The sequence below is a fragment of the Molothrus ater genome, chromosome 13, assembly GCF_012460135.2.
Source record: "Molothrus ater isolate BHLD 08-10-18 breed brown headed cowbird chromosome 13, BPBGC_Mater_1.1, whole genome shotgun sequence".
Classification (NCBI taxonomy): domain Eukaryota; kingdom Metazoa; phylum Chordata; class Aves; order Passeriformes; family Icteridae; genus Molothrus; species Molothrus ater.
The window spans coordinates 10,410,216-10,471,163 of record NC_050490.2 but is presented as its reverse complement, the minus strand read 5'-3'; the positions used below and the strand labels follow the sequence as shown (position 1 = coordinate 10,471,163).

The window sequence follows — 60,948 nt, the reverse complement described above, 5'->3', positions numbered from 1 at the left end:
TTTTTGACTCATTTACTCATTAATCCCCTCACATGTGTTTGGCAGCTATGACCGTTTTCACTTTTTTACCTCCCTAGTTTTTGGTGTTGGCCCAAGTTGTGATACCTCAAAGGCTAACAGCTGCTTTGATCCAGCGTGGCAAATCCTACTTTTCTGCATAAAGAGTTACTTAAATTCACCAAAATAACCCTTCAGACTGAGACGGAGAGCAGAAGTCTGTAAACAAGAATAAATTTATTTTAGATTCTTTAAAGATTTAATGATATACAAAATGTATACAGTATTATATCCTTATAACATTTTACCTTTCCCCATCAAACATAAAACACCATTTAAACAACTATTGTGTTCGTGCCTTAGGTCTGTATCTATAAGATACACTACTGAATAAAAAATTTATAGAGCTATATACTGCCCTTTTAATTAAAAATTACAAATTAGTACCTATGTAACAAAACAAAAAAAATCGCAGCATGAAACTTCAGTTGGACAACAGGTTCTTTTCTTGCTGAATGCTCAACAATATTTGGGACAGTTAAATTACATTTTATTGGCATGAAGGTGCATTGCAATCTCCCGTACTTTACACAATGCTAATCCAACCCTAGTCTCTCTTAAGTAAGTACCACAAATAACATAACATTAAAGATGTTTTCTACACAATTTTAAATACATTTACAAGTTATGTGTACATTCGGTTTTGATACACTGGTTTTAGGAGATCTTTGGAAGGCAGAACTTCTGAAGCAGTCACTACGTAGGTACAAGGGAAAGCACTTCCAACTTGTGTTCTTACAAGGCAACTTATTTGGACCAGCACAAACTAATTCTTCTATTAAATATGATTATACCAGTCTATCATGGCTTTGTTACTATTTGACAGTGACTTGATAAAATTGAAATGTGTAAAACAAGAAATTTCATTATGCACAATTCAGGCTCTATTTCACAAAACAAAAGCAACTAAGCTCAGTTTTACAGTCATGAAGCTGAAAGAATCCTGATTCAAGAGACTCTCTCTTTTGGAACAGATCAAGTTCCTACCTTCAACTTCAGTCTATTGGCATCCTATATACACCTCATTTGGCTCTGTCCTCTTCCAAAGGCCAGATTAAAAGACACCTGGTGAGAAAATATTAGTGGAACACTTCTGAAAACACTCTAAGAATACTCTGGCATTACAGAGGTAGGTGCTTTCTCCTGGTTTTGCTCATTGACAGTAAGACAAATGCCAAAAAGACAAATGCTTTACCTTAAAACATCAACTACCAAAATCCTTTTGGTGGAAGGCATATTTCCCACCACAGGACTACAGGAAGAAAATCCTCCACTAAACCAAAATAAAATAAAAAATAAAACTTTCTGCTTTAAAAGCCCCTTTAAAAACACATCTTAAATACTTGTCATTATTCCACCTTTAGAAGGATCAGCTGCCACGCTGCTCTGTAGACGGTTATCACAAGGTAAAATCCTTAGATTATGGACCAGCCAAAATTCCACTTATAAGACAGTAATCCTTGTTTTGACAAGTCTTTCTTTTCGTTATAGTGAGGGAAAGGTAAGTGACAACTTGGTGAGGTTCCACAAAGCTTGAGCGAAGCCACTGAGTTGATCACATCATCAGAGCATCAGACGGATGGAATTGGCCGGATCAGAATCTTTGGTGCAGCTTCCAGGCTGAATTGTCAATTCAGGGGCATCGTCCTGAGGAAATATCATCTTGTCAGGTGTGTAGTCATTCCTCTTCAGATCTGTACAAACAGAACAAAGTCGTAATGATTACTATTTCTTGAGCTAGTAGAATCAATGGGGCATAAATGTCCAGCAAAGAATTGGATATGCAAATGCACTTATGAAGATGAATTCCAGGATATGCACTATCAAAAAAGGGATGTTTTTATCATAGGTGCAATCAGAAGCCTAAAGTCAAATGACATAACTGCTGTTTATTAGTTGTTCCACTTTCACAGCATGCCTTGACAATTTCATTATGTATCATACAACATCTCATGACATCAGTGTCTCAGAAGGAGGGTCCTGCAGCTCTTACCAGGAAGTTTCAGTTTCCTGCAGCAGGAATTACAGTGGTGCTTTGCTCTGAAGTTTTTTATTGCATCCTCTCCCAGATTGGCTGGCCCGAACACCATATCGTATGACCTTAGAGACAAAGTACACATAAACATCCCTTGCATGTGTTCTCTTTCCAGGGAAAATTTTATATAATGCTTTAAGTCTTTCTTAACCCTTACCTTTTTTCCCCAGCTTTTATCACAGAGGGATCTGTCAAATTTTCACCAACACCTTCAGACAGCACATGAAGAAAAAGTTAAATCTGATACACTTCTGATTACATAAATATATTAATATTAAAAAGCCTTGGAACCCTTAGCTGTGACTTCTCAGCTTTTCCAAGAATAAAACCAGAAAAAACCCACAACAAACACAACCCAAACTACACATGATTTTCTACCCTTAGAAAATTGCTCCTAAGCAAACACTTTGTACTTCTCAGATATCTTCCATCTATGTTTTGCATTTCCTAGCTTGAGTTTTCACCCATGAGAAAAATCTCATATACAGTTCTCACTGCCAGAATATCTGGCACAGAGTTCAGGATAAAACCCACTTACCACACTGGCACTACACAAGTGTGCCAAAAAATAGCATTTTTTATGGCACATTTCATTAGGAAAATGTATCTATTTATAGTTTCTGCATTGCTGTAAGATTTAATACTATATTAGAACTAAAAAGCTGGTGAAGGGTGTGGAGCACAGGACCTGTGAGGAGCAGCTGACAGAACTGGGGGTGTTTATCCTGGGGAAGAGGCTCAGGGGAGACCTCATCACTGTCTAGAACTACCTGAAAGGACACTGCAGCCAGGTTGGGGTCAGTCCCCATCAGGAAGACAAGAAAATGGCCTGAAGTGCAATAGGGGAGGTTTAGGTTGGAAATGAGGTAAAATAATATTCACTGAAAAGGTTGCCCAGCACTGGAACAGCTGCCCAGGGAAGTGGTGCAGTCACCATCCCTGCAGGGATTTAAAAGCTGTTTAGGGGTGGCCCCTGGGCACATGGAGTGTGCTGGATTTGGCAGTGCTGAGTAAAGTTGGACACAATGCTCTTAGAGGTCCTTTCCAATATTTATCATAATATGATTAAATAAGAAAATCATAGATCCTAACTAACTAGAAGAAGCAGCACTAAATAATCCTCGTTGTTTATTACAAATATACAACAAAATGCTAGCAAAAGAAAAACCCTAAAAATAGATAATATTAAAACATAGATAATAAAATAGACCTTGGTCCCAATGCAAGTTTCAAAGTCAGGGCATTACCTTGCAGATCTAATACCAACAGTTCTCCTCTTGTATACTCATATGTCCAGTGGCTGAAGGCCAGCATAACCTCCTCCAGCATGTTAGTTGGGATTATTTCATCCCCATTATTGTTATTGTATTTTCTAAACTCTCCAGTCATGCACTCTTCAACTGCAAACCACTGGCCAGCAGAGTGGCAATATAACAGGAAAACTTCCAAGAACCTAGTAAAAAGTACACTTAATTAATATAGCTCCAAAATAGGAATCTATCATTACTGTTAGATTTTTATTTTATTTACTAACAATTTAATTACTCTTAAACTATTACACAAAGCCATTTAGATTAGCCCACTAGATTAGAATCAGTGCAGAAAATATGAGGGGAAAATACTGCCAAGGACAATTCTGCTTGCCTTGTTCACAGCAATATTCCAAGACATATCAGCATACGAGTATCTTAACATATGTGATGCATCTGTTAACATCCTGTAGGCATTGCCCTGAGCCAAAAGCATGCAATATAATGGCAGTTTAAATACACTCACCTTGGAGAGTATGGGATGGATTTGGGCTTCATCTGGTTGAATGCAAAGGTGAGCTTCTGTGCTGCTCTCTGCTGCTGAATTTCCTGTGAGTCAAACCCACGCCTCATTAGCTGCTTAACAGAACAGGGACCAGCAGAGAGCCAAGCAGGCAGCGGGAACAGTGTCTATTCCCCCAAGGCAGGGTAACAGATTACTTGCTTTTTAAATTATACCTGTATTTTAAGAATTTGAGCTCTTTGATTAAATAAGCCATCCTGGAGCAGAGTTTTTAACCCTTTTGCTCATGCAGAACCCTAGGCTAACTTTTTTCTTATTCTAATAAGTATATACTAGATTACAGGTAGCAAAATAATTCCTGTTTAACATATAATGCCTGTCTGTGTTTAATAATTGTCAAAGAACTTACCCTCAAGCACAAGTGCAACACAGTGTCCTCCTTATAAATGCTTGACCAAGTATTCACAACTTCAGGAAGAAAAGACTTGATGATGTAAAGATGTCCTGATTTCAGGATATCATATTCTGACCACGTGCACACAACTTTGAGAGCTCGACGTAAACCTCCTCCCATCTCCTCTTTACTTAAAAATTCAATTTTAGCACAGAGCCCCAGCTGTGACCAGGAGGACATGCTGTTGTTCAGGATGCTGGGAGAACTCTCTTCAAGGCGATACACAGTGACTGGTTCACCTGCAGCACAGCACAAAAGCCATCGCTGAGCTGAATTTTCCAAGTTTGAAATGAAAAGCACTGAAAACACACCACTTCTTACAATAAGCTGCAGTGTTAAGTCATTACAAACATCTTGAATTAACAAAAAATTTAAACTGCCCAGTGGGGTGACCCCTCTGCAGCTTTTTTCACAGAGCTGCAAAATTTGTCCTCCTATTTAGACCTATTAATGACACTGTTCAAACAGCACTAAGAACATTGAATAAATGTTTAAAGTTCAAATGAGTGAAGACAACTTAAAGGAATCCTTCCAGAATATTTGTTATAAAACTGTTAGTACAATACTCCCATCAATGTAACACCATTTCTGAGGACAACTATAATTAAATCTACATTTCATAATCAAGTGAGTTGCCCTAGAAAAGGTGTCATACTCACATATATTTCTGAGTGTTCTAAGACAGACTTCTTTTAGTTCATTAAGACTTCAGTTTCATACTTGCTGTGAGAAACTGTGAACTTTGCCTTGATCCTTCTATATCAGATCCTTCTTGATCCTTCTATATTAGATTTTATAATATATATCCTTGATCCTTCTATATTAGAAGGATCAAACCAAATTAGAATCCATGTAAGGTTTGCTTTTCTTCCCCAAAAGACCACAGTGAACCAGCAAGAAGAAATACAGTTCTTACCTCTTGGAGGCACAGGAGTGAATGGAATGCTCTGTGATAATCTCATCAGGTTATTTCTTTCTACAGCTAGAGGAAAATTACAGCATTTGTTGAAGTTTAAGGATCTTATAAATGTCAATAAAATTACAGGCATTAGTTTGTAAGAGGGACTGACCTGAGTAATAGTAATTGATATCCATGATAGGCTTGAAAGGAGAAGCAATGCCTGAAAAGAGATTAAGGACAAAAAAGAAAAAAAAGAGAGATAACTCTGGCTACTAATTTATGTACTAAAATACCACACTACAGTTTGAAAAGGATCTGCTGTGAAGATAACTAAATATTGCACTTAAGTCTATGGTACCTCAGGGGGAAAAAAAGTGTAGTGCTTAATGTTTGGCTCTTTATTTAAAAATTTTAAAATAGTTAAAAATCACAGTATTGTGTGTCAAATAAATTCCAAATTCTGATCAATTAAATACATTCCCATACAAGACCCAAGCAGTTGCTTATACATAAAAATCTCTCACCTTTAGAGCAGAAAGAAAACTTACCATTCAATGCATCTTCTTCTGATGGCCTGTCAAATGCCAAAAACAACAGTCACCTTCAAACTTACTCTGTACTCCCTGATTTTCACACCTCATCCTAGGTCACCTTGTTAACCTCACAGTACCACTTTTATCCTGTTATCCTATTTTTCAAGGGCAGTACAGGTTTCTTAATTACAAAATAGTAATGGAAAGCTGTTAAGTAATCTCATGTTTTTACAGCTACACTTTAAATACCTCCAAGTCATGCACAACATTATGGTAAGTTTGCATCACAAGAGCTCGTTCCCACAGAGGTGCTTTAATTAAAACTTGTTCACAACAGTTTACCCTTCTGTTATCAGATAAATAAGCTAATGCCTTTAACAGTTAACTCAGGGGGTAATTGTTAACAATGCATAATTTCAGAGGTGGTTACAGTGGGCAAGGCTGGGTAAAGACCTTTACCAGGAAACGAGCTGCTCACTATGTGTCAACACATTTTCATGTTTGCCCTCCAATGTGTGACACCATTAATCTAAACAGAACCTGTAAAAGCATGGTGAGAGCTCAGCCTGACCCCGCCATGAGCACCTGCAGCCCAGGGAGACAACCCAGGCCTGGGCTGCATCCCGAGGAGAGTGGCCAGCAGGCTGAGGGGGTGATTCTGCAAAGACCCCAGGTGGAGCACTGTGGCCATCCCTGGGGCCCCAGGGGTAAGAAGGACCTGTTGGAGAGAGCCCAGAGGGGGCCACAAAGATCCTGGGAGGGCTGGAGCCCCTCTGCTCCAAACACAGGCTGGGAGAGCCTTTCAACCCAAACCATTCGATGACTATCCTATGATTCCAGTAAATACATTTGGTTATTTATTAAAAGAAAAAAAAAAACAAACCCAAACTATGTAGGGTTTTTTTTCCTCATTAAATGCAACTAAATACCACTACAGCCAAAGACAACCAAAAAAAAAAAAACCAAAAAACCCCAAAAAAAAAACCCACACCAAAAAAAAAGCAGATCAACATACAGAGTGATAAAATTGCTCCATTAGTAGAAAGCTTACTTACATTTGACTGCTATTTGAAGGTCTGCCTTGTAGCCAATCCTTTAAAACAAAGGAGAGGAAAAATAAAGAGGGCTTGTCTTGTAAGGAAAGCACAGTTTATTCAGCTGGAGGTGGGGTGGTAATGAGTGGAATGTGTTTTAAACTCTTGAAGTACAGCCTGTTTATTGGAAATAAACCACGCTGTACTGAACTGCAGTTGAATGGAGAGATCCAAATACAACCAAGAAATAGTAACTACAATTAAAAGAACAAATAAGGCTCTATATTCACTACTGTTTATGGATTATATAAGTAATTCTTTTCCTTAAAAGAAAAGAATTTTAATTTTATTTCTACAAACAGAAAACAGCACAGATTTTCATCGTGAGAACATACACAACTTCTTCCCTTAGTGAAAACAGGTCTCCTGTTGCCTCCTAGAACAAGTCCACAAATCAGTATTACTCTATCTGTACTCTATCCTTTATTTGTTCAGCTTCTAGTTCTGCTCTAGAATGTCACAAAAGGTTGGTACAAACCGTCAGTAAGGCTGCTTTGGAGTCAACCTGCTGCGTGTCTTCACTGGATGCTCTCCTGCTCTTGCTGTACACTGCAAATGAAGGAGATTTGTAACTGGACATAGAATGGCAGCTGTCACTGTCACCCATTTCCTGATAGTGAACAAACAGACAGCTTAACAAAGCTCTCATGAAACAAGCCAGACCCACAGCTCTAGCTGAAGTTTGCAGTCCTAACTAGATCACTTTGTGTTTTACAGCTCTGGCAAATCCAAGGTAAAAGAACCGAGCTGGCATGGCTAGAAGAACCACAAGAAGCAGAAGATTCAAGTACTACCAAACATGAGAATATGTCAAGATTATTTAACCATTTGTGTTCCCTTTGCATCTTCTTAGGGTACCCATTAGCAAGGCAAGTTAGAGACAACATTAGGGGACCTGAGCAGAGCCCAGACTTACGCTGCTCTGAGTGGGCTGTCAGAGGGTCAGTGAACCCACCACAAGAACTGGATTGTTGTAGATCACTGTCAGTTTGAAGACCCTACAAAAAAAAAATTACATTTACCATCAGTCATCATTTTGGAACACAATCTGCCCAGTTTCTCTTTTTAGGACTGGCCAGGATTCTTCAAAATTTCTGGATGTACTTCAAATACCTCACTGCACAGAAATGCACAAGTTGAGTGCATTAATTCAGTTTAAATGCTCTTCTCACAGTAGCCACCAGCTGTAACATTTTCAGACACACATTAAGACCCCTGACCCACACCAAAAGAGTTCTTTGCAAGGGAATGTTACAATAGCATAGAACTACAGAAATGTCAATTACACTGGATCCCTACAAGTACCATGTTCAGCTCATCTCTTTTGTGCCTTTGTTGGCTATCAATTCTTATATAAGAATATGGCTCTGGCAGAAACTAAATTTCAATTTGCACCCAGTTAAAAGAGCAACAAAATGTAGTAAACTCCTGCCATGTAAAAACCTGTGGGTTATGAATGCAACTTCCTTATGGACATATTCCTTCATAGCAATTACACATTGCTAGAATATGTACTGAGGTGGTCAACTTTTGACAACAAAATATTTCTTTTGCAAAAAAAGGAGAAAGGTGGTTTCATGACAAACTAGGACTGTGTGTAGAGTGGCACAGGGCTTACTCATCTATTAACTCCGCTGGTTACCTGAATAAACTGTAAAAATTCATTGTGCCCTGCTTATGATTCCTGAAATCATAACAGTTAGGAAGTTGTTACCACCCTTTTTCACCCTTCCCTCTTACAGAATACACCCCACACACATAAACACACACAGGTCTCTGTGTGTGTGTGTCCAAAATGTCTTTCTGATGTGTGGTTGTGTGCATAAAAACTATTTCTTTACATCCCTAAACAGTAGAACATTTTAGACCTCTGTCAAGGAGACATCCAGTTTACAGATAATGAGATAAGAACAGAGACCCATGTCTTTACTGGAAAGAATAATTTTAGTGCCTGTTCAAAATAAGATTCCTAATAAACGGAAACTTTCTTTACTTACTTGAAGTCTGGTTGTCTCTATACCCTCCAATATAGCTTTTTTGAAGTCTTCCTGCTGCTCCTATCAAAGAAACATAGCAAATAATTAACAATATCAACAAAAAAACTGTGCCAAAAATACACACAAAAAGCTTTTTGGTCACACATTATACTCATCAAAAGGTTTAGAAGCAGCAACTTAGCAGAAGACAAATATTTCAAATGGTCATAATGCAATTCTCAGGTGTATTCTCTCCTGAATGCATAACTGCAAATTTGTATGTACTAATTCAAGTACAGCTACATGGCAAAAACTGTATTCATATACATATATATATACATATACATACACACATATATATACACACACACACACATATATATATACATACATACACACACACACTAGAATACTTGGAAGGCAGGTTTATGATTAATTACTTTTACATTTGAGTAATTTTTATTATTATCTAAGGAAATTTCTTTAAGGAAATGGAAATTATTCATTTTAGTTTATGACAGGTTTGTTAAAAAGCTTTTTCTTCTTGGAAGCATAATGAACAATCTTTGTCACTTTTGAAAATTATATTCACTGTCACCTTGCTCTATAAATTATAACATAAATTACTCTTAGTCTTCCTAAAGGCTGATCTTGAAATTTCCACGTGTAAAATATTTAGCTAGACACTAATTATGGATACCTAATTTTATCTCAATTCACAGTTGTAGTCATCTTAGCTTTCATAACCTCAGAGTTTATTATTTCACTAGTATCCTATTATGAAGCAACAGTACTTGATGGCAGTTAAGGTTACATGAGGTTTCCCTGGATTTTTTTTTTTAATCATGAAACAGATGCAAAGTGCAGTCTGCACTGATTGTGTAAGTTTTTTGATTCTATTTGGCCTTAGACTTTTTCCAAACATACTGTGACGTGACAGTTTAAAAGGAAATTATCCCCATTAACATATTTGACAAAGCTTTTCATGCTCACCTCAATATCAGCACTTCTTTCCCTCATTTTGCTGGCTGCCTCTTTGAACCGCTGTAGGTCCATGCTGTCTCTGTGACCTTTGACACAGTGAATTCAAAAAGAGTATTCAAAATCAAAGGCAACCTCCAACGTTCTGACCATGCCAATAGTCTGCATCACCATAGCAAAGGGTTACAAACCACCTAAGGTCTGTGTGCCTGTTTGCACTAGGAAAGACATTACAAACATGCTCAAGTGAAGATCAGTGTAACAATATCAAACTATTGCCTTTCCTGCACTGAGGTGTGGAGCACCACCATTCAGAAAGTAAAGCTAATATTTGAAATCTTTACTCAAGCGTATGCTCCTCACAGGAAAGGAACAAGGCCTGGATTACAGCACTTTTATGTATGCTTGACAAATGAAGGGAAAGTAGACAGTTTCCTGGAGGTAGCTTTTACAATATACCCTTCATCCTCCCAGCTGCAAGAAACACTTTTCAGAATTTTCCAAATCATGTGGCTTTATAATGAATGAAAATCTAACCGGCTTCACAATTGAAACCTGCATGGTATCACAAGCGGTGTAAATTGTGGACAGCAAGAATGAAGGGTATGTTCTAAATGCTAGAGATGTCAGAAGACCATATACAAAAAAAATCTGGCTCCAGTAAATAAGTATAGTTAGTATTCAAAGTTATTAGTGGTGAAGTACATTTAAAGATTAGATAAGAGTTGTACAATCACTGTCCATAATTTCTGTTTAGCCTTGCTTTCTTTTTTCAACCATGAGGCATTTATACACAAATAGCTAATGTAGGTAACTTCTTAGAAATCCAAGTTTCACAGCAGTAGAATAAACTCTTGTCTAGAGATTTAAATTTATACAACCTCAGCAAATCTCTGGAAAACACTGAGACATCCCTAAACAACTTTAGCAAGACAACACCTCTGCAGACAACCTGACAATTCCAGATTACAATCTTCTGCTAAACACTAAGCATACTTAAAGCATTATCTACTTTACAGGAATCAGTTAGTAAACCCACACCTGTGTTTTGCAATGAATCTGCCACTGTTTTACCATTCAAATAGATAAGTAACTAACCAAAACCATCCACTTTTTTACTGTTAAACAGAACTTGAGGGGAGGCAAAATTTGTATTGAATTAAAGGACTTTGGAAGCTTCCAAAATGACAGCCCCAACCCAGGTTAGCCTAGGCAACAGTGGAAGATCCCCGCTGTAACAGTGTTTAGAAATAAAGTATAGGAGAAACCCTCAGCTTGACACAGATACCACAGATATTTATCCAGGACTCCATCAGCCTGAGTAGTGTTCTGTAATTACGTCAAGGAATAGACAATATTTTTGATTTATGCAATCAGAAGGTAGGAGCTTTATAATGAGCCACAAAAGGTTTGTCTACAGTGCCCGTACCAAGTTGTACAGCTGCTAATTGCCCAAAACTGCTCTACTCAACAACTGGATAATGTTTTTCAGAAAAATATTGTCTATGTGACAGAATTATGGAGAAATTATAATTTCAGTTAAAAAAAACGTTCAAGCAACATAGGGAAATTAGAGATGTTAAATGCAAAAAAAGCAGAGCAAAATGGTAGAATAAAGTCACCTGCAACCGGAATACACCCAAAATACCATACAATTCTTGATAAGTCAAACCTTGTGGCTTAGATTTGGTCCACAGTTTATGAAGCAGTCCCATAAGGATGTTAGAACATAAATCTCGGGTTTGCAGTTCCATTGCATGGACATGCTGACTTTTGGAAAGTTCATCTTTAATATTCAATTTTCCATGTGAGCCGCCACGGTTGACTGTTGACATCAAGTCGCCCGTTGACAAAGAGAACTTCGTTTGGGGCTTGTTCTTCTCTAACTTGGCAGGGGACTGGTGAGCACTTTTGTCAACTCTGCAGCTGTAGTTATCATTAGTGTCACTCTCATCATGAATAAAACCACAATTAACGTATCCTCCATTTTCAACACAAGGTTGGGTGAAAGCAAGGCAAGCAGAGCCAGAAGCAAGAGGATAAGAGCAGCTAATAATGACTTCAGGACATTCAGAATCTACTTTGTTATACTTACCCACAAATGCACCAAATTCTACATTATTATCTCCTTCTGTAGCCTTAGAGAAAACAGTCTCTTCATGCTTTGCTGAAGAATCCAGCTGACTTTTGCAACTGGGTCGAGATGGAGTGCTAACAAAAAACTTTGTAGTTGGGGATGTTACGTGTGGCATGCTGTTGGATGAGTTGCCTAATTTTTTACTTTTACTAGTGGATTTTGAGATCTCTGCAGCCTGTATTCGTTGGCGAAGTTCCGGAGGGGAAACAGCATTTGAAAATAAGGCACTGCCTGAGGAACCTGCCTCTTGGAAGTTTTTTTCTTCTCTTCGGGGAGCCAGAGCCAACTCCTGACCAATTGTCTTATGCTGGACTTCTTTGTCATCACGGATGGAAATGTTACAGAGTAAAGCATTGTTACTCTCAAGGCCTCCTTGTGGAAAAGAACCAAAGACGTTTCCAATGCTGTGCTTCTTCCACACCGATGATCTGAGAGAGCCATCCTCAATGAGATTTTGTGCCAAATGTTTTGAAATGCTCAATTCCCGGGTGATTTCATTATGAACCTTGCTGGCTTCTGAAGCTTTCTGGGCAGTCAGTGTTTTCAGAGTATCCACAGTTAGAGCAGACAGATCCTGGAGGTGGCCAATCTGTGAATCTAAAGACTGCAATGACCTTTTAATGTAGTTGACACGATCACCAACTTCCTTTATCTGAATGCACATTTGTTCCACCCTAAGAAAAATCAAATTATGAAGTAGATATGAAAGGTATTTTTCTCAATATGCAAAAACCCCCCATGATTATAACCCCTTCTGTCCATTTAATCAGGGGGAAAAACAACTTTGAAATGTCACAATAAAATGACAGCATTGGACTGTCTCGTAATACAACATTTGTACATACTTCTGAATCACAGAATTGAAACAGCTATCAACAGAGGCCCACAGCACTTTAGGAAATCTATCAGTCTCTTAAAACATCATGGGAAACCAAATAATACGATTGCCTCAGTTTACTGAGTGCTTCTATAGGTCAAGAAGAATCAATCACATTATCAGTTTCTGCATAGCAATGGAAAGCTACCATATAAAATTTGCATAAACACTTTAGGTTCTTGAGCTGCATTTCTCCCCCTTTAAAGTACATTTAAAAAAACCTGTAAAAGTCCTAATTCTCTATTCAGAAATTTTAATTGTAAATATTCTACCGTTCGAATGTGACTCGAATCCTCTCCTCACTTCCAGAATGAAATTTATCATCCTTTTCATTAAAATACATCTCAACACACAGCTCCTCAAAATCATGAAGTTTCTTCTGATCTTCTTCTGTCAGGAAGAGTTCTAAAGAGAGATCAACATTTAAGATGACATATGTAGTGAAGTTGTACAGGTGCTGAAAACTAATAGTCATAACTCTACAAAAGATGTTAACAATAAAACTCTAAAATTAAAACAAAAAACAACAACAACAACAAAAAAAAAAAAAAAAAAAAAATCCTACCAGAGGGCCACCTAAGACCCTTCCTCCCTTCCTCTCTCATTGAAAAAATAAGTTCAAGGTAAAAGATTGACAATAAAATAAAATGAAAATAGTAATTCTGAGAGGATATGTGCACAATATTATCATTCCTTACATTCCTACCCTTTAATCCCTTTGAGGCAGAAGCTAGATTCCTTAGCTGGATTTCATTTTTAAAGTTTCAAAGAAGTTTTACAGAAAAAAAAATATTTCTCAATTAGCAATAACAAGAAATCTAATCTATTTGTTTGTGTGATAGGTTAGTTTTACTGGAGATTTCTAAACTCCTGAGAAAAGCACAGTGATTTTCAAAAGAATTATCAATATTGAAAACACATAAAATTAAGACCCACTTTGACTTTCTTCACAATACACATTCTAGTCAAGAACATGGTGCTTTTCTGACAGTTTGCTTTAACCATGTCAAAAACATCCTGCAATTTTTTGGATAACTGTTCATACTTGGCCCATCTGAAGCCTTGTCTGTCTTTCTTCTTTTACATATACAGCAGAAGAGGGAAGCCATGTGGCTGAGAATGATCAGTGGTGGAGGCAGAACAGGTTTTTCATGGTAGGCCATAATGAAATGATAGCGCTGATACTTCCACACGATGTTTGAAATTGCCTTGACTTGTAAATACACGTTGCTGAAAGGGAAGAAACACAACAATATTAACACATCAGTGTTTTTTGGGGTGGTGGGGAGTTGTTGGTGTTTGTTTAGTGGTTGTTGGACTGTTTGCTTTTTTAACACTTTGATAACAATCTTGAATTCTAATTCCAGTTAAGTAAGAGACAAAAGTATAAACTTCTTTTTGCTGCAAAATTATTTTTGTGGAAGTGGAAACGCATTCAAGAGAACACCATGATTCAGAGCAAGGAGAGGGCTAAAGAAATTCTCCCATCAGGTAACATCTCAGTATCTTTACTTAGAAATAAATTACACTGAGATCAAATTTCAAGTTTGCCGAACAAAAAAATTAATTATTTCTAACTAAACCCAGAATTTTATATCACACCATGTTAATTCTGCAGTCTGCCTTCTTCAGTGTTTGTGAGCTGCTTATGCCCATAAATCAAACACTTGCAGAGAAGTATAAAAGACAACTTACGACAACTGAAGCAAACCAACTGGAGAACATTAAATGAATTTAGGAACAACAGTCAATTAGGACAAAGAAACAATTTTGTTTTGTTTGTTTTCTGACAGATTTCCTTAAACTTCTGATTCCCCTGACCTCACAGATGTGACATGAACCAGACACATCACACACTTCCCTAACTCAGTCATGAGCTTGCAGTGAGGAAGAGACAAAGACCAGCCTTAGAACCTGAAAAAACTTCCAGGAAATGGGATTGCTTTGATCTGGCATCAGTTCTTATCTTGTCATCTTATTGCAGTGAGATAGACACTTGTCCAATTATTAGCAAAAATTAACTATTATCCACATACTTACTTGAAAAATGCAATCAGGAGATTAACCATGATTATGTACTGTACAAAGAGGTAGACGGCTTGAAGAAACGGGGTCAGCCATGTTCCTGGGCCACAGAGATGAGCAACTTTTTCATCAGAATTATTTGCACACACTGTGTTGGGAAAAAAAGACACAGAGACAACATGTACATCTTTTAGAACTCCCAGCAGGTACAGACACAAAAAAAAAAAAAAAAAACCAAAAAAAAAGTCACTTACAGTTTGCAACAATCAACTATGATGCACTGGTTCTACAGTTTGAAATGTCTCCAGGCATTTAGGAACATGGTAGAAAAATACCAGAGACAACGCTTCTGGCTGATACTATGCTGTAATCATATTATTGGCTTTTTTAAAAAGCATAGTACATCACCACAGCCAGAATTTTGTCATGATAGCTGTGGGGCAGAATTCCAAAATCTTGCTAGGAACAGCCTTGAGAGAAATTGTAATTATGTAATTTTTATTCTAAGCCAAACAAGTTTTTGAAAAGAAAATGAAGAATCAGGTCACATAGTTATACAGCTGCAACCCACAAAAGGGAGATATTCCATTGAATGGAATCAATACCAACAGTACTGGAACTTCCATAAAATTGGAATTTCAGAAGATTCTGAGAAGACCTAATCAGAGTAAGTTCTCTCTTTACTTGCTTCATAATTGCAGTATCTTACCATCAATTTCATAGGCATAGACTTCACCAAAAATCATCCAGTATGGATGAAACACAATATCTCTAGCAAGAGTCCAAGAGGGTGCCTCATCAGGATAGAGTATTGCCTTCCTGGGAACACCAAAACTAAGTAGTACAAGTGCCATAATCACCACAATGTAAAACATGTTGGCCACCTGTTAACAGAAAAAAACCCAGTTAATCCACAAGGTCATAAATATGATCACACAACTCTAAAAACTTTTACAGTGACAGGGTACACTTGAGAAATTCTATGTATTATATAAAGAAAAGAGTCCAGGACACAAATATTTCACTCAGAAAATTTTGTTAAATAATGAGCCGTGTTAAAAAACCCCAAATTTTTCCTGTCCTTTTTTATAATGTATTTAGTACCCTTGGCCAAAGGCAACTGAGCCTATTTCCCTTTTAACTTGAATACTATTAGGTACACAAGGAGCAGCTGACAAAGAAATATTCCTTCCTGAAGGTACTCATCAGCTGCACAAAAACCAGAGGTAGTTTTCCAAGGGCAGGAACACAAAACTAGCCTCTTGCAAGAAATCAAAGTGAGAAATGAGCAACTTGATGGCCTTGATTTAAGGAATGACAGGGTTCAATTTTCTAAGAACCATTTTATAGAGGGAAGAAACACAAAAGCTCCTTCCACAGTCATATATACAGCTCTCAAGCCTTATAATGGTTTTTAACATTTAGAATAGCTAGTGACAGTAGAGATAGGTTATTTAATTTTAAGTTTAAACAATTTTAGTATTTTTTGTGTGAGATGACAAGAAGCACAACATATTCCCAGTTTTCCATAGCACAAAAGCATGAAGGTGCTTCAGGACACTAAACAAGTTAAAAGTTTTGACCTAAAGAACACAAAGACTATAAATTTCAGACCTAAATGGGAAGCTAAATCAAGACAAAGGCCTCATCATATTCATTTAAGTCTCTGACATCTGAGAACAAAACAGGCCAGAGAAGGAAGATTTGCCATTTTTTACATTTATGTAACAGGGATAGCTTCATAAAGGAAGCCTTCTAATCCGTGCTTCTTTTGAAATCCTTTACGTTATATTCCAGCTGGCTAATTCTGCACACCAAGTTGTTATCCTATTAGAGCAGGAAAAGCAACTTCTACCTAAATAAAACCATTGAAAGAAGTTGTAAATGGATTCAGTTGGGGGGAAAAAATCAGTAACAAACATTGTACTTACCATTTTCCCAATCATCATAACATAAGGGCCAGCCTGTTGATTTACAGCTAGAAAATCCAGTAATCGCACATACCAAAAAATGATATTGAGACAGTATGTTATTCTTCCAGCAACAAAGATGTAATTTTCTCTGTAAGTGTTTTCTCCAAAATTCCCCTTGGCTCCAAATCTTAACGCAAACCCAATGAAGAAAGTGACAATGGCAACTGTGTCACTGATATTGAAGTAATCACTGAACCACACTTTGATCTTCTGATTAATCTTCCCAGCCTCTGACATAAAAATCTGTAAAAGATATGAAGGTCAAGACAGCTCATATTTATTGCACAGGGGTCAACAGTAAAATATGTGTATCACCAGCATTTTTATACTTGCAAAAATAAAATAGCTATTCAAATGGAGAACTCTTAAATGCTGAGCAATCAAAACCAGTGTTTAACTGTGTCAGCTTACAAGAAGGAAAGGAGGGTTTTGCTCTGTCTAAACAATTTATTAAGGAATTTTGGATTTAGTTGGGTTTTTATTTCTTTTGAGGCAGTTACTGTGACAAAAATGAACCCTATCTGCCTTCAGTTGAGCCTGAGGTACCAGGTTAAGGGACTAACTTGATCTCTCCCATTTATGGAAGTTCTCCCATTACAGAACTTCCATAAAGTCTCTTGCTGACCAGGAACATTGTAGTTATGATGGCTCTCCTGTGTCACTAAAGATTTTTTTTTTGTTTTGACATCTTGGTCATAGCACGGTGGCAGAACCTGCCTGATAAATTAATACACATTTTACAAAGCCTCCATCTAGCAACCTATACCAAGCTTTAAGATAAAGGCATTAAACCATATACTCTGATGCTTAAGTTTCTTCAGTTTTCTTGTTCACAGAATAATAGTTTAAAGCATACTGTTTTAACTGACAAAAAAAGGCTAAAATCCCAGATTGTTACAGGCATACCTCACGAATTTTCTCAATTGCTGATGTGAAAATGTAAGCAATAACAATCCACTCCTGAACAGATGGTAATTCTTCCATTTTTACAAGAACCACAAATGTGTAGAGCATGAGGAATCCTAAGTATGCCAACTAAAAAACCAAATAAAACATATACATATAATTACTGAAGGATCCTTTAAAGATGTACATGGAATCTTTTGATGTGGTATACAAGAAAAGCTTCAAGTTGAATTACAAGACTATATTTACCCTTTTTAACAGACAAGTTATTATTTATAAGGGTATACAAACATTTTCATCCTAGAAAAGCAAAAATAGCTGTAATAAGCTATTTATTGTTAGCAAAGCTTTGCTCTTATTACAGCTATTTTCCTTTAGAACAAATTCTAACATTTCTATTACAGTGATTGAAACGAAGCTGTGCATGCACTTGAGACTAATACATGGTTCTAGAACTCCTGCTAGCAACTGATGAAAAGAATTACTCAAAACAGAATTAAAAAACCTCAAACCACAGGGCACAGCATGTGCTTATGCAGTTTCATAAAATGAAGTATTTCTCATTTCCAGCTCAGCAAGGTAAGGGGTTTTCTGTCTGCTTTTTGGATAGTGCTTAACATTGACTCAATCAGAGATACATGTTAGGAAAATAACCCAAAAATCTGTGCTACATTTCCAAATAAAATACACACTATACAGAAAAAATCTCACCGTGTTAAACCAAAACTTCACAATTGGAGCATGATAAAATGCATAAAACTTCTGTGTAATTGGGAGTCTTTTAGGTTTTGCTGGAGTCTCCATGTCATGCTTTTCATAAGTACTGTCCAAGATCCTCACTTCTTTAAAAACCTCCTAAAACAAAAAAACTGTTAACTTCCCACACAAAAAATGCATTCTTTCTGGCACTAAATTTCACTTCTTTGACTTAAAAAATTAATTATTTAAGCAAGGAATATTGTTTTTAATATCTCCCTCTGCCCCACATTACCATAGGTATTTCATCTGCTGCAGTCTGGAAGTTGTTCTCACTGTCATCCATTGCCATTTGATGTGCATCTTGAGACTGAGGAATATGTGACATTTCAGCCTTGGTCTTATATTCCAACAGCAGTATAGCAGGAGGGAGTAGAATACTCAGTATCACCTGGAAAAGATGAAGACTAAGTGTAAATAGTTCACAACTCCACTAAAGCATGAGAACACACCAACACACAGAATAGCCTTTGGAAATGTATTATCTAAATTTCACTTGCTTGCTATTGAGGGGAAAAATGTAGAAAATAATTAGTTGTTATTACTTGTATATACACCTAAGAGCTTAGGATCACATATACAGAGTGTTTCTTGACTTGAAGACATAGGAAATGGGAAAAACCAACAAATTCCAAAATTCAAAGCTATTAGAAAGAATGTGCTCCAAGCCTGAAGATAGAGATGTTCTGTTCACACTCTGTTATTTAATCCACTCCCAGAAGCCTTTAGAACAGTGTATTGTTAGTGTATTTTAAAAGCCTGTACCAGATTGTAGTTTGTGGGGGGAGAGGGGAGTGGTGTTTGTTCGGGTTTTTTTTTCAATTTATGGTAAAAAAATGAGCTAAGGTATAGATGAAGAGAGTAAGTGAAAGCTATTTACTGTCATTAGCCTCTTACAAAGCAAGCAAGAAAATAGTTAATCAGTTATAAAAGAGGATTTTAGTAGGTCACAAGTTAAATGATGCTTGTAGGTATTTTGTAGGAAAGTTTTCTTTCATTTTATTTCTAGCAACAATTAGGTTTTGGTACCTAATTTCTCAAAGAAATATGCAACTCCCATTTTGGTTCAATTGAGCTATATCAATTATCTCTGTCTAGATCATAATTGATCTATATCACACAAAGGGCACCACTGGAAAACCTGTCCCCGATTTGCTGTTCTTTGCCCTGCTTTTGCTCAGTTCCTCCAAAATAGGATATTCACAAAGCTTTTTTAGATCAAGTCTTATGTGCTCCCTGTAAAAAGCCAAAATGCATGAAACTACAGTCTTACAACAGGTTTTCCATCTGTTAAGGATTGTTACTACTATGTTTTTAGTAGTGGATTAGTATTCACATGATCTCTTTAAGCCTCTGATTAAAGGCTACTTGCCTGGTTTTTGCCTTCTATATTTCTGTACCTTATTTGAAAAGATAATAGAGTGTCAAAAGAAGCAAGTTTACAACAAATATTCCAGTTTTGATCATGTTATAGGAGACTGGTTTACAGGATTTATTAATAAAAGCTATAGTTGTGAAAGCTTTACACTAACAGCATTTAAACACACACTTTTCTTCCCTTTAAACATAAACTCCACTGACCATTTTTACACGAATAAACTGCAACAGTGCTTACTTTGTACCACGAATTCTTCCTCATGTTCAGCCTCCCCATCCACATATCCGACAGCAACATCTGTGTGCAAGTGTGTGCTACAAACGGACGGAGCCTCGAGGACACGGCCAGCTTCAGGCAAGTGGAGTTGCTCCAGTTCTTAAGTTCGTACGTCAGTAATTTCATGGCCATAGTTTCATCTTGTCGGAAGGACTGCTCTAACAGCTCAACTGCCAGCTGACCAAACTCGCTAAAATGAAGAAAAAAACAACAAAACAAAAGATAGTATCTATAGAAATTACCATGAGTGAGTTTTCTTGCACAAATTCCCAACTTGCATAACTTGAAGGGACTATTATTTGTCCCTTCTGTACAGATATGCTGTAATTTGTAACCACAATACATCAATCTATGACTTCTGTTAAAAACATATGCAAGCTAAAACAGCTATTAAAACATGCACAGAAACTACACAGAAGAAACTGGCACACTGAGTTTCCTCCTAACTTGACTATAAATCAAGTCTTTTAACAGCCTTCAAGAAAGAGCAATATCTGATATAAAGCTTCTACTAGAGTTCCACTTAAACCTTTTTGCAAAACATTACTGTCTTCAAGTGTGCTAACAGAACAATTTGTATTTTGTTCATAAGTAGCCCACTACTTTTATTGCAGAGGTCCAGAAAATATTTTGAACAATAGGACTGTAACTTACTTGGAATACTGCTTCAGTTCTTCAGAAGTATCATCAACAAGGTCACTTTGTTTTGCCTCGTATGCCATGGACCGATAGACCTTGCAGGCCACCAAGGCTTTGGCCATGGACTCCTCGCCGTGCTGCCAGAAGAAAAGAGCCATCTTCTGCCTCTTCATCAGCACTGCCCACAGCAACAGCTCGTTCAGAGGATAAGCAAAACGTCTCGTTTCAGGATCATCTATGTCAACTATTTCATCTTTGGTTCTTTTCTTTTTTCCCTCTTCTGCACCAGTGTCAATCTTTAAAATAAAATCACAAAGTCACATTTTAAATCGCTATATTTGGTCATTATGTAAATTGAAATAAAATGCTGAGTGATCCAATACCAGATTATAAATAATTATAAAAAGAAAACAGAAAATTTTTGAGAACTTGAAAAGCAGCTAGAACTTTTGTTTGAAAACTTCAGTTGAGTAAAATTCATTTTAATAACTGTGAGACTGAATTAATTTGAATTCTAGATCAAAGAAAAGCCGTAACTAATATACCTACATACAAATAAAAAAATTCATGGAAATTGCTTGTAGTAGTAACACATGGCCAAATCTTGCCCTATCTACCAAGCCATGTGAGTCCCATTACTTCATTACTACTCTGTCAAAGATAAACTTTCTGGTCCCTAACATATCAAAGCTTATCCACAAGACTCCCATACAGAAAGATAAACACCCTTTACAGAATCCTGTAAAAAAGCTGCAGTTTAGAAACAAGTACAAAAGCAAGGTTGAAATTCCAGCTTTATCAAAGTCAATGCAATTGCTGCTACTCACTCCAGTGGCACTTGGGTTTCCAGCAGGCTCCCCACTCTCAGCTCCTTGAAATAAACCCCACTGTGCTCCCCTCACAGCACTCACCTTTGGTTTGTACGGCTGCGCTGTTTTGATGAAATGATTGTGGCGCATTTTTTCTTTCTTGTCTGCCCTGTTACCAAAAGACTCATGGCTTTTACACATCTGAGGAGTGGTACTTGAAGGATTTCGCCCAGATCTCTGCAACGAGGAGAAGGGGTTTGGTTATTGAAACATGGATGAACATAAACAGAACAACAAGAATTCTCACTGGATATTTAACATGGTTTGTTGTTTGCTTTCACTGCTTTTAAGAAGTCACTAAATGGGCAGTTACACTTGTTGGTTAGTGTAGCTTGCACAAGAAGCTAAAATATCTGCATCTCAAGCCCTTGTGAATCTGCATGTGTACTGTCCTTTCTTCCCCTACAAGCAGGAAAAGAGGAAATCACAGAGAAGGAATTAGGATATACTAGAACAAGGTTGAGGAGAATAAAACCTGTTGTTTGCCCTCAATCCCAAGACAGATCTCAGCTGCCCTCATAGACCTTACTACTGCATTTAAAATTACCAGTCCATTGACAAGAAGAACAAACCAACATGGATTTAATCATTGTACAAAACACAAAGATTTGGGATTTTCAGTTGGGAGCAGATGGCTGTTCCCAAGTGCACGTACGCGGTTGTTCCCACTGAGGCTGTTGTATATCGCTCTAAAGCGCTTCCTTGTGTACGTGCATCTGTAGGTTCCTCCCATCAGATACTCAATAACCAGTCCCACATCAATCAGGTTGATTTTATATCCTGGAGGAAGATTTCCCTAGGGATACAAAAGGTATTTTTACTTTTTCAATGTATAATATTAAACTTGCTTAGAGTGTTTCTACATGTTTTATCACAGCTCTAAATAATAATTTTTTTAAAAATAAGCCTTTCATGATAAAAAACCCCTCCAACATAAAACCCAAAAAGCATCTACATGACTCAACAGTTATTATTTTTAAAGAAAGACCAGGTTATACCTTTTCTACATTAACTCCCCTAACAGAACAGATACTCATTCCATTGGTGGGGGACGCACTGGGGGTTTTTTGTCTATTGTTTTAACAGCCAAAATTTCTCCATGCTGGAAGCATCAGCTTTCAATCCCCCCAAGAAGGAAAACAATCAAAAGAAAAATGAAAGACAACACTCTGGGTTTAACATCTTTTAGGCAGCAGGGCACCAAGCATACAACAGAAATATTGAAAACTACCAAAATGTCTGCAGAGGTAGGTTAATACTCAAAATAAAATTCAATTAATAAACTGCAGCTGAAATTGATAGTCAAACACAAGAAATTAACAAAAAAAAACTGCTAGTTTGACAGATTTTTACAAGGAGAGCATACCTGCTTGACGTCCCGAACAAGATGAAATAGTGTTGGGTTGGTTGGGCCTTGTTTCTTTATAACAAAAGAGAGGGAAAATTTGGAATGAGACATTAGCATGCAAGAGCAGCACCATAAGAGGTTAATTTTAAAAACTAATTTAGAATATAAAATAGAATAAAATATAAATAAATTAAATAAATAAACTTCTCAAGGAGGCTTCTCTACAGAGCATTATTAGCTAAAGAATTCATTATTTTTTTCTTTTTTTGTCAAAGCAGATACTGAGACTGTTAACACAAATCTAAGCCATATTTGTGTACTATTCACATCAGCTAGTTTTTGGTGGAAGGTTCTTAGTTCTGTCTTTGGATACTGTTATCAAAATTACCTTGGAATTCTTAGATCAACATCGACAGTAACAAAATTTTTCTAAGTAATAATTTTTACTGTGCAGGTTGACAAATTATACTCTTCCTAGAACTATTATGATGTTAATGGCTACAGACAGAATCCATCCATTGAAGCCCTATAGATCTCAGATTCTGGGCACAAGTTTCACCCACGTCACTTTCTCTTGTTCTCTTCCCCACTGTGTTTTGCACACTTTGTGTGTCCACAGAGCTGCAATTTTCCCTTTAGTGTCTATCCCCACCATCATACACAGATGAACACCCTGCTGACAGACAATTCTGGGGCTGCTGGTCCTGTGCACAGCATCCAACAGCATCCACCTCCCAACTCCAACGTCGTGCCCAGGAGCCTTCCCTACCAACACCCCACAACCTCCAGACTGCCGCACACGAGCCAGGACACAACAGGCTGAGCAATTAAAATACTGCTCTAAAAGTAGCTTAAAAAGCAATCATTTACTTACTGTGTTATAAAGTTCTTCCAGCCTGGGAATTGTAAGAAATTTGTGCATGCTTACTCCATTTTCAATCAGAAGCTTCACAAATGCAACTCTGTCCATCACAAGGGCATCCAGCATAGCCTGTTCCAGGGAACCAACCTACAACAAAGCAAAAAGGTGGAGCCTAGAGAGAGCCAGTAAAAAAGTGAACTAAGATACTATATCAACCTTCTTCATTTAGAGGGCTGGAAAAACCTTACATGTCTGTAAAGATGTCACCCTCTGTTCAGAGTATCCCCTGAACTTCACACAATTACAGGATGGGAGAATACCCTGAAGACTTGAACTGTTCTGTAGGTACTGCCTAGTGAGACAGTGGGACTAAGGAAACATTTGGTTTAATATAATTGAGGTGTTCTCAAAGGCTGATGTTGGATAAAACAAAAAAAGACATAAAATTTCTAAAGCACAATTTTCTTCTAAGATGTCAGAACCATCACAGCAACCAACAAGCCTTACACAGTACATACTTCTGAATGCACAATCAATAAGCTCATGTTTTATTTTTACACTACTAGGGAGAAAAGGCAAGAGCCACCAGGTAGTTTTTAAACTCATTTTCAAACTACAAAACCCAGACATTTTGTCCCTCCCTCAAAAGACACTGCAGTGCTGCCAATAGTGCATATTACCAGATGCTTCTTAAGAACTTTCTAGGGCCATGCAACTGTAATGAAGGAGCATCTGACTAACATAAATTCAGCTTCCACCTTTCATAATGTGTTCTCTCTGCTAGATATTCAGAACAGCTAGCACATTTCCACAATTTTTGGACCATTTTCAAATACAACAAAACAGCTTTAAGGCTATGCAGTACACCCAAATTACTGTCTCAAAATAAACATGTCAATATTCCAAAGTCTCTGTCTACAAAAGTCAAGATTCATCCTTTACAGTAAAGTGTGCTTCTCTCTATTAGGAATTATCATTCTGCTTAATCCAAACCACTACATACCAGCCATTGTTGCCCATAAACAAAAACATGATTTTTGGCTATGTCAACTCTGTCCCACGCAAGTGTAAGAACAAGCTGGTCAAACGCAGATGCATTCGTGCCTTAAGAAGTAAACACAACGAAGAAAATATAAAATTAATTATAATACAAGATAATAAATGTTCTTGCTTCCTAAAAAGTCCAAAATCAAGCAATATACCACAAAATTATGCTGTATATATCATAATTTATGTCATGTTATAGCATTACAAAATGAGAACACATATTTGTTTAAAAACTTACAATTCCCATTGGTATTTTATAAATCATCCATCACATAAACAGTAATCAATAATAGCTGGATGTTCCAAATGATCTTAAAAAATTAAGTCTCACCTTTTAACAATGCTGTAAGTATTGCAACATCAATGTCCTGATGCTCATCTGACCCAATATGAAATACTGTAATCTGTCCAAAAAGGCAAAATGGGAAAAAATATTTAAAAGTTATTTTCAGGAAAAGGTGATTGGCTTCAGTCTTTTAAATCTTTTTCAATTCCTGACATAAAAGACGCCTCGTCTTCAATGCAACTTGAAGCCTGTCTATGTTCAACTTAAACTTTTAGTGTGCATTCTGTTTTGTTTTCCTAAGTGGGAATCTTCAACTAATTTGAACTTCTTTTGCTCCTATGATTACAATTCACTGCTCCCTGTAACACAGTATCCTGTTTACCTCTCCAGTCCATTACAGATCATGAGATTAACCTGCCAGCAGACATGGTTAGCTGAACAAGGCATTTTTTTATCTCAGAACAGCACAATGTGATGTTCAAATGAGACACCAGTCCCTGAACTCAGGCTACACATTACCTCTATAAACTGGTTTTGCTTTAAGCATGCAGAGATACTACACCTTTATTAGTAGTCCTGACTAAAAGATTCAATAAAAGAAAAAAAATCATATCATATATCCACAAATGCATGCACATTGCATAGAAAAGTTTATGGCAAGATCTACTCACAAGTTCTTTTTTTTTCATGCATTCTAGCAGTGTCTGAAACAAATGAACTGCTTCACTTTGACCAAAGTTAAATGTCTTTTTGATGGTTGAAATGATTTCAGGCTCAGCACCCTCAGGAACATTCCTGAGATTGAAACAATCAAACAGGAAAACAATTGTTTTAGATGAACAGTAATAACAACAATGCATTTAATTAGTTTCAACATGTCCATTCAAAGTCCTGCTATCTATAAGCTTATTACTGTTGCTGTGGCAAAACCTTGGGTAACCTTTAGAAAGAACTACAAGTTACTTAACTTACAATTCTATACTACTGCCTCCTAAAAGTAACTCAACTCTCTCTCACTTTTTTTCCCCACATTCAGTTCTGAGATATTCTCAACCAGAAGATTTTGACACAAAATAATAAGCAGTCACTCATCTGAGTAAGACACATTTGTGATCTTAGCCTGGACAAAGCTGTTTGGTTTACAGCTAAGTTAGATCCCTGCCTCCCAAGGCTCAGAGGCAGCCCCTGCAACAAGGACCCAGTGTGTTTAAGGATCTATGCAAGCCTGACAACTAACTAGAAATCACCAAATCACCAAGTACTGTGAGCCCAAGCACATCCCTTTTATTATTTGAAGCTACACTCAAAACAGGCAAGTGTTTTATGCACTAAAGAGAAAAAACAGTTTTATGCACTAAACATTCAGGAAGAAATGGTCTCAAAACTTATCTGTGGATGACATAGATAGGTGCCATGGATCTGTACATCTTGTCATTTATCTGTGTATAACAAGAACTGTCTGGACACAATCCTGTTCTGGGGTAGACCCACTGTAGTCCCTTCAAACCTGACCCGTTCAGTGCTTCTGTCCAGTCTGGCACTGCTGGCACTTACCCCCCCTCCTCTGTCTGCTTGTGAACATAGGCCAGGATGTCTGCAGCTCTGCCAGTTCCTTCACACACCACCACAGGCACTGGAGGGCTCTCCTGAAGGAAGTCTAGAACTGTCAGGATGACATTGGGACCACCTTCAAACACGAGGGCCACCACAGGCACGCCTTGGCCAATTCCTGGAAAATGGCAAAGATAAAACCCAGACAATGCTGTAAGTGTACAGTGAACACTAAGGCCAGTTTTACATATTTAATAAATCAGATTTGTCCTTTCTATTGAATCAACATTAAAATATTGTCTGCCAGACATTAACTGGTGGTAACGCACAGTTTCAAGCACTTTATGTTCTGGGCTGGGACACAAGCACTGCCAAGCTGGTCAATACAACAGGATACAGTCTACAAAACAGAAGAGATTCCTCACAGAAACATTCATGAACTAATGCAGAAAACTGAGAATTTTTTTTTTTAATTTCCTCTTCTAACTTCCCCCACTAATTTCCAAAGGTGACACCACATACACAGTTTGAACATAGGTACATGGGAACCCTCTACTAATGGGATATATTGCAAGAGCATTTCTGTAAGGGTCAAAGTACATGTGTTGCTCCACAACTGGGAAAACACCATACTTCAAACTGTGAAACTGCCAGTGTCAAAACCATTCATTAATCAGACCAATCAGGACTTGGTGACAACACCATTAATTAATCAGACCAATCAGCACTTGGTGACAAGACCTGAAGTGACTTACATTTGTTTTTACAAAGTAAATAGACAACTTCATTCATAAAGGATTCCTCTGTCGTCCCAGAGAAATCAGAAATCTACCAGCAATAACTAGGGTACAGAGCAGCTGCTGAAATTCGCAATTTTAGACTTGAAGTATAAGCAAAAGTTTTAAATTATTTTATTTTGTCATTCAGATGTTTGGTGCAAACACCTTTTTCAGTTAAGCCATAGTAAGAGCCCTCAGGCACCAGAATTACTTACTTGCATGGATCCGTTGCAAATTAATAGTTTTTTCCAGTTCTCTTCGCAGTTTAACTTCTGCTCCATACTTTCCAACTGTTCCATCATCCACCAGAATGAAATGGGAATGGAGGTTATTTAGGACGTTTAGTTTACTTAATGGATTTAGCAAGGTCTGATATGGAGCAACCACCTAAGTGCAAGCACACAATAATGTCTTTTACTTGCAAAGATCCACACTCGTTTCTGTGAAACTTAACTAGACACAAGAACTGGTGGCTCAACAAGAAGCACTGACACATATAAGGAAGCACTGACACACATAAGCATGCCTTGGATCAGGATACACCAACAGCTGCAGCTCTGAACTTTGTGCAGGGAAGCAGATAATTGTATCACTAAAGGATGCTGTTCTGAAGGGTAACAGAGATCCTTTGAAAAGGTGTCTTTGGGGAAAATTTGTGACTTCTGAAGACTCCAAAATTTTTCAACTTATTATCTTCTCTAAATGCGAATTCTCTGTAATACTTTAGCATATTTGTTACTTGATTCAATAGTATCAGTGGGGGAGGAAAAAGGATTGTACTTAAGAACAAGCTCCTCCTGTAGCACATTTGCATTTTGCAACTTGTTTACAGTAACCATCTTGCACAAGTCACAGATGTCAGTGTATCTTCATAGCAAAGCAAGTATTCCAACGATGCAAAGCAAGGGAAAAACATGCTCGAGCAGATGTGTCAGAAGTAAATGAGGTAAATCATTATTTCAGTTAGGTAATTCCTCCTTACATCTCTTCCAACAAGGTCGTTTCTGTTTTCAATCACTCCCCACGGAGCAATCCCAATAGTGCAAATCTTTCGAGATGATCTGGAAGCGTGTTCTCTCAGAGCATCACCAACATGTTTTGCAACACCTGTTCGTGCATAAAAAAGATTCCAGTGCATCTTACTAAGAATACAAATATTTATTTAGGTGTTTAACTGTTTTATTTAGATAATCAGGCCTTTAAGGACCTGGAAACTTACACACTACCAACGAAAAGGCACCATGCTACATCTACTAGGAGGAAACCAAGTCATTCAACAAAACAAATATTAGCCCAGCAGGAACTAAAAGAGTTTCCAGCACATTACTGTACTTTTTAATCACATTACACTCTTCCTTGTTTCAATAGCAAAGCCCAGAAAACAACCAAACAAAAAAAAACCCAAAGCCCAAAACCCAGCCCCTCTATATCTTACTTCTCTTTTCAATACAAAACAGGAGCCCACTTTCAAATACATATGTTCAAAATGTATTATTTTAATTTCATTTGACCAAACTCATTCAAATTTCTTTGGTTTAGGACGTAGCAATGCATCCTCCATTAAATCTTTAGGCTCTTATAAAACTGCAATCCAGTTAATTGTGCACAATCTCTGCTAGTTCCTTACCTGTATTCACTCCTCCAGTTATAATCCAGGCCCCTGTGGTCACTGCAGCTTTGATAAGACCTTTGCCAAGCAACTGTTTGATGCGTGGGTGAAGTTCAAATTTCTGCATGCCCCCATGGACAGATATAACAAGCTTTGGCAACTCCATCTGCCATTCTTTGAGCATAAGTTGCAGAATAGCTTCAGGCTTAGTGTCATATGACAATCGCACATACTGCAGGCACAAGAACAGAGTTAAAAGGTTCAAATGTGTAAAAAGAGGAACCAGAATGCATTTCAGGATGCATTTCAGCATATTATCCTGAGCAAAGAGTTTTACAATTGCTTGGTTTTCCTTCCCTGTTCCTGGTGGGAAGGAAACCTACATTTTTTTCAACAGAAAACTTCAAAACTGGCAACTTTTTAACACTATGTTTAACAGCATAAGATTAAGTAGATGGTTGATCAGCTACAATGCTGCCACATCTTCAGTATGAGCTACTGAATAGGGATGGGGACAACAGGCAGAAATTGAACCCTTTCTGAATAAAGTTCTAAATAACAAAACAACACTACTCCATTAAACTGGTTTGAGCAACCCCACTTGCACTCTGCAGAAGGAAGCAGAAATGAGAGTGGGCAGCCTGGTGTTTCTGTGCTCCTAGAAAAGGGTTCACAGCAATTCTAAGCTACACTAAGTACAAAGGAACCCATACACTGCTATTAAGAACATGAAAGAACTGTGCCAAGGGCCCTTCTCTCACAAGAGATGATGTGACCTGGAGCACTGGACTGTCCTTGGGGTTTCTGCCAGCTGCAGAACACAGCTCCCTCACTCAAGCACTTTGGTTTGACCACAGAAGTCACAGTGTACAAGCACTCCCTGTAGCCTGTAACTGCATAAGCTTTAAATAATTCCTACCACAACTAAAAATCTTTTACAAATGGAAATTAGAAAGAATTCAAATCACAACAAAAATGCTAGAGTAGAAGAGGGCAGTTGACTGGTTGGCTACAATAGAAGTATTAATATTTTCAGCCTTCAATTTCAGAAGTTGAATTAAGCATGGTGATAGTAAGAAAAAAAGAAACAACAAAACATCATACATGCCTTAGCCCTGTAAGAATGAGAGCCACCTTGAAAGTTGATGACACCATAAGCATCAGTAGAGGTCTGTTCTGTGTGTTTTTCCACGGACCATTCTTCTGTGTCCTGGTTGTAGTTTTCACCCAGCTTCACATCGGAGTATTTCATAGCCAGGCTGGCAGTGAAACAAGCGTGTTGTCTGACCAGGCGGCCACAGCAGCACCTGCACCCGCGCCAGGGACAATGCTTTGTAAGTACTGCCATTGCAGGAGAAAAGAACTGCCTTTATTGATAACAGGAACAGAACAGATTTGGAAAGCAAAGATTCTAGACAGTACATAAACCTCTCTTCCAGAGTGAGCCTTGTTGTCATAAATATTTACAGCAATAGTCAATTACAATACATATTATTATGCAAAATACTGAAGCTCACTAAGGCAGCAAGCTGGAGGCCAGGAGAAATTACTTCTTTGAAGCTGAGTAATTTATATAACATTTATAAATCTGTGACCTACTTATTGCAGACAGTTCTTTAAACATTAGTTATATTTATTTTACATCTAACCTTTCACCAACTTGTCACTCATAATATTGATCAAAACTTTGAAAACCCTATTAGGAAAGCACTTAATGAGAAAATATTCATAAATATTGTAATTACAAAGACCTTTTTACCTGACAAGTTGCTGACAAATCTGACATCCTGGAAGGCATCTGTAAGAAATATTTAAAGATATGACTAAACTTCTCACATAATTCACACAGTGAGCAATTCACCAACAACCATAGGCCATTCTTACAAACTGAAGGACAAACTGTGGTGGGAAAGTTGTAAAGTCCATTGTAAGCTACAAATAGCTTAAACTGAAAGGGCAAGTGTTGAAGACCATTCTGTTCCTTGTTAAATGCTCTGGAAATTTTAACAGCTTCCTAATTACTTTGTTTGCATTTGCAAATTTTCCATGTGCTGCAATTGTGGCTATAAATTCTAAAGGCTTCTCATGTCACATGATTTCAAGGAATGTGGTGAATTATTTACAATAATTTGAAAATTCTACAGCATTTCATTCTTTTTCTGTTTATAAACAAAGCACTTAAATAAAAAATAGTAACCTGACCTAGCACAACAAAGGAGATTTATAAGTGTTTTTTAAGGAAAAGAGTGAAATAGAATTTCTCAACCTCAGAAGAAAAGGGTTCTCAGGGTTCTCCTATATGCTGTCACATATAGGAAGCTTAAGAAAAAAATGGTGATCTGAAATCCATAATTACAATAGTAAATATTACAGGGGGACAAAACTGCCTTAAAAATACCAATTTTATATCTATTTCCATTCTGTCTTTGTTTTATCTGTGACACAAATGTCATGACTATGCATGTCAAACTCAATCATTGTAGGAACTCTTAAATTATACCTGTAACACTTGGTGAAAGTCAGCTAGATATACACTAGAGTTATCACTAACTTGCTTGATTTCACACCTCTAAGTTAAGATAAGGTAAAAACAGCATATGAGATAAGCTCAATATTCTTAGCCTCAGCCTCCCCTCTAGAAATATACTTCCCCATTTTTCAGCCTAGTTTTTTTCTCCTTTAAGAACTTAAGGATGAAATATTATTACACATCACATGAAATCTGAACAGTTCCCATTTATCTGTTTTCCCTAGAAGCAAGTATTTCTTCAGCATTTTTTTTTGTGTAATTTTTTTCCCCACCCCAGTTCTTGATTTTCTTTATTCTTTGAATTCTTCACTCCTTTTTTCTACACTGTCAGGTTGATTTTCACACTTCACCCTACACTTACAATGATGTTCTTTAAATTCCAGTGGAGGACATCTCTATGAGACTCTCTGACTTCAGAAATGTCTTTTTCACACCCCCCTCACTAGAAACAGATCACAGACATCAGTAGGAGGAGTGGTAAGGAGCAGCAAAGGGAACAGGAGAACATTTTTTTGAGATTTCTGCAACGCCAAAGTACTTTCAGAAAAAGAAAAAAGAAAATCCAACTTACAGAGCAACAATCTCCAGTCACAAAAGCAACCAGAGAGTATTTCAGACAAAAAGACAGTATTTCAGACAAAAAAAACAGTCCAGCACTCAAGAGAATACTGACTTTTTTAATATTAAAGAGCAGCAATGAGTTCTTGCACCATTTCTCATTTACCTGTGGGGGTCTTTTGAACTCGGTATAATATACACACACTCCCTCTTGGTGAAAGTATTTTCTATCCAGGATTTCTGGGACTGAAAAACAAAGAATTTAACAGTATTATAAAATACAAATCACATACCTTTGCAATGAAAAAAGCTTTTTAGGGAAACAGGAGCTAGAATATGAGGGGTTTGCTCTCTCAAAAACTAACAAAACCATGTAAGACCTTATGAAAGCATCTCACCCATCTCTCCAAAAGCTGAGACAAACAGAATCATTATGTAATTTATACATAAATCACTTAAAATTAGAAGTAATATTTTTCAAATCTAACATAAATAGCAAAATTTTAATACATAAATAAATATGTACCAAAAAAAACACCCCATAAACAATTTTAAGACAGACTGTTACCCTATCTTGCTAAGAAAAAAAAAAATCAGGTAAAATTTTAAAAAATTACCTGCACTAAACTGAGATAATACTAATTTGATCTATTTCTCTCTTTAATGAAGTAAAATTTTCATCTTGAAATTGTGGGTGAGGAAGCTTTCTAACAACACAGGCAATCTTTTCAACTAGCAATAAATAGGTCATAACCTTTGGTCTTCATCAAGACACTTTTCATTCCAGTAAATAAAATTAATTGGGATCGCTGAACTGTGTTCTAAGGTTAAACATGAAACATGTTCTGAAACATGAAATTAAGGATGTTCACTGCTTCAAATGCTTACTATTCTAATCACTGGACATAATTTCTTTCAGTTGCTTTAAACAACCACATGAGCATTATCTCACATAATAATCTTAAGTTAGCTGCTAAACAACATCATAATGTGTAACATCTATGCCATGTTTCAGCAATACATTGGGAAAGACATTCAGACAGGACTTTAAGAAATTAAAAACATGAAAAAATCTTCGAATGCTAATTTGCATCTTATGCAACATCACTTTAAATCCTTACTGAGATAACATTAAAATTACTTCACTGCCTAACAGCAATGTGCTACATTTACCTTTAGAAAAATTTTATAAATTTCACAGTTTTATTTTAAAAGAAGGGGAAAAAGACTGATGGATATTATTCACAGGTATCTAATCAGAGGTCTGCAGCAGTGATCAAGAAATTAAGATTTTTTTTTTTTTAGATTATAAGAGAAGTTTAAGCAAAGATGGATGCATTTTTCACTCACTGCAACTTCAACATCAGTTTAAGATAATAACAGAGCATTACTTTAAAACTGCAGTAGTTTAAGCTTAACTCTGCAGATCCTGCAGAATATAAAAAGATACAGAAGAGTAATTTAATACTTAGATGTTTCAGCCAGCTGGCTAAAACCACACCTTGAAGCAAGAGATCAGAGGCATAACATGCTAGATGTTAAAATCCAAAGAATATAAACCACAAGCAATTGCGTCAATTGCTCCACGCAATATTGTTTTATTATTGAGTGGTTATCAAAGATGGGGACAAGGAACTCTGGCTCACAATGTGCAACACCACTTTTCATCATAATAATAAACATAATAAACACTTCCCAAAACAGAAAAGAAAAAAAAAGGCCCCCAAAATAAAACAACTAACCACTCATCAATTTTTCTCTTAAAGAACGTAGTTTTAAGCCTTTATCAAGGATTTCTCTCAATTTTCCAACAGTGCAACTATTGTCACATCGCTACTATTTTATCAGTCACCCCAAAGTCACCCCAAGTCAGTTATTTATGTAGAAGAAGCTCTGTAAAGTTATTAAAACAAACGAGAAACTTCTTGGTAAAATTCTACTCCCTCCAGAAGCATGCCTGTATGCTAATTAATATTTATTGCAGAAGACTTTATACAGAATTTGCAAATTCCAGAGTCTTGTTTTCTTTTGAGAGAGGAGAAAAAAAAATTAAATACAAACCAAGAAGAGAAGAGAACTGAGTGAAAGACAATTCCCATAAAAGGATAAAAATCACATTAAAAATGCAGGAAGTATTGCCTTTCATGTAAATAAGAACAATTATTACATAATCTTCCTGTGATGACCAGAAAAAGGAAGATGCTATGAGGACACTGTTGAGTATAAATTAGTTGTAGCAGTTACCTCTAAGAAATACTCCTCATCAGCTAAATATTAAGTTAAAATAGGACATCCAATCTGAAGTCAAAAATCAATATGCAAGTTATCAGACTGTTTAAGAAAAATTGCCTACACTTATTAAAGCTTTTTCATCATCTGAACAGGATACACAACCCCACCCCCAAACTGTTTCCAGTAAGAGGCAGCTCCTGCTGCTCTAAGTGCTCTGTTTTCCCAGTGTATTTTTAGAAGATGCACTTTACACCATGGTTATGGGTAACATGGGTCAGGAGCCTTTAAGCAAAAGGCACAAGTAACATCAACACAGAGATTTACTTTTCAACTATTTACTTTTTTGCTTTTCAAAATTGTGGAAGAAAAAAGCTTAGCTTCCCATATTCTTTCTTGCGCATTCTCAATCTCTTAAGCTAAATAAAACACTATTTTAAATAAATGCGTCCTCTCCCAACACTTTCACCAATACTGAAATAATTCTAATTGCTATTTGAAACAAAACTTACACAAGTAATTACTGAACTACAAACTCAAGAGAACATGCCCAATTATTTCCAACTTCTGGAAGTGTCTAAATGCCAAGATAATCCCATGGCCTTTTGTAACAGGTGGAAGTTTTACCATAGCCATTTCATTATTAACTATATTTGACATAGCAGTAGCATTAGCACTCCAAAGCTCCAATAACAGAGATTATTTAAATGTACCTGCTCGAGATTTATATGTTATCTTTTCAGTAAAGATAAATTCATACTGGATAACTTTAGCAAGTCTCTTTAGAGAATGGAATTTTTACCACAAATTATAATTTCATGTTTTGTATATAGCAGGTGAAAAAAGGAAATTTAAAATAAGAGAAACCATCCCTGAAGTACAGTATGAGATCAGGTCTCAGAAATAAAAAACAACCCCCAACCACTCTCCTCCCTTCAGCTCATGTGTTTTTAAGAGCCTCTCATTTAATATATTAAAATAAAAGGACAATTAAGTTCTAGCAATTGATGCACAGCAATAGGGCAAAGCCTTATCAAGCCATTGTGAAATTCTCAAAGTTTATTCAACAGGTTTGGTCTGAATTATTTTCTCTATAGAAAGTAAGCCCGCCTGCTTGTCAAGATCTCAAAATGACTTTCATGATTTTGAAATAACATAAATATGGCAGGTATAAATAATATTTGTAGCTGGCAATCCTGAACTACTTCATACACAAAGGGGTCCCAGTTTATTTTTTCCTACTCTTTTGTGATACTGTATACTGTTGTAAGATAAGTTACAATGTTGTAACGATGTTTGTTACAAAACTAAAATTTCACTTTTCCCAACTATATTGCCCTGGAGCCTGCCACAGTGCATACCAACCCAGCAGTTCTCCTGACAGTTTTTCAATAAAGCTCCCCACTGAATCAGCAAAGTGACCTGAATTAATAAATAATTTGCTAAATCGTGACCTTTTTGGAGGGCTGGTAAAGGGGATTTTAGTTACTGATAGCATAGACTGAGCTTCAAATTTAGAAATCATATCACTTTCCACACAGTCTCATATTTCATCTTTCAAATCTCTGCTTACACCATATGGCAGTTCAATACATGCAATACTTCCTCAAGGAAAAGATCCACCAATTTTATTTATCCTTTATTTAAAAACTAATATAGACTCTATATTGTTTCTCCACTGCCTCAGATTTTCCAAAACGTTTATTTTCCATCTGGACAGCAGAAAATACAGGAAAGTTTTCAGTTTCAAGCCTGAAAACAAGAAGGCACAGTGGAAACTATGTGCAGCAGGAACAGTCGTGCTAGCACTGCCGCAGAGCAGTCCTATCTGCCTAGGTCACTTAGAGCCAACCAGATAAATGTCAAAACATTTCTAAGAGACATACTGTACTAACAATGTCCTTTATCTTGTCTATTCAAGGAATTGTCCACTGACATTGTTCCAACTTGAAGTTACTGCTTCTTATGTAACTATACATACCACAGCACTCTTCGTGACTTACCAGAGGATCTCTTATCTGAGAAACCCACTCCATTATCCAAGCACGTGCTACACCATGGGACTGACCTGTGATCCCTGCCCAGACAACCAGCCCCAGCCAGGCACTGGGCTCCTGCAGCTATAGCTGAAAGGCAGAAACTCCAGACAAACCTCTATCTTATTGCTTTTATGCTAGATACATTGAATAAAGCCAAGCAGCCCTGATAAATACCACATTCAATTAGGTTAATGCGTATCAAGTCGTTTAGAATTCAGAAAGCTTCTTGTGGGAAGAGAAGCCATAAATAAAATGCATCAAATGAAAAGTTGCAAGTACGTTTTAATAATGTCACAGAGCCTCCTCTACATCAATAGCTCACTGAAAAGATTTCTAGTAAGTGCTTCAAATCCTTAAGGCAGTAAGGACCACACTCCATGTAAAGCACCTGGACTTGTTTTTAGCACAAATTATCTGAATTACACTGAAAATGTGCACCCCAGGATGAGCTGAGTAACTAAGCCATTGTGTATGGGGTGCAGAGCTAGCTGAAGGACAGTTACATCTATCTACCAAAGAAAATACTTTAAACTTTATATTAAAAATGCCAGCAGAGCACATCTCAGTTCCTCAAGGAAATATTTATCACTTGAGTAAACTCTTCAAAACTTCAGCTAACTAAGCAAATAAGCAGATGGAAGGAAAAAAAAAAGTTATATACTTTAATGCCTTATATTTACTACCAGTTGTTTTAAACTCTTGGCTCCTTCAAACCCCAGGCATTTAATTTACTGGCTCTCCCTTCAATTTAAAGTTATATATTTCTATAATTTTAGTTTGGGGGTTCTTGTTTTCTTTTTTAAAAGAGGGGGGAGAAAACAAAGCATTTAGCCAGCTAGTATTATGAACTATATTTAAAAGACTCTTTGACACAGAATAACAGTGCTGTCTCTCCAGACAAGGCACAACACACAACAGAGCATCTACAAAACTTGTTCCTGAATCTGTATCTACAGTATCAGTCAACCTCAATTTTTTGTACTAACTTCCATAGAAGTATGGATATGTGCAATACTCAAGAGACAGAGGCTCAGATATTATCCCAATGCCAGAAGATACTTCTGCAGTGCTTTAATGTGTCCCTGTGAAGAATGTCACCCTAATGACAAGGACTGTGCTTTAATCTTAATTGTTGTTTAACCCACTACAGATGAAAATTTTTGCAAGGATATTTTACCTGCTGCATCAGGATTACTTATTAGTCTATTTATTAGTCTAAAACCAGCTTCATTTACAAAAAGAAGTTGGTTCTTTTCTTTTTTCCCCAAATGCATTGGGGCATCTCTAGTCCCAGAATGTGCCCAGCTCAGACAGACAGACAGACAGACACATCATGCACAGAAGGGGTCCTGCTCTGAACAGAACAGCTCACCAGGCTTCACTGGACTCCTAAGAAAGCTAACAGCTCCCATTTTCTGGATTGAAAAACTTTTCTAGTGAAAATACTGCTAGAGTCCTGAAAATAGATTGACAGCAAAAAAAAATTACTGAGTTTACGTTAAATAAAAACTGTTGAAGCAAGCAAGGAAAGAGGGCAGTCAGAGAAAGCCTTCTGTCAATTCTGCACATGGGAAGCAGATCTCAAGTGAGCCAGAGAGCAAAGATAAGAATCTTCCTCTCAATGGCTCCCTTAGTGCTGAAAACAAACCTTCAACAATCCTATTTTTTCTTAAACAGTTCAGGAGATTTGCTCTGAACAGATTTCACAGCAATCCAGGTCTGTAACAGAGCAGCTATTGTTTCATCAAGTTCTTCTCTGATGTAATGAAGCCACCACAGAACCCCCTGAGTCCACGTGCAATTCTGGATGCAAAGGGTAATCAGGATTTGTCAAAAGGGATTTTTACAGCTCTCTCAAACTTGAGGAAAATTATTCCAATCTGCTATTTGGAGAACAGGCTGGTTTTGAGAGAATTATTTCACTGTACAATTACAAAGCACATAATTCAGTTGTTTAGGGATAATATTTTTCTGCAGATTCATTTAATTAAGAATACCCTAAATTCATGAACAAAATTTAGCATTATGAGTTGGTGCCTTTTAACCCTGATGCACAGAATAGAATCCACAGACCTAATATTTTTGGTATATTTTTACTACATTCAAACTCAACCAACTTTACCCATCTTGTTGGGAAAGTTGTCTTCTAACTGCAATACAGGTCTTTCAGTGGAAAACTCAGAGTAAATGCAGCATATTTTAAAATAAATAAATTGATTTACTTAATAGGTTAAGGTCTGTGCTGTTCTGCAGTTAGACCAGCCATAAAATTACTCCTATTTTTCAGAAAGTATTAGATTTGAAAATGCATACACCATCCACTCAAGGCATAAAATAAATATTAATATGCACCTAGAAAATATTTCACCACTGATTCTACAGTATGAGATAGCTCAGGTCACTATGGAATGAACCAGCAATTGATTTCAGAAGACAATCACACACTGGTGTCAATTCAAACTGGCTTTTTCTCAGCTGATGTAACAATAAACACCTTCAGGATAAGTGCCCAACTATACCAGATACAGTAATTAAACTTGCCAAACAGACTCCCTGAGACTGTGTCAGCACAGCAGATGGCAAACTGTTCCCGAACATGCCTGCAGAAAAGCCGAGGGGAAGCAAGGAGAGAAATGCATTTTAATTTTTATTTTCCAACAGCTTTCATTGACAGAATTTGGAATTTTGGTAGGAAAAAGAAAATACAGCAGAAGGTAAACCAGTTTCATTGCTGTGAGCTGAAGTAAATTGATTTCTAAATAGTTTACATTCGCAGTCTTCCCAGCTAATGAAATACCAAGCTAAAAAATTTCACTCCTGCTAAAGAAACTATAAATTACTTCCTCTGAGTTCACAGACCAATCGCATTTTGATGCATTCCATAAAATATTTCAAAGCATATACTGAAGTTATGACCTAGAAGCAACAAAACAGTGAGTTTTCAAAGGAGATGAAAATAATTCTTTACTCCCTAAAACTTAACTCCATGGATGAAAGAAAAGGATAGAGTGTGTGGTTGTAACTACAAGAAATATAGCTACAGCTTTTCAGCCAACTTTTTCACTCTTAATATTCACTTTGTTCAAAACAAAATAAAAGCCAAACAAAAAAATAATGGCAAAGTACATAGGAATGTCTGCAAGCCTGTCATACATTCCCTGCTTCTTTCTGATAGGGTTCCTAACTTAAAATCCACTTTTAATAATCTTGAATGACCCATATAAACCAACCTCAAATCTCTTGCATTTTCAAACATCCAACCTCCTTTCCCTTCCTTATCCACAGTGATCCAATTGACAGTCTGCATGCTCCTCACCTCTCGCAGCACCAGAGATTTTGCTGCAGTCTGTGATCATTCTGACCCTACCAGATGCAGATTGCAAGCCTACACACTCTCTTAAATAGGAGCAGCAGGAAGGCAGAGTCAGCATTCCTACTCACCACACACACAGAATGGTGCCAAGTCTTTTTAAGTCGCTCAAAGCATCTCTGTGGGTTTGAGGGCTGGTGCCTGTCCCTGGTCCTTTCTGCAGGGACAGATGGACACTCTGTGCTGGCTGCTGAAACCCCTGCGCTTCCTGGCTCACCACACCTACATCAAAGTACTCGTTTGGCTCAAACCTCACATTTCTGGCAAGTGCTGGGCTTACCTTGCACGTGCCACAGAGGGTGTAGGAACAGACAATCCTATCAACTCTGGATTTATTTTGGCAAGGAATGAGGCTTGGGGCATGGTTTCAGCAGTAAAGCCACTCACATAGTCTGGATGCAGCTGCTGTCCTCCTCAAGCAACCTCCAGTGCCTTCCCCATTCACACAGGGAATACAAGTCACAGGTACAAGAAAGGAGGCAGTGGTGGCAACCTCGGGAAATAGAGCATTGGGAAAGGGCTCCTGTGACCAGCCAAATAATTAATCCTGCCCTCAATTTGCTTCTGCTTTGTTCCCTGATGAGAAACCTCAGCTCTGGCAGCCGCTGTTCCTAGACAGCTTTAGAGGCTGCAAACCCCTCACCTCGTGCAAAGGATGTACTCCAGCCATATCTGAGCTGCAGATTTAAGGAAAGTCCTCCCCTTCTAGTTCATGAAGTGCATGAACATCTGATTAATTCAGTATGTGCTGAAGCACATTACAACTACAAAAGCAAACTGGAAGGGTGGATGCTGTTTGTCCTGCTCTACCACTTTCTTAGCTGTTCAATTTACAGATCTGACTTATTTTTCATGTTGTACAAAGAAAGACACTTCTCTATCATCACAGCAAAGGTTCTGGTGCCTCCTGACTTAAGTAGGCTATTATTAACTCACTAGAGAAATGGAAACTTGTTATCACTAAGGAATTTTTGACATAGCTGGCCTCAGACAACTCTTCGAACATCTATTTAAAAAAAAAAAAAGGAAGTCTATGCCCACACTAATTATGGCAGATCAATAATATTTCTCTGAACAGCATGAGTGAGAAGGGCACATGACATAGGAGACAGCACCAGACCACTGCTAAGGATGATGAAATTTCACAGAACCTATGTTTAGACACAATATCTGTGAAAACAAACTTTATTGTTATAATCAAAACTACTGAAACTAGGAAAGAGACCCATCTGCAAACACACAACCGAAGACCCAGCTGAAACCGATCTGGAAGTTTGGATCCTCCCTGCCTGTACACACGTGCACACCAATGTGCCAGAATTTGTTTGGCACAGTAGGGGAAGCAAACGTTTTGGTCAGCTCTAGAGTGATCAGACTTCTTGAACAATTAGAACAGACTGGAGAAGGTAGGATGAGCTGGCATCAAAGCAAGCCAAAACAAGAATTTGCTATAGCTCACCTACTGCTGAGTTACAAAGACTTGAGCATTTTTAAATGCAGCTCATAACAAAGAGCCACTGGATTCAGTTATTACACTTGCACTCCTGTCAAGACAAAGCAGCAGCTCCCCTCTCTCAGCCAGCTCAGCCTGCAGCTGCTCAGTGCTGACTGCAGCCCCACCTCGGGGCACAAGAACCCTGACAGCATTCGAGAGACATCCATGTACCTAAACACTTGTCAGCAGATAAAGTTCCCCACTGAAACTATTCAAGTAGTTTCTGTTTTCTACACTAGAGAAGTGCAAAGAAGAAATTTAACTGGCTTTGTTAGAGAAACGTGAAAGCAGCTAATTACTGTTTGAAATAATATACAATGTGTATTTAAGCACTTTTAAAAAATTCCACCCTGTTTTTGAGGGTTGTTTGAGCTTTTGATGCTTTCAGAGGCTCTTCTATGTTAAATACCACAAGTCTAAATAATTACTCAGAAACTAAATATATTATTTTTAGAAATAAAGTACCCTCTTTTTTTTTGGTTGGTTTGTTGGTTTTTTTTTTTAATTTTGTGTCTTTTTTTTTTTCCCAGGGTAGGGGAAACAACTAATTAAATAATATTGACAGACCACAACACGATTTAAGATGGAAAATGTTTTCTATTTATGGCAATTTCTTCCAGCATACTAAATGCCAGTAAAGCTCACCAGTGCTGTGTGGTATGTGGCACAAAGGCCTGTCCAAGCTGTACTGGACTAATACCTGGGACAGGCTCCTCCCTGGCCTGCTGGGAGAAGAGTGAAGACAATCATTCTAGAGAAACAAAAGACACCAGCAGGGAGGTGGAGGTCCTGGCAAAGCCAAGAAACACAGGAGAAATATTGGCTTTCACAGATGCAATTCTTCAAATTATAAAGCGAGGGTGCAGTCAGAGAAGACAAGCTGAGGAAATTCCTACTCTGCCCTCCCATCCATTCTCCTGCTACTTCTCCCCACCTGCAGTTGTACACTCTCCCTCTGGGAAACTGATTGGGCTCCCTAAACCAGCAAATTACCCTCAGGGAAAAAAAAAAAAAGTAGGTAGCTTTAATATCAGAATTAACAGATTTAGATGTAAACTGGACAGAAAACTAAAGAACAAGAAAGAATCACATAGCCATGATCAGGGTGGGAAGAAGGGAAGTAGGACATCCCATTTGGTAGCAGAAAGATACTGGGTTGGCAGATGAACTGAGCTGATCTAAGCATATTGCCAAAGTACATCAAAATAATCCCCAAAAGCACACAGGCTCTAGGCACACAGGGAAAGACTACAGATCTATCACACAAAAAGATTTATTTTTTTAATGCACACACATCCTGATATTCAGGAAGGAAAGGAAGTTAAGACTGTATTTCTTTATTTCTCAGAGAGGTGCCAATGAAGCAAGAACATATTGCCTAAGGTCACATTTTGGAGGGGCAGATACCCAGTTTTTAAGAACACCATTCTCATCTGGCATTGAAGATTTGTTCTAATTCATGGTATAATTAACATTCAACTCCTAATACATTAATTACTAAAGATTTTTCTTGTCCTACATGCAAGATCTTTATATTTGTCAGAAAACCCCCAAAAACCCAGTAATGACACTCAAGAGGATAGTCAAAATGACTAACCTTATCTCAGTTGTGCTAATTTTTCTACATCCTCTTTGCAGAGAGAAAAGAGCTGCTCTGAAACCCCCTTGGTCTCCACTGAGCAAGCCTGGGGACTCACTGCCTAATTAGCTCTTGTGAATAATCCTCCCCCTCTCTGCACAGTCTACCTGGATTCTGCAGATTGCCCGTGACCAGAAAACCTCCTCCTACAGCCTGAGAACAGGATTTCTCTGAAGGCAGAAAAGCTTTGGTCTTGCACCTTTTCTCCACCAGAAAGAAAGCACAGTTGCCTGAAGCTGACTGTATTGTGCTGTCCAGCAGAGTGCTGTGATGTTACCAGCACCAAATATTTCTCTGGAGGGCCAGGAAACACGGGGCAAACCAGAGGATACATCCACACAATGATTTGTTTGTTAGCAGCCCTCAGCACCACAGAAGGTTCACCTGTAACTCAAGCTGGCAGCCCAAACCAGGACAAGGGTGATGAGAGGTTTCTGCCCTCTTTCCCTACATAAGCAACATAAAAGGCCACATTGTTTCACTAAAGCATTTGAAACAATTACAGGGAATTTAATGGGGAAGAGTCATGGAGTTGCACATGGAGCAGTAAAATTTATACAGAAAACTGCATGCACACAAACCATGGGTTTTCTACAGCTGAAAATTAAACAATCATTTTTCTAAATAGGACTTTTATAAAAGAAACCAAGACTAAGACAGACCAATTGCTTAATGAGGCATGGGCATAAATCCTCATCAAGAGCATTTCTGAAGTTGCACAAATGAGAAGGGCGAAGGTTATTTAAGTGGCTATTTCTGTTTTTCAGTGCCTCTGGCTGCAAAGCCAGTTGATGCCAGTTTAAGAGGTAAAAGTCCATCCCAACCTCCACATCTGTGCATGGCCCTGGCTGAGGCCAGGTGAGGGCTCACAGGGCTGTCCCCAGGGCAGCAAACCAGGAACACCTTCAGCAGTAACAGGGTCAGCAAAGAGGAGCCTGTGAAATCAGGGGGACTGAGCCTCTTCCAACCAGAGCCATTCCTCACCAGATGCTGCCACGTTCCTAGACAGCTCTCTGGGATATTTGTCAGCTACGGTATCAGTCATTTATTGCTCTTTCCCTAGTGCAAGGTTACTACCACAAGCAGGAGTTCCTTCAAGATCAATCTCTCAAACTCTTCATCCAGAAGATCACCTTCAGCCATATACACTCTTCTAATCTTCTTCATAAACTACAGCTGAAGTTAATAAAACTTTCTGTTTAACAGGATTCTGCAAACTACAGACAATAATGCAGCCAGGGAACACAGGAGAAACTGGTAAGAGTTTGACATTTAAAACATCATTAACTGCACCTACTCGTGTAGATTAACTGATTTTTATAATTGAAGAGAAAGTTGATTAACAGTTCTGTAATTACACAACTGGTATTTTTAGGCTCTAATCATGTGTCACTTAAGCACATGCATAATTTAACCTATCCAGGTGACTGAAGTTATGCCTAAAGACTTGTATGGCCTGCAGCAATACCAGGGACAGGCTTTGAAAGGAAACAGCTTTTTCAGAGTGGCTCTAGCCACAATCTAGAATACTGCATTACACTCACACACAAAGCCAATCTACATGCAATTTTAATAATGTTGTACAGCACCATGACTGTCTTTGAACCTGTCCACATGGCTGCTGTGCTGAGCTCTGGCACATACATCAGTAGAACGCAGCTTTGGTTTCTCCTAACTCAAAGAAACAGGTTCAGCTTCCTAAGAAAGTCAAACAAGAATGGGAATAGCACTAAAAAGCAAATATGCTGCATGCTAAGAACACTGAAAAAAAATCCAGCAATATTCTGTTACACGAGACAAGTTACCAGCAGTAAATCATTCGCCAACAGAAAAAACCTGATGGGAGGGATCAAACTCATCTTGGTGCAGCTCAGTTCAGAGACAGACTGAAACACAGCACATCTGGTAAAAACAAGTGATCTTGAATCTGTTAGCACACATTCAGAAAAGCAGGTCAAGAAAAACATCCTCTGTGAACAATGATTTAGATACAGGAGTACTCAAGAATAGCCACCAAGTGCTTGCAGTACAATTAGACAAGGCTACAAAGCAATTTGGTTCATACTTTGAAGAGGCCATGGAACCTGACTTGTGCTGGTACAGCTCCATCCATGCCTGTGCACAAGACACAGACCCAGAAAACATCCATGTGCCGTGGGTGATGCACAGAGTAACTGAACACTCCCTAATGCAGTAGCACAAACCAAATCTCAGGCACCTTGGAGCAAGCTTCAATCCAGCTTCACAGCTCCTGTCAAGCCTGGGGTGCCACAATCCCATTTTCCTAAGCCTCTGCACATGATCCCAACCTATCTCATACCAGCACCAGCATTTATGCAGTCACATGGAAGCTGGTTCAGGGAAATGACCAACAAAATAACACAAAAAAAAAAAAAAAAAAAAAAAAAAATAGGAGGTGATGGGAAGTTTATTCAATTCAGATCCCCAGTGACTGAGCACAAGGAAGCACAAAGGGACAGGTGAAAGGGACACAGCCAGGTGTTAGAGGAGTTTTGACTGGATTACAACACACCTTTAAGAAGAGCTTTGGCACATATGGGAACAGTTAGCAAAGGGCTTGAACAGCAACCCTTACCCTGAGGTAATTACCCTGCAACACATCTCAAGCACTCCAGGTCAGCCAGAAAATATATTGTCAATAAAATGAGTAAGAGTGGGAAGGACTGGGCTGCTAAATAACACTAGCTCTAGGAGAGCCCAACTCTAGAAATTTTTAAGCAATAAGTCTTGTGAAATTAAGTTTTCTTAACAAAGCATCTGGAAAACCATTTGCAGAAGGCATAAATGTAGATTTATTATACTTAAACTTTTAGAGCCAAGTTTTTCAAGTTCACATCTCACAAAAATTGCAGCATTAGAGAAAAAATTAGCAGACATTTGGGTAAGACCATCAGCCAGGGATACCTTGCAAAATTCAACACATCATAAGTCAGGGGACTAGGACTACAAAGTGAAAATTCTGAGCAGAGGTGACAAGAATCAAGTAGATAAGGTAAAGAAAATGAGTAGAGGTAAGTGGGAACAAAGCAGGGAACAAAAGCTGGGATTCAATTACAAAAACCATTGTGCTACCACTGACTGAGCTGTAACAGACACTTTCCCAGGCTTTGAGGATTACAGAGTTATGGTGAAAGGCTGAACACCTAGATTAAACTCATTTACAGTTGTAACTGAGAAAGTATTCTCAAGCAAGAATGATTTAGTGTAACACAACAAAAATATACTTCATTAATCATTAATTTTTACTGACAACCAAAAGGTTGTCAGTAAAAAATCAAACCAAAAAATTAAAATCAGCAAACCAGAACTTCATCCCAATATGCCAATTCTCAAAACTACAACTTCTTTCTTTTCTTTTTTTTTTTTTTTTTACATCTGCTCAGTTTAGCAGTAAACAATTAAAGGCAGAGTCCAATAGCACTGGGAGTCAAAGAGGAGCTAGTAAATTGCTAGTAAATTCCTATCAGTAAGTGTAGACACTGGGAAGACTCACATGTGCATAGCTTTCAAAAACTATAAGCACACAACTACACTCATAGAAACTGTGTATTGGCCTGGTGCATGCCCTTTGCAAAACACGTGATTTCCATTTAAACAAAATAAGCACTTGGTGTTGGACTGTATTTGATGTAAATTAGGGCTCTCCACAGACAGGCTGAAGTCCCATTAAAGCTTCACAGAGGGTTTACCATAGCTGTTTCTGAAGTTGGATGACCTAAAAACATCAGTTGTCCAACTACATGCAGCAGAGTACTAACTTGATTACTGAATCAGCCTCTACAATTCTGATTTTGCAGCTGTAGAAAAATCAACAGACATGCCATCAGAGAAATCTTACTCCATCCTCTTTGAGCTGAGAACAAATGAAACAAAGATGGGTTGACATACATTAACTCAGCAATTGCACATTTGCAATACACACAGTGTTCAAACATTTCAGAAAATGTGACAAAATGCTCAAGCTAGAATGAGTTTGTATAAATCTTCAGGAAAAAAAAAAACTTATACTGCTCTTAATAATATAAAAATTAAATAAACTAACTGTGATGAAACTCTTGGGATTTTTTTTAAGAAACACAGAAATCCCCATAATTAGATTCAATCCAAACCTACAATTTCAGTAGAATTTAAACTTTGATTTAGTTAAAGGGCAAAAACTGCACAACTTATAAACCAAGTTTTAAGGTGCTGTTGGTTTGGTACCACACTTTAAGTTCTCCTTGGCAATTAACCACATCTATCTTACAGACTAATCCTGCAATATCCTTATACCATATGCTGTCAAACCACCTGCCACAGCTAAATATTCTGCCCTTTCATAAAGCAGTTTTCAGAACTACCAGCACCACTATTAGCAATACAGTTATTTTACTCCCTGTATTCCCCATATGTTCAGGACACTTTTCACCCAATTTTGGGAAGGGAAAAAGAAGACATATACAGTTTCCCTCTTGGATTTTTTTTTGCATTTCATTATCACATCAGAAATTCACTGGCTTCTCCTCCTTGGAAAGAACACAGGAGTAAAAACTGTCCTCTGCTCACCTAGCAGCAATTAGACAACCTGTGTGGCCCCTTCTTCTGTGCAAAAATTATATCAGCTGGGGAAAGAAACAAACTCAGGTTGTTCTGTGGGTCCAGCACACCTGGCAGTTAAAGAAAGTGGCTCAGTTAAAGAAAGGCTCACATTCTACATGCTAAGCAAAATATAGGTGTAAAGACTGAAAGAAACTCACCAGTGCTCAAGAAAGCCAGCACTCCTTCATCAGTGGAACAGCTGTGATGGAGACTGCTCCTCAACCCCCACTGCTGCTCAGGGCTGTGGTCCCACCCAGTTAAGGTGCAGCTGCTTAATGACTGGCTGCTACCAAAAGACAAATAACCACCTGCACATCCTCCCTGCCCTCCTGCACAGCAGCAGGGATGCCCAGCTAATCCTGTGCTGAGCCAGGATGGGGAGCAAAGCTGGCCAACACTAAGGTTTTGGGAGTTTACTTTTTCTGTTCTTTTGTTAGATTAGTTTTCTATTACTTAAAACACAAAAACACCTACAATTTAAGCATAAGAAAAGCCAAGCTTCCCATAATAAAAATAACAGAAACCAAAGGTTAGACAGACCACTTTCAGTACTGGCTGTATCACGATATATGACACCATCACCTCTATGTTCTCATTATGTGAGGAAAACAAAGGGATTAAATTTTAAAAAAAGACAATAATAAGACTGCAGAGACTACAATAGAGGAAAGAGGGCTTCAGGCCAGAGAATACAAAGAAAGTGTGCAACAAAAGTTCAAGTTTACCACAGGTCAAGTAGACTATTTTTTGTAGAACCAATGAAGCACAGACTCACTTGTCAGGGGCCACAGCTATTTGTCAGTATTGGAGGTAAAAAGTGACATAGCTTTAATAATTATGCAAGTATCTTATCCAAATACAACAATGAGATTAATCAGTAATTTACCTGATGAAAAGTCAGCTGCTGAAATTTCAACCATTGAAGGTAAAATGCACCAAGACAGAATTACTCACAGACACAAGAAACATCACCCCAAAACCAAAATCTCTATTCTGAAAAACACACACACTGATTTTACTGTCAGTCTGCCCTTAAAAAAGTGAGGAAAAGAAACAGAACTAATGTTGCTTGTTTCAGGAAATAAACAGGACATGTAAATATCACAGTTTCATGAAATAAACAGGGCATGTAAATATCACAGCCAACATAGACGTTGCTGAATGAGACTTGAAATTCCAAAAGAAATAAATATCAGCCAAAAAAAAAAAGACAAAGACGTTTTTCAGGTTAAATATTTTGGCACGAGAAGTATCATTTCATATTGTCTTGGTATTTCAAAGCCTTACAATATAGAAATCCACTGTGAAGCCTTTCAAGACTGCAAGATTCTATCAAGCATCTCTCTTCACACACAATTTTTGACAAGTCCTCTTAGAGATTTATTTGCAACATTTCTGGTGTCAAAGAGCAAACCAGTAGAGCCAAACTCTATTGTGCCAGAGTCAGTTACTGAAGTTCAGAACAATATTTTTCTATTTAGAAAAAGTACATCTGTCATGACTGTCCACAAGGATTGAATGGTTAACAGAAATGCACCTCATGAATGGGCCATGAAAGAGAGGCATGAAAAATTTGGGTGTTGGTCCAAAGTTTCCAGGAAAGGGAAGCACAGCAAGTGGCAAAGATAAGGATGAGAAAAAGAGAGGACTTTAGATGCTGCTGTCTATCACCAGCAGAGCAGAGAAAGCTGGGCTGATGTGGTAAGACAAAATGGTAATGCAGCAAGACTAGTTAGGCAGAGCCTCAAGGGATAAGAAAATAAATGAAAGTTTAAAACACAATGGAGCAACTCTCTCCAAGATAATCCACGTGGGGAGACAGATGATCTGATACAGATAGTGTGAGATAACTGTCAAATGCAAGGTGATGTTTCAAGGTGCCTTTGTATGACAAGTGAACATTACCCTTCCACCGCTGAGCTCAAGCAAGCAAAAAAGTATCAAAGTACAACATCAGGAAACTAAGGTACAAACAGTCCAAACTCAGCCTAAATAGCTCCACATGCACAAAGGTTCCCCCCTCCTGCCTTGAAATAGCAAAGTCAAGAATGGCCTCCTACCAGAAGGTATGAAGGATGATCTAGCAGACATTTATCTCATCCACACAGACACATTTTTTAAAGACTGAACAGCCGGAATTGCCACATTGAACGACTCATTCCTTATAATAATTCCTGATTTAATGTTGGACGCCATCCAGCAATTATTCAAAGTTGCTAAATAGTCATGGAGCAGCAGGGAAATTTTTAGCAAAATGAGCTTGCATAAAATGTCCTATATTCATCTCAACCAAAACACCTGTTTAACAGAGGTTTCAAAACATTTGGTAAACACACAGCAAATATTAAACCCTGCAAACACACTACATTGCCAGAAAGGCTGCTGAGCCTCAAATTTACAGAACCATGATGGTCAAAATCAATCTGTACATTTCTAGGCTATGTCAGCACCAAAAAAAACACCCACCAGAGCTAAATTTAAAAAATGAAATAAAAGAACGCAAATCCTCCACTCCTCAAAACTAAACCCAACACCAAACCACTTAGGTGAGAAGAGCAAGTACCACGCAAGTGGCAGATGCCAAGCACTCTTTTAAGTCAGAATGGAGGGTTGCATTTGCAGCTTCTTCCTAGAGGAGTGCTGGATTTGCAGTTTCTAGAAGAACACAACCCACATTTCCACACAGTTCACAGATATACTCAGAAATGGAAGATTCATGGGCACGAATTCCCATGGTTTCTAAGAAAACACTGTGAAATAAAATACCTTTATTTAAAATGAAACAAAGCATCTTACTAGAAGTTCAAGCCAACTGTAGAAATCTATATATTTTGACTTTACGCTTATATTTTCAAAATTACTTGAAAGCACTTGATGCGATAAGCCACCCTAAATTCTTTAAATATTAAGGAATAAACTTATAGGGATGAACAACCGTTTAACAGCCAGAATACAGAGCTGGATTTGAAATTGTTTTCTTTGCAGACACTCATACATCTCTAAGTATATCTGTGCTCCCTTATGCATAACATGTTGAAACTGCAAAAATGAAATAGGTGTAAAGATCAGAAGGGAAGGACTGCTGCAGCCCCGAGAATACACCGGGCGAATTCCGGTTTCAGACCAGAGCACCGCAGCGAACGAGGCAGCACTAACGGGGAGCTCTCGTTTCTAAGCCGTGCGGTGCCTCCGCCGCGGTCCCGGCGTCGCTCGGGGCGCGGAGGGTGCGCGGGAGCGGCGGCGGGAGCGGCGGCTGCCCCGGGCACCGCGCGAGGAGGGCGGCGGCGGGAGCCTCTCCCGGCGGCGCGGGGCATTCCCGGCCGGCAGCTCCGGGCCCGCGGGCGGGAGAGCAGCGGGGCCCGGCAGCGCGGAGCCCGAGCGTCCCCTCCGGCCCGGGCAGTGCGGCGGCGGCGGGAGGCGGCCCCGGCGGCTCGGGGCGGCCGGGACCCGCAGCAGCCGGCAGGGACAGGTCTGATCCGGCGGCCCCGTCCCTGCCCCCTCCCCGCCGGGCGCGCCCGGCCCCGCCGCCCCGGCACCCCCGCGGCTCTCACCATTCTCCTCAGGGCCGGGCTGGGTCTCGGCGCCGACTCTGGTTCTCCTCCCGCCGGGCAGCTCCTGCTCGTGGTTCGGCGTCGGCGGTGGCGGGGCCTGTCTCCATCTATCGGGGCTGGGCTCGGCGGCAGCGGAGGGCTGGGTGGGGAGCGGCCGGGCAAGGACGACGCTCCGGGGACGAAGGGAGGCGCGGGACGCGGAGGACAGCGCTGGTTCGGCTCCGCACCGGGACTCGGGGCTGGCGGCGGTCTCGGCCCGGCGCCTCTTTCTCATAATTGTGCGACTCGGCCGGCGGAGGAGCCGCGGCGCTGCCGCGTCAGCGCGCACCGCCCCCGGCAGGAGGAGGGGGCTGGCGGGGCGGTGCTGCCCGCCCGGGGGTGTCTCGGCCTCTCCACGGCACCGCTGAGCCCCGAGCGGGGTCCCGGGATATCCAGAGAAGGCGTCAGCGGCTGCGGGCTGGCAGGCGGCCGTGCTGCCGGTGAGGTGAAGGCGGAGATGTTAAAGATGGAGCTTCCGAGAGAGAAACCCGGCTGGCTGGGGAGGCGCGGCTCGGAGAGGGCCCCCGCAGCTCCGCTGAGGCAGCGGCTCCTCTCGCGTGGGGCTGCATGCGCGTCCCTGAGGGCGCGGAGCCGGCAGGACCGGACACCTCGGCCCGGCTCCATCCCGTGGGCTCTGCCCCCTGAGGGGACCCGGCCTTGCTCCTGTCAGAGCCGCAGGGCAGCGAGCAGCCTCAGCTCACGTTAGTTCACGCTTTTCTTGCCAGCCCTGCTCGCACATGGCACTGCCGCCATTAGCTCCGCGTCGGAGGCATCTTCTAACAGGCTTGAGCCAAACTGGAGGAAATTCCGTTTTGGAAGGAAAAACGAGGATGCATTTCTTCCACTTCAGTCAATTCAGTTTCCAGTTTAGATTAGGAAGTGCTCAGGGGAGGAACCTTGTCTTCTTTGTCCCTGTATGCAATCTGCAAACTTGGAGAATCAGTACCACAAATGAAAAACCTCATACAATAATTTCTACTATATATGTCATTATACAGCTTTTGCAACAACCTCTAAAAGCATTTGTAAGGGAAGAGTGAGAAATTGGGTTTGTCTTAAATTATTTGTGTCCCATAAATTAAAAAAAATTAAGAGATCCAACAAAAATCTCTCATCTCTTTCTGAAATACCATGACCATACAAGAGCAGGAATTGTATATAAACTGAATCCAAGCATTCAAAGTAATTTAAAGCCTTTGGTTTTTCATAGTCAGGTTTGATCATTTGTCAGCTGTTGTGAGTTATCTCTCTCCCCTTGCTGCAAAATGCCAGCATTAGCGTTGGGCTGAGCTGACGTGTGCTCACACCGGGACCCTGGGCTTGTGCATCACAGGGTAACAGACTCCACTCTAATGACCAGACAGGCACGATCAAAAATCAAACCCAACCCAACATTAATTTGCAGCAGCCACTTTTGCCTTTTTTTCCTTGCCTTTTTTTTTTTTTTTAACACAACTCTAGCTAACAAGAAACAAAACATTCTTGCTTTTACAGCCATTTAGCAGGGCAAGTCCAGTTGTAAATTCTGGTGACAGAACACCTTCCCTGCGGACAATAGGTGCAAATTTGGGAAGACCCAGCTCGAATAATTAGGGTGTTGCAGGGAGTTCCTCAGCTGCAGGGAGCTCCTAATGCTTGTTTTAAGTTAACTTCAGAAGAATTCCTGCTATCTTACATAGATATGAAAATTAGGCTCTTAGGACTCTCAATTTCCATAGAAATGGAAAATTAGGCTTTTCCAGGAAAAACTGTTCTGAGTACAAGATCACACAACAAAGAGGGTCAATTCACTCTTACTGTGTAGAATTCCCAAGCCTGCTGCTACTTGTTCCTGCCCAGATTCCCATGTGCTAGTTCTTGGCTTAGAGAGCAGGAACAGAAGGAGCAGTGGAAGCCCAGTAGAATTTTTTTGGAAATGGTTCAAGAATCTTCCAAAGTAGAGAAAATGGGGGATTTTTGAATTTTTCTGTTGATACCATAAAGCATTTATGAGAAATCACCTCATTCCTTCTTCCTCTCTCCCTCTTTTTCCCCTTCTAATTAATTGATCTGAAGCTCACATCCCACATTAGATGAATGAGTCAGTTCTTTTATGACTAGACTCTTCACCTCTTCTCACAGCAATACTTGGGCTACACTGACTTGATTCTCATGGTTATCATGTTGGCCTCTAAGTTTCATATTTGTAAATCCAAGAGCTAGAAGAAGCAAGGAAATTAGGAAAAAGTAGGCGAAGGCCAACCTAGGCATGAGTCTTCTCTGGTACAAGCTATTAGTTTAGGAGAATGTGTGTAAGGTGAGGAATTTCCATGCCTTGTTTTCCTGTTGATCTGCAAAACTGAGATCAACATCAAACTGTTTCAGAGTTCAGCTGTGATAAATTTAGCTGGAAAGAGCACATTGTTTCAGGAACAGCTTGGGATGAAAATGAAAGGAAAATGAGTCATCCACATCCTCTCTGCCTCGTGCTGTCTGGGGGAGCATGAGCCTTCAGTGCTGTGGAGGCAAGGACACAGCAGCAGTGACACACATCCCTGTGACCTGGCACTGAGGCACAGTCACCTCATATCCTCTTACTACCTCGATCAGCCTGTGCAGAACATGGCATGATTTGACCCTAAACTAGCAGTCAGTCATCCAAAAGGGGAATTCTTGTGCATTCAGATGTTAAATCTTGTATTTGCTACTTGTCATTCTAAGTGTTACCTTTCATTCACACCAAAAGTCAACTCAAAATTCCTGTCTCCTTCCAAATCAACACCTGTCAGCTGTGAACAACAAGGAAATAATGAAGTATTATTTTATACCTTATGGCATTTAAGGACCATTAACCTGAAGCAAGCTTCTGCTATCTCAGATTGAATATAACTGGTTTTTAAAAAAACTTTTGTTATGTGGTTCCCATATCTTATTTTTATATCTCAAATCAAGCTATCAGTCTGTCCTTGACACATTTATGGGGTAATCATCACTAGACCTAGTAAAATTTGTGATGTCAACCCCAATAGGTTTTACATCCCATTAAACCAACTGTAACTCGATTTCAATGTAAGTGCTAAAGGATAAGAAACCTTTCTTAGGAAGCTCTTATCTCAATATTGCAATGCCCAGTAGCCAGGATGCTGCTCTTTGATTGCTCACCCTCACATGGATTAAACACTGACTCATGCTTAGGGGAAAAAAACCACAGCATTCCAATTGATGGGAAACTAAATTAATTACCATTAAATGAAAGTGACCTGGTTTTGATTTTGTTTGTTTGACACTATAAAAAGTTTTACCAGATGTGCTGGTGCTCTGCAGTTGTTCAAAATAAGTGCTAGAGTTCAAGCAGTTAAATAAGTTTCAAATGCTCACTGATAAGGAGATCTAGTTAATGTCCCACTCAAAGCCAAACAGATTCTCTGTAGAAAACATTTTTGTCCCACAGTGAAGTAATCTGTGACAGAAAAGAGGTTTTTTTTATTCATTTTTCATGTTTTTGGAAGAGTGATGAAGTCTCCCAAATGCCTTATTTTTTTCTTTGGCCACAGGTTTGTCCTTTTCTGATTTACCCAGGTAAATAATTTCTCCAGCTACAGCTGTAGTGGTAACTCAGCAGTTTACATTCAGACTGCTACTCCTAAAAACTGAAGATAGCTTTTTTTTCCCCACATCAAAGTTTAGAATTTGTCAGGTAAAGCAAAAAACATACAATGACACGGATTAATGGGATCTGTAAGTCCTCTCCATTATTTGTGGAAGATTTTCTAGTGCTGATATTGCTGATTTTTTTTTGACAACATTTGTCCAATACCTTGTATACAATATACCAAATAACATTACAATCACATAACTTGGCAACAATTCAAAATATAATGTTTCAGAATGGGATGAAGTAAAAACAGCTAGGAGGAGGCTTCTTGCCATTGAAACTAGGGAAAGTAAAACTTAGAAAATCCGTAACTTCACAGTTTTTAAATGCTTAGTAATTTTGGTTACTTTGGTTGTGGTACACCTCAGAGTCATGCATCTTCTGAAGAGGTCCCAAAGTTTTAGTAATCTTTTTGCATTATATTAAGGTTCCTTAAAGGCAAAAAGTAGTTAGGCTAAGCAATGTGTTAGCTTCAACAGCTGAGATGTGCTCCCTCAAAAGAAACAAGCATATAGAAATAGGTCATAAAATCCAAGGTAAATTCAAGATACACCAGGAGAATAATGTACAAAAAGTTAATTTTGCATATTTAACAGTCATTAAACAAATTCTCCCCTGTGACTGATTCAGACTCCAATCTCACAGACAATGGATGTCTTTAAATTCAAATAACAAAACTGCTCAGGTGTTAAAATCTTTAAACATTGGCATCTCTGCACCACACAGCCCCAGACAGGGGGGCATGACTTTGGAGATAAGAGAGCTGATCTGCTATCACCTGAAGGCCACCAGTGCAGTTCAGCTCCTCTCTAACAACTGCATTTAAGTGTTAACTAAGGGCCAGAGCATAAGGCAAAGTCAGCCACTGACTTGGGAACACAGATGCAGGGAATGGCACCTGAGGCTTCTCAGTTGTTGGGTGCTTTGCTGGAAATGGCAAATCCCCAGAAATCAGGGTCACTTTTTGATTTCTGCTTTCTGATGGCAGCACAAAGGGCTCGATGACCAAACACACCGAGCTCAGAGTGCAAAACCAGTAACTCCAGTTCGACTTTGTGCCAGGACTCCTCACATCCAAATTAGGCAACAGGGAGTGTGGGTTTTCAGTTTAAAAATCTGCATTAAAGATATTCCATAGCAATAGCAAGGGATATCAAGTTAATGAGGTTATTGAGCACAGGCAATTCAGAATGTTCTTTTCCATGCTCCATGAGTGCACAAAAAGAGATACATTACCCAACCCATCATCTAAAGTAGAATGTAAGCATATCCTGTATTTGGGAATATGATATGTTACTTCCTGCTCAGAAAACAGTGAGAGCTTAACCAACATAGGCCACAGCCTTGCACAAAACTGCCAAGGGTGTGCCTCCACACATCTCTATTTAGATGTGTAAAATCAGTAGCTGCCAGGAACTGTATGGGTGCATTTACAACATAATGGTGACCCTTTGCAAGATTTTATCACTGCCTGCCTTTAAAAATATAACTAAAATGACTTTATCTCAGTTTCATTCCTTCTGAACCTTCTCCTCCCTTTAGCTTTTTAGAAAAGCTTCCCTGTGAAAATTGTTTCTGCTGCAATCTTTGAGCCTGTAAATTCTGGTGTTTTCATTTGTTGGCAGCTGAGCAGATGGTCAGCAGTGAGGTGGCCTTTGCACAGAGATGATCTAGGTGCAAGACACAGAGGTGCAGCATCTCCTTTCAGGACTGTGCTGCTTGAACCAGCAGGGAAAGCAACAGCAGCTGAAAGTACCTGAATTTTACCAATGCAAAAAGAGAAGGTTTACAGAGCTCTGCTTCTTGATGTTTTGGGTTTTTTTAAAATCCAAGGATAGGTAACCCATAGTCAAAACATAAAATTTTAGATGACTCTATATGGGACAGGTCTTAATTGTACAATTTGAAATTCTTACGAGATAGTGACCATGACAAAAATGTCACTTTGTCCTGCAGAAGCTTGCTCCTCCATTTCTTAGAGGAAGAAGTACCAGTGGGCATGCATTTGCTCTTGGTGCCATTGTTACTGTAATGTAAATTTACTTAAATTTAGTTTACCCAAGTTCACAAATTCCAACAGCCTTTTCACAAAATATGGGGAGAACCAGCATGAACACATTTCAGCCTGATGAAACTGCAAAACCCCTTACTTTTTTTGTTTCCAAATCTAAGCCTGGCAGTTACGCCACCATTAATGGAACCCCAGAAAATCAGTGAGACCATCACATGCAAAAGATGAGCTTGTTTTAAGTTCCTGTTACTGGTGGCTTGAGCTGGTGGGCACGATGGCCGTGTTTGTTTCCACAGAGTCCAAAAGATCAAACCTCCTCATTAATGGTCTCCATACTGGGACAGTATTGTCCAAGATTATGTGCAAAGTCACTTCAAATCATGCTGGTACTGCTCCAAATAGAAAAGAGGAAATAAAGGAGGTCCTATGTTCATGGGCAAGGAGAGAGCACAGAAACCAGACAGCAGAATACCCATGAGCACACCCCTAAAAAAAAGCTGAAAGCTCTTTGATCTAAGCACCTTCTTGGTTAAAAGGTCTTTGAGCTGCAAGCAAAAACCTATTCTCAGCTATTTGATGTCCTCAGTATTCAGAGAAACAGGATCTTGCACATTCTTTATCAGTAAGAGGAATTCCAGAGATACCTGAGCTTCCACCATCAACTTCTCTCAAGAACACAAAACCTTGAACTTTGATTGCTCACCACTGACAAAAAGGATAACAGTCTGAGTTGCCCTTCTTCTTTCCTCAAAAACTGTAGAGATAAAGCATTCACTCAGAAAATGTGCTGTACGGGCTACTTGAAAACAAAACAGTGGTTTAGCTTCTGAAAGCATTAGAAATCCAAAGACAACTTTTAAATATATTTCAATTTGACAGTTTAGTATAAATTATTCCAAATGAAAAAAAAAAAAAACCAAAAACCTGAAACTCATGTTGGGGTGATAAAATTTGAGTTTTCCCACAAATTAAAAAAAATTGCAGATCATTGGAGCTGGAAAACAAGCAAAAAAACCCCACTTCCATAACCAGACCAGTAGAGGTGGAATGTGCCTCTGTGGGTTGCCTAGTTCTAGCAGGCTGCCAGGCCTGTGGCCACTTGTATTTTGTCTGTCTCCAAGAATGGAGACTCTACCACCTCTGTGTGCAACCTGTGCCAACCAAACTCACAGGGCAAAGTTTATTTTTGTGTCAAAATGGAATTGTATTGTAAAGATTGGACTGATCTAAACTGTCAAGTTTAGAAGAAACTGTCTATTCTACTTGTAATTTTGAGATTTACAGTTTAGCCAGTGTGTCAGATGGAGCAGCCTTAATAACGGACTGCATGGGGAACAGACAGTGAAAAAACAAGTTTGCTGATTGCAGCTATGTCTGTTCTTCTTAACTTCTACTTTTTAAAATAAGTAAATTCAAAGAGCATTTTGGAGGGTTCTCTCCTCATTAAGCACTCCCTTACTGTGACTCAAAGCTACCTCCAGTGTACAAGCAAAAGCGACTTCAAATACCTAAGAACATGTTACATCCAGAACACTGTATCCCAGGGATGGCTCAAGGATCACATATCAAGTGCACTCAGGTTCAGTGATTTTTTCTTTTTCCTTGCCAACACTTCCAACCCAGCCTGGGTTTCAAAATTGGAGGCTTGGCTGTTTCCTGCCCTCATGGCTAAGCACCTTCAGCTGAACAATGCCTCTGCAGAACCAGTTCCTGCATGACTGCAGGGAACTTGTTTCCATCAAGAACTTTGCAGCTGTGAAGTTTCCAGCTCTCTGTTTCTCAGGTGTACTTTCAGGGAGCCTCAGCACTAACAGATGTACAACAAGCATTTCCTGAGTCACACCAGGAAAAACTGATGTAGCTCAATTCACTTCAGTTCCTCCCTCTCCATCGCAGGGAAGAAAACAGAGAAAAGCAATGTACCAAACCCATCATACAGGTACTTACAAGTGGAATCATAACTTTGATACATCGAGGAAAAACTGCAACTACATATCCATGGGGTGCATTATGGATTTTTAACTTGGTATTATGAAGTGTTAATTGTTTTGCCATGAACATTCATAGTAGGAAAAGGATGAGTTAGAACAAAGCAATTACTCAACTATTTTTTTCCAAGTAACATTTATTAATAACATTTTTAAGGTGATAACTTAAGAGTCATAAGGAAGGGGGCAGTTGTCAGTAAACATACAATGAAAAGGTAGTAAGATTTTTCTATTAAAGTATGACTAACAAGGCTTTTAACAGTGTTTAGCTCAACCAAATTTAATATTAAAAACATTCAAAATTGCTAGAAGTGTTGCAATCAGTTCTATTGAACTTATAAAAACCTCATTTCAGTAGTCAATACTAACCTACTATTTATATAAAATTTTAAACTCCATTCATAATTTTTGTAAACAAAGCACCTAAGCATTTGAAAGAAAAAAAAAGTTAGTTTACATCCCACTAAATGGCAACACATGTGTGAAACCTCAGGCATGGTCAGGCATGGGAGTATTATTAGGCACAGAACAAGACAGAGCTTCCACAGCCAGCTGCTGAATACACTTATGTTGCCAAAGGTCTTTTTTATTTATACTAATTCCATTATCACTTACAGCTGAAAATTTAATAAATCCTCCATGTGGAAGATTTCAAAGAGACAAAGAAGTCATCTTACATAGGTTTGTGAAGCTTCTGAGGGCTTTCAATTGTACATGATTTTGAATGAGTTATGACTTCTTTATCTGCTTCAGGAATTTCCAGAAACTTCTTCAAAACTACTGAACTTTGGCAGATACTGGGCTTGTCAAAAAGCATAACACATCAGAAGACACATTTTCAGTCTGCTATTAAAACACTGAGGTATGCTTTAATTTATTATGAAATGCCAGTTAAATAAAACAGAAGATGACCACTGTATTCTGAGGCTGTCAGTTCAAGCTCGAGTCAAGGGGGGGAACTACTGACATACAAAAACTGCTTTTAATTTCTATTTTCTTAGGGAAGCTGCAAACAAGGTGAGTTATCTTACCCGTATCAACTGGCACCACGCTCAATCTCTGTGACTGGCAACAACTGATATCATCCAGGCTGTCCTTTGTCTGCTCCTGACTCTTGCAAACAGAACTTTAAACTTGATATAAATTAGGTAAATTTGCAGTTAGCCTTTGTTAACTGCCAATACAGATTTTCAATTGGCTTAATTAGCATACTTCCAAAGTAAATCTAGCTAAACTAGATTTAATCAGGGTACATTTTCCTGAGCTGACATGCCCCAAACTGACTAGAAATGTCCAGAGGTGACCTTCAAACAAAGGAGGCACTGCAGGAAAGCCTCCATTGCCACTGCCCAGCATGTGCTTACTCAGTTGTTTTCTCCAGGGTTCTTGAACTTGTACTTGCTATAGGAATGACATTCATTTAAAGAATAGGAAAAATGTTTTAACAACTACCTGACATGAGCACTAAGTGAACTCAGTGGTCTCCCCTTGTTGCCTTCTCCAGTTTTCTTTGGTGTCAAGTGTTAGCATTACAGCTATACAAATTTTCTATGCCTAATCCCCTCAATTTGCAGTTTCCTGAAAAAAGACCAGGTGTCAAACAAACTCAAACTCTTCTAAATGCAAACTAATGATTTAAACTACTTATCCTTTTTCCAAGTCTTCAAAAGCAAAAACAAATTAAGATTAAACAAGTTAAACACATGCATTTGCCTTAGCTAACACAAGTACTATTAGCACTATTCAAACCTGTTTTGTCTATCAATTGCAAAGAATTTTCAAAAATACTTTTTTTTAAAGTATGGTGCAGATGCAAAAGGTAAAAAAAACAACAAAAAAACCTGTCCTGTTTTTCCCTATCCCTCTGAACTGATCCACAGCCAAATTAAGACCACGAATGTACACCTACTCTCAACAGGTGAGAGAACCAGGCCAGTGTTAACATTTTATCCCATCCCTTAAAATAGCACCTTCTGAGCAAAAAACCTCTTGCCTTCCACACCATCTTGTCTGTCAACTATTCCAGGAGCTGCACAGAAGTATTCAGGATTATGTGTAAGTACCTCCCCTCCTTTTTTTATTTTTAAATGCTTGGACATGTATATAATCCAAAGTCTTGCATCAAAGCTTAACAATTTCCACAA

General features: G+C 38.7%; 2 protein-coding genes across 5 annotated transcripts in view; both read right to left on the bottom strand.

The window, feature by feature from the left end:
• Positions 1-215: 215 nt before the first annotated feature.
• TRPM7 (transient receptor potential cation channel subfamily M member 7) lies at positions 216-51,400 on the bottom strand. Its single transcript, XM_036389708.1, has 40 exons — positions 51,133-51,400; positions 32,377-32,456; positions 30,882-30,920; positions 30,231-30,429; positions 29,141-29,354; positions 28,496-28,620; positions 27,729-27,900; positions 26,738-26,912; positions 25,855-25,978; positions 25,229-25,301; positions 24,854-24,954; positions 23,863-23,997; positions 23,007-23,060; positions 22,296-22,436; positions 21,683-21,817; positions 20,787-21,067; positions 20,094-20,322; positions 18,714-18,869; positions 18,434-18,577; positions 17,723-17,851; positions 16,775-17,059; positions 15,553-15,727; positions 14,859-14,991; positions 13,864-14,048; positions 13,091-13,223; positions 11,900-12,615; positions 9,817-9,893; positions 8,845-8,904; positions 7,764-7,845; positions 7,326-7,396; positions 6,809-6,846; positions 5,769-5,794; positions 5,390-5,440; positions 5,236-5,301; positions 4,275-4,558; positions 3,869-3,951; positions 3,340-3,545; positions 2,250-2,301; positions 2,051-2,157; positions 216-1,751 (listed from the first exon to the last, which is right to left on the bottom strand). The coding sequence occupies exons 1-40, from the start codon at positions 51,133-51,135 to the stop codon at positions 1,621-1,623; spliced, it is 5,670 nt and encodes a 1,889-aa protein (XP_036245601.1). The 5' UTR covers positions 51,136-51,400; the 3' UTR covers positions 216-1,620.
• A 7,521-nt stretch (positions 51,401-58,921) lies between these two features.
• Positions 58,922-60,948, bottom strand: part of SPPL2A (signal peptide peptidase like 2A) — a 26,179-nt gene continuing 24,152 nt past the window's right edge. For all 4 annotated transcript variants that reach the window (XM_036389504.2, XM_036389507.2, XM_036389503.2 and 1 more), the window contains one exon: positions 58,922-60,948. This exon is cut by the window's right edge and continues 666 nt beyond it. The gene's annotated coding sequence lies outside the window, so the exon portion shown is untranslated.

Bases quoted from the DNA above. Each gene is read 5' to 3' on its own strand.
- TRPM7 (XM_036389708.1), bottom strand. The intron at 30,430-30,881 runs GTAAAAAGGTCT...GCGCGGGTGCAG, and splicing joins ATTTGTCAGCAACTTGTCAG to GTGCTGCTGTGGCCGCCTGG. The intron at 3,952-4,274 runs GTAAGTTCTTTG...TTTGACTCACAG, and splicing joins TGTTGCACTTGTGCTTGAGG to GAAATTCAGCAGCAGAGAGC.